This window comes from Hordeum vulgare, chromosome 6H (assembly GCF_904849725.1).
Source record: "Hordeum vulgare subsp. vulgare chromosome 6H, MorexV3_pseudomolecules_assembly, whole genome shotgun sequence".
NCBI lineage: Eukaryota > Viridiplantae > Streptophyta > Magnoliopsida > Poales > Poaceae > Hordeum > Hordeum vulgare.
The window spans coordinates 387,039,352-387,111,440 of record NC_058523.1 but is presented as its reverse complement, the minus strand read 5'-3'; the positions used below and the strand labels follow the sequence as shown (position 1 = coordinate 387,111,440).

The 72,089-nt window shown below is 44.0% G+C and overlaps 3 protein-coding genes across 3 annotated transcripts; 2 read left to right on the top strand and 1 right to left on the bottom strand.

The window, feature by feature from the left end:
• Window positions 1-18,272: 18,272 nt before the first annotated feature.
• On the top strand, window positions 18,273-19,485 carry LOC123403461 (trafficking protein particle complex subunit 12). The gene has a single exon (XM_045097399.1). The coding sequence runs from the start codon at window positions 18,345-18,347 to the stop codon at window positions 19,317-19,319; it is 975 nt and encodes a 324-aa protein (XP_044953334.1). The 5' UTR covers window positions 18,273-18,344; the 3' UTR covers window positions 19,320-19,485.
• A 2,450-nt stretch (window positions 19,486-21,935) lies between these two features.
• LOC123403460 lies at window positions 21,936-24,124 on the top strand. The gene is made up of 2 exons (XM_045097398.1): window positions 21,936-23,439; window positions 23,520-24,124. The coding sequence occupies exons 1-2, from the start codon at window positions 23,284-23,286 to the stop codon at window positions 23,772-23,774; spliced, it is 411 nt and encodes a 136-aa protein (XP_044953333.1). The 5' UTR covers window positions 21,936-23,283; the 3' UTR covers window positions 23,775-24,124.
• Window positions 24,125-59,992: 35,868 nt separating this feature from the next.
• On the bottom strand, window positions 59,993-62,534 carry LOC123401799 (protein disulfide isomerase-like 5-3). The gene is made up of 5 exons (XM_045095648.1): window positions 62,204-62,534; window positions 61,800-61,903; window positions 61,351-61,721; window positions 60,821-61,128; window positions 59,993-60,562 (listed from the first exon to the last, which is right to left on the bottom strand). The coding sequence occupies exons 1-5, from the start codon at window positions 62,438-62,440 to the stop codon at window positions 60,326-60,328; spliced, it is 1,257 nt and encodes a 418-aa protein (XP_044951583.1). The 5' UTR covers window positions 62,441-62,534; the 3' UTR covers window positions 59,993-60,325.
• Between the last annotated feature and the right edge of the window lie 9,555 nt (window positions 62,535-72,089).

Genomic DNA, 72,089 nt, shown 5'->3' with positions numbered 1-72,089 from the left:
CAAGAGGTAAATGACAGGCTTTACCGTAAACCATTTTATACGGTGACATGCCCATGGGATTCTTATAAGCAGTCCTATAAGCCCATAGTGCATCGTCAAGTTTGCTAGACCAATTCTTCCGAGATCTATTGATGGTCTTTTGTAAGATCAATTTGATCTCCCTATTACTCAACTCCACTTGACCACTAGATTGAGGATGATAAGGAGATGCAACTCTATGGTTGACATCATACTTAGCGAGCATCTTGCGGAAAACACCATGAATGAAGTGTGAACTGCCATCAGTCATCAAATATCTAGGGACTCCAAATCTTGGGAAAATGACTTCCTTAAGCATCTTAATAGAGGTGTGGTGATCAGCATTTTTAGTGGGGATAGCTTCTACCCACTTAGTGACGTAATCCACAGCAACTAAGATGTGAGTGTACCCATTGGAACTCAGGAAGGGTCCCATATAATCAAAGCCCCAGACATCAAATGGTTCAATGACAAGTGAATAGTTCATAGGCATTTCCTGACGCTTACTAATGTTCCCTATTCTTTGGCATTCGTCACAAGACAATACAAACTTACGGGCATCCTTGAAGAGAGTGGGCCAAGAGAAACCTGATTACAGTACCTTATGGGCAGTTCTATCTCCAGCATGGTGTCCTCCGTAGGCTTTGGAATGACACTTCTGTAAGATATGTCCCTGTTCATGTTCAGGCACATAACGTCTAGTAACACCATCTACTCCTTCATTATAAAGGTGAGGATCATCCCAAAAGTAGTGTCTCAAATCAAACAAGAATTTCTTCTTTTGCTGATAGGTGAAACTGGGTGGTATGTATTTGGCTACGATATAATTTGCATAATCTGCATACCACGGTGCACTATGTGAAGTGCGGATGACACTTAATTGCTCATCATGAAAGCTGTCATCAATAGGTAGTGGGTCATCAAGGACATTCTCTAGCCTAGACAAGTTATCTGCTACGGGGTTATCAGCACCCTTTCGGTCAACGACGTGCAAATCAAATTCCTGTAGCAGGAGAACCCATCTGATCAATCTAGGCTTAGCATCCTTCTTCTCCATGAGGTACTTAATAGCAGCATGATCAGAGTGAATAGTGACTTTGGAGTCAACCATGTAAGATCTGAACTTTTCACATGCAAACACGACTGCTAAAAATTCCTTCTCCGTAGTGGCATAGTTTCTTTGGGCACTGTCTAGAGTTTTACTAGCATAGTGAATGACATTCAACTTCTTGTCAACTCTCTGTCCTAGAACAGCACCAACAGCGTAATCACTAGTGTCACACATGATTTCAAAGGGCAAGTTCCAGTCAGGTGGTTGAACAATAGGTGCGGTTATCAAAGCCTTCTTAAGTATTTCGAAGGCTTCCTCACAATCCTCATCAAAAACAAAAGGAACATCCTTCTGCAAGAGGTTGGTAAGAGGCCTAGAAATCTTAGACAAGTCTTTAATGAACCTTCTATAGAAACCAGCATGACCTAGGAAACTTTGTATACCTCTGATAACTGTGGGGCAAGGCATTTTCTCAATTGCATCAACCTTAGCCTTATCAACTTCAATGCCTCTCTCAGAAATTTTGTGTCCTAAGACGATACCTTCATTAACCATAAAGTGGCACTTCTCCTAATTCAAGACGAGGTTGGTTTCTTCGCATCTCTGTAAGACTCGATCAAGGTTGCTGAGGCAATCATCAAAGGAAGACCCGTAAACGGACAAGTCATCCATGAAAACCTTGACAATCTTTTCACAAAAGTCAGAGAATATAGCCATCATACATCTTTGAAAGGTGGCAGGTGCATTGCATAAGCCAAAAGGCATACGTCTATAAGCAAAGGTACCGAAGGGGTAGGTGAAAGTGGTTTTCTCCTGATCAAATTGTGCAACAGGTATTTGCGAGAAACCTGAATAACCGTCTAGAAAGCAAAAGTGTGTGTGTTTTGATAGCCTTTCTAGCATTTCGTCGATAAACGGCAAAGGATAATGATCTTTCGCGGTTGCCTTTTTCAGTTTCCGGAAGTCTATCACCATCCTATAGCCGGTAATAATCCTTTGTGGGATTAGTTCATCCTTATCATTAGGAACGACGGTGATACCTCCCTTCTTAGGTATGCAATGTACTGGACTTACCCAATCACTATGAGCAATAGGATAAATGATTCCTGCTTCCAGAAGCTTTAATATTTCTTTTCTCACGACCTCTTTCATCTTAGGATTTAATCTCCTTTGATGATCAACAACTGGTTTAAAGTCAGGATCAGTTTTAATCTTGTGCTGACATAAAGTAGGACTAATACCCTTAAGATCATCAAGAGTATATCCAATAGCAGCACGGTGCTTCCTCAGAGTCCTTAGTAACTTCTTCTCTTTGTGCTCTGAGAGGAGAGCACTAATAATGACAGGATATATCTCCTTCTCATCAAGATAGGCATACTTAAGAGTATCAGGTAATTGTTTAAGGTCGAACACAGGATCACCCTTTGGTGGGGGAGGATCCGCAAGCAGTTCAACAGGCAGATTATTCTTGAGAATAGGATATTGTTCTAAGACAATTTTATCTATCTCATCTCTCTCCTCCATATGCATATCGTTTTCATGCTCAAGCAGATATTTCTCTAAAGGATCCGTAGGAGGTACGGCAATAGAGGCAAGAGCAATAATTTCATCTCTACCAGACGACTCTCTTTCATGGGGTTGTCTTCCAAACTTGGAGAAGTTAAATTCATGAGACACACCCTCGAAACTAACTGTGACAGTCTGCTTAATGCAATCAATGTGAGTATTGACAGTGTTGAGAAAGGGTCTACCAAATATGATGGGACAAAAGCTATCTTGTGCAGTACCAAGGACGAGGAAATTAGTAGGATACTTCGTCTTACCACACAGGACTTCTATGTCTCTCACAATTCCCAGAGGGCAGATAGTGTCTCTATTAGCTAGCGTAATAGTGACATCAATGAGTTCTAACTCAGCAGGTGCAATCTCATCTTTGATTTCATCATATAGAGAACGGGGTATTGCACTAACACTAGATCCCATATCACATAAACCATGGTAAAAGTGATGTCCTATCTTGACAGAAACAATGGGCAGGCCAACTACAGGTCCGTGTTTGTCTCTCGCGTGAGGTTTAGCAATTCTAGCGGAGTCCTCACAGAATTTGATAACATGCCCGTCTATGTCTTCGGCTAAGAGATCTTTGATAATAGCAACACTAGGTTCAACTCTAATCTCCTCAGGGGGTGCAAGTGGTCTAATGTAACCCCTACGTATCACAGTTGGAGCTTTAGAATAATCTTTTATCCTAGCAGGGTATGGTAGTTTCTCAGTGTAAGCACAAGGAACAACAGGATCACTAAAAGCAATGACTTTCTCCTCAACTAGATTGGTTTTGGCTATGTTGCTTTCTACAGGAGGATGATATTTAAACCACTTCTCTTTGGGAAGATCAACATGAGCAGCAAAAGATTCACATAGAGAAGCTACTATCTCAGAGTCAAGTCCATACTTAGCGCTAAAATCTCTAAAAGTGTTTGTCTCAACAAAAGATTTAACGCAATCAAACTGGAAATTCATACCTGACTCCTTACCTTCCTACAGCTCCCAATCTTCAGAGTTGCGTTTGATTATCTCCAATAAATTCCACTTGTGATCAATATCCTTCTTCATAAAAGAACCGGTACAAGAAGTGTCAAGCATGGTACGATCTTCATGAGAAAGCCGAGCATAAAAGTTTTGAGTGATGATTTCTCTCGAGAGCTCATGATTGGGGCATGAATATAGCATTGATTTAAGCCTCCCCCAAGCTTGAACTATGCTTTCCCTGTCACGAGGCCAAAAGTTATAAATAAAGTTCCGATCACGATGTACTAAATGCATAGGATAGAACTTTTGATGAAATTTCAATTTCAACCGATTGTAGCCCCATGATTCAGTATCATCACATAGCCTATACCATGTCAATGCCTTATCCTTCAAAGATAAAGGAAAGACTTTCTTCTTTACCTCATCCTCGGGCAAACCTGCAAGCTTAAATAAACCACAAACTTCATCTACATAGATCAGATGCAAGTCTGGATGTGAAGATCCATCTCCTGTGAAAGGATTAGCCAGCAGTTTCTCAAGCATACCCGAAGGAATTTCATAAAAGATATTTTCAGTAGGTACCTCAGGTTGAGGAACAACTCCTCGTGCTTCCATTCGTGGTGAAGATACCCCGAACAAACTCCTCAAAGGAACAGTTTCCATAGTGACAAGTGACAATAAATTTCAGCACAGTATATAAATATTTCCTTACCAATTTCCACTTACCAAAGGCGCTTCACTCCCCGGCAACGGCACCAGAAAAGAGTCTTGATGACCCACAAGTATAGGGGATCAATCGTAGTCCTTTAGATAAGTAAGAGTGTTGAACCCAACGAGGAGCAGAAGGCTCTGATAAACGGATTTCAGCAAGGTAATAACTGCAAGCACTGAAAGTAGCGGTAACAAGTGATGGTGTAGCGAGGTGAAACGTAGCAAGCAAAAAGTAACAAGTAACAAGTAGTAGAAACGGTGCATCAAGTGGCCCAATCCCTTTTGTAGCAAGGGACAAGCCTGAACAAAGTCTTATAGGAGGAAAAACGCTCCCGAGGACACACGGGAATTTCTGTCATCCTAGTTTTATCATGTTCATATGATTCGCGTTCGTTACTTTGATAGTTTGATATGTGGGTGGACCGGTGCTTGGGTACTGCCCTTACTTGGACAAGCATCCCACTTATGATTAACCTCTCTCGCAAGCATCCGCAACTACAAAAGAAGAATTAAGACAAAGTCTAACCATAGCATTAAACTAGTGGATCCAAATCAGCCCCTCACGAAGCAACACATAGACTCGGGTTTAAGCTTCTGTCACTCCAGCAACCCATCATCTACTTACTACTCCCCAATGCCTTCCTCTAGGACCAAATATGGTGAAGTGTTATGTAGTCGACATTCACATAACACCACTAGAGGAAAAGACAACATACAACATATCAAAATACCGAACGAATATCAAATTCACATGACTATTATTAACATGACTTATCCCATGTCCTCAGGAACAAAAGTAACTACTCAAAAAACATAATCATAATCATGATCAGAGGTGTAATGAATAGCATCAAGGATCTGAACATAAACTCTTCGACCAAGTAATCCAACTAGCATCAACTACAAAGAGTAATCAATACTACTAGTAACCTTACAAGTACCAATCGGAGTCGTGAGAAGGAGATTGGTTACAAGAGATGAACTAGGGATTGGAGAGGAGATCGTGCTGATGAAGATGTTGATGAAGATGCCTCCCCTCTGACGAGAGGAGTGTTGGTGATGACGATGGCGATGATTTCCCCCTCCGGGAGGGAAGTTTCCCTGGCAGGATCGTCCTGCCGGAGCTCTAGATTGGATGTGCTCAAGTTCTGCCTCGTGGCGGCGGAAAAACCACGAAAAAGCTCCCGTCTGATTTTTCTAGACCAAAACACTTCATATAGCAAAAGAGGGGGGCTAGTGGGCCGTCAGGGAGCCCACAAGCCCCCACTCCGCCACCAGGGGGTGTGGTGGCGGTGGCAGGGCATGTGCCGCCCTGGCAGCCCCCCTCCAGTATTTCTTTCGCCCAGTATTTTTTATATAATCCCAAAAAAATCCACGTAACTTTTCAGGGCATTTGGAGATGTGCAGAATAGTGGACTAAGATTTGCTCCTTTTCCAGTCCGGAATTCCAGCTGCCTAAATTCTCCCTCTTCAAATAAACCTTGCAAAATAAGAGAGAAAAGGCATAAATATGGTACCACAAGGTAATATAACAGCCCATAAAGCAATAAATATCAACATGAAAGCATGATGCAAAATGGACGTATCACGTCGCTGCCGAGATCGAGCCCGAGCGCCCCCGCGTCGCCTACCTCTGTAAGTTCGTCACACTTCCAAGCCGTCCGTGCGTGCCGCCCATTTTGGGAGATTTTTGATGCCTTTTCCTAGCACCCAGCTTGGCACATTTGGTGCCTCGGTCGGGCAAAACGGGCAACTCGTGGTGATATGTTTGGCGACTGATAAATGTCCCACAACCGTTGTAGCGTTTATTTGGGAGGTTTTGTGCTCATGAATCTCGAACAATCTATGTCGCGTGCGTCGGTTATTGTTTTTTGTTCCTGGGCTGCTTTGATTGTACGAGTTTAAGGGGCATGTCCGAGATTTCTCCGCGTATGTTGGTTTTGCTGCGTTAGCTGGATCTTCGGCTTTGATATGTTTCTCCTTACTCCTGATGTTCTTAATTTGATCGTCATTATCTTAATTTGATGACCATATTATGAGTCGTGATTAGCCAATCAAACCTGCAATCTCACTTAATCCTACCTAACAGATAAAGAACACTGTTTTATTAAGAGAATAGTGTGCTTCCCTTTATTGTGATATCTTACTAGTGCTAGTCAATTTGAACAAGTTTATAACATGCTCATTTTAACTTTGGCCATCCTACACATCTCTGTGTGCACCTGATTAGTCTTTGTAATATGAAGCTATATACTTTGGTTTGCCCTTCCTGACATGTCTGCTACAAAAATCCGCGTGTATCCTAATATGTTCTTGTCTTTGTGATTACTTATTATATTCATGGTTTGACTTGACAGAGCTACAAGATGTTCTTCCTTCTATCATCAAGCAATTGGGTATGCTACTCTTTGACTTACTGAGGCCATCCAATAAATTGTTTAGTTTAATAATCTTTTAAGGTGATTTATAAGCCTGTGCTGGCACTTGGGCTTCAAGTATTTGACTTCCATTTTATTATTTGTCCAGTGAGTATGCTACTCTGTGTGACTTGATGAGACCAACCAATAAATAGTTTAGGTTAATAATCTTAAAGTTGATCCATAATTGTGTACTGGCAATTGGGCTTGAAATTTATGATCTCTGTTTTATGAATAGGTAGTATTAATTGACGAATGTTCCGTTTTATTAACTATTGAGTGACTCACATTACCTGTTGTCTTTCATGTATGAAAAAGTAATATCAAACCACATTCTTACATTATACTTCTCCTTCCTTTGCTCAGCTTAGTTTACATGAGCTGACGGTTAGTGTTTTTATGCTCGTCAATTGGCAATTGATAGTCATCCTGTTTATTACCTCTCTGGTGTTGTTCTTTCTCTAGCTTTGACACATCGATGCTTGTTTAGTTCCTGTTATGTACTGTATGCAGCATAAAAGAAACACCAGCATGGTTTTAAAATCTATCTATTTGTTGCAGGTCCTGACAACATGGAGCACTTGAAGAGGATCGCCAAGGAGATGCAGAAGCAGGTGGCTGCTGCAGGCGCCATCCAGCCTAAGGAGGAAGATCGATTTGGAGTTTGGATGTATTATGTAAACCTGGGAGATGTATGATGTGAACCTGGGAGATGTATTATGTGAACCTGGAAGATGTATTGTGTTATGTAAAACTGGGAGATGTATTATGTGATGTTATATGATGGATGATTTTAATTCGACTTGGAGTTTTCCTGATTTGAATATGAAATAGTGTTGGATTTCATATTGAACAAATAATTGGGTTGAAAAGGCCCAACAAATAGAAATGAAACCGAGTTTGGAACAAAAAGTTGCTGAATTCAAAAATGAAAAAAGGCCAAAACTGAAACTGGACCAAATGTATTTGGGCACTAAAAGGCCCAGGCCCAAATTATAATGATACAAAAAAATGCAAAAAAAATACTAGAAGTGGTTGTAAATAGGCTAAGGCCCAAAAAGAAGCCCAATAAGAAAAAACCCAAAAAAATAAAACCAGCTCATGTGATCAATTGAAATGGGTTGGGCTGATTTCAATCATGACGTTTTGATTTCGTCGTAATTTTGCCACGTAGGACTGGGTTAGATTGCCAACGACGATTTAGGATCGTCGTAAAGGTTACGACGATCCAGGAATCGTCGTAAAAGTTACGACGATTTTGATCAAAACGTCGCTGCTGTTCATTTGTGACACTCCATTTTCGACGCTTGGTTTTTCGTCGTGAGATCATCGTAAATTAAAAACTATGACGATGTAGCGACGAAAAAATAGCATCGTGTATTAGCATATTCCTTGTAGTGTATGCTAGATCATTGCCTTAGATATCGTCATGACTTTGCGCGGTCCTATCAATTGCTCGACAGTAATTTGTTCACACACCGTAATACTTGCTATTTTAAGAGAGAAACCTCTAGTGAACACTATGGCCCCTAGGGTCTACTCCACACCATATTTTCACCCTTACACTTTTTACTTCGTTGCACTTTCCGCCTTCAGATCTCACTTTGCAAACAATCTTGAAGGGATTGACAACCCCTTTGAAGCGTTGGGTGCAAGCTTGTTTGTTTTTGCGCACGTACTTTGGACTTGACGAGGCCCTCCTTTTGGTTCGATACCTTGGTTCTCAAACTGAGGGAAATACTTACTGCTCCTGTGCTGCATCACCCTTTCCTCTTCAAGGGAAAAACCGACACAAACCAGAGAAGTAACAAGAAGAATTCCTACGCGCCAGGGAAGGACTTTTGTTGCCGCAGCATACACCACCCCTCATCAATACCGGAAAACCAAGGGTTTGATCAATGGAGTTTAAAGGCCTACATTACTAATAACGTACGTAATTAATGTTACTTATGATGACCAGCTGAAGGCTCGCCTGTTGGCCTCCCTGGAGTGGCTTCTGGTCTTCTGCGTCGACTGGCTTCTGGTTCTTCTGAGTGGAATTTGATTGTCGAGTGAAGGAGGGAATTCTCCAAGTGATTTAGATGCTATGGCCATCCAGTGGGAGCCCTCCTTGTAGTCTTCAAGTCTTTAATGAGGTGCCCTTAGGTAGGACATGTAGGTCAGGACTATGGCCCTACCCTAGGTACATATCCCCATCACGTATATTTTGAAATTTGATGATTGTTTTACTTATGTTTATGGATATTACTATGTTAATGATTATTAGTTCATCGTTTATCAACGATCATACGTGCAAAAGATTACATGGTGGGTAGCATGTCACATCAAAAAATCTGTTTTTATCATTTACCTACCCGAGGACGAGCAGGAATTAAGCTTGGAGATGCAAATACGTCTCCAACATATCTATAATTTTTTATTGTTTATGCTATTATATTATCATTCTAGGATACTTCTTAAACATTTACTTGTTGTTTTATATTATTTTTATGCACTAACCTATTAATCCACTGCCAAGTGCAAGTTGTTGTTTTCTGCATGTTTTTGGCCTTTCAGGAATACTGTACCAAACTTTTTGATGATTTTTCTTGACCAAAATAAGAACTCAGAGCTTTGGAGGAAGACCGGAGGTCACACGTGGTGACGCCAAGCCAACAGGGCATGCCCAGGAGGGGTGTCCATGCCATGATGGCTTGGGGCCACCTCCCAGCGCCCCTGTCCCTATTCTCTGGCCTATAAATCCACATATATTCCAAAACCCCTAGAGATCCTCCCAAAACACTTTTTCTGCCGTCGCAAGTCTCTGTTTTGTTGTGTGCCCATCTGGAGCCCTGTTTTGGTGCCCTGCCGTAGGGGGGATAAATCACGGAGGGACTCTACATCAACCTTGTTGTTCCCATGGTGATGTGTGAGTAGTTCACCACAAACCTATGTGTCCGTAGTTAATACCGAGATGGCTATCCCAGTGACAGAAAGGGACATGCCACGTATTGTATTGCTGCCACTAAGGGTGAAACGATGGGGTTTATTCATATTAATTGGATTTACTTTGTCTACATCATGTCATCATCCTCCAAGTGTTACTATGTTTTTACTTAATACTCTAGATGCATGTTGGATAGCGGTTGATGGGTGGAGTACTAGCAGTAGATGCACGCACCAGTCGGTCTACTTGCTTACGGACATGATGCCTATATGTGTGATCATTGCATGAAGAAATATTGTATAACTATGTACTTTTCTATCAATTGCCGAACAATAATTTGTCTACCCACCATATGCTTTCTTCGAGAGAGAAGCCTCTAGCAAAAAATATGGCCCCTAGGTGCAAGTGTGTGCTCTTTTGTGTGTACGCGATGAAGACGGGAAATTGCATGGTCATCCTATTGGTTCGATAACCTTGGTTATCACTGGGGGAAATACTTACCTATATTGTCTTGCATCATCCCCTCCTCTTCAGGGAAAAACCCAACACAGATCATAAGTATCATGTGCCATGTTGTACGGCTTAGAACCGAGGCTTCACAAATGTTTTGAGCACCACATGGAGCATATGAGATGTTCCAAGAGGTGAAACTGGTTTTCCACGCTCTTGACCGGGTCGACAGTTATGAATCCTCCAACAAATTATTTAGCTGTAAGATGAATGAGAATAACTGAGTTAGTGAGCATGTGCTCAGAATGTCTGGGTACTATAATTGCTTAAGCCAATTGGGAGTAAATCTTCCACACGAGGTAGTGGTTGAGAAAGTTCTCCACTCACTACCACCTAGCTACAAGAGCTTTGTGATGAACTATAACATGCAAGGGATGGAGAAGACCATCACTCAATTTTTCATGATGCTTAAACCTGTGGAGGCAGAAATCAAAAAGCAGCATGAAGTGTTGATGGTGAACATGGCCACTAGTTTCAAGAAAGGCAAGGGCAAGAAGGGAAACTTCAAGAAGAACGTCAATCTAGTTACCGCTCCTGTGAAGAAACCCAACGTTGGACCCAAGCCTAAGGCTGAGTGCTTCTACTGCAAGGGGACTTGCCAGTGGAAGTGGAACTTCCCAAGTACCTAGTTGTTAAGAAGGCTGGAACAAAGGTATACTTCATATACATGTTATTAATGTGTACCTAACTAGCTCTCCTAGTAGTGCGTGGGTATTTTGTACCGGTTCGGTTGCTAATATTTGTAACTCAAAATATGAACTATGGAATCAACGGAGGCTGGCAAAGGACAAGGTGATGATGCGCGTCGGAAATGGTTCCAAGGTTTATGTGATCGTCGTCACCACGCTCGCTCTTCGATTACCATCAGGATTAGTTTAAAACCTAAATAATTTTTATTTGGTGCCTACATTGAACATGAACATTATATCTGGATCTTGTTTATTGAGAGAGGTTATTCATTTAAATCAGAGAATAGTGGTTGTTCTTTTTATATGAATAATATCTTTTATGGTCATGCACCCAATGTGAATGGTTTATTCTTGTTGAATCTCGGTCGTAGTGATCCACATGTTCATAATATTGATGCCAAAAGATGCAAAGTTAATGATGATAGTACCACTTACTTGTGGCACTACCACGTAGGTCATATTGGTGTAAGGCGTATGAAGAAACTCCATGTTGATGGACTTTTGGAATCACTCGATTTTGAATCATTTGATACGTGCGAACCATGCCTCATGTGCAAGATGGCTAAAACCCCATTTTCCGGCAGAATGGAACGAGCAAGTGACTTATTGGAAGTAATACAGATTGACGTATAATGTCCAATGAGTGTTGAGACGCACGATGGATATCGTTATTTTCTTACATTCACTAATGACTTAAGTAGGTATGAGTATATCTACTTAATGAAACACAAGTCTAAAACTTTTTAAAAGTTCAAACAATTTCAAAGTGAAGTTGAAATCATCATAACAAGAAGATAAAAAATTTGCGATCTCATCGTGGTGGTGAATATCTGAGTTATGAGTTTGGCACACACTTAAGACAGTGTGGAATCATTTCACAACTCACGCCACCTGGAACACCATAGTGTAATGGTGTGTTCGAACACCGTAATCATACGCTATTGGATATGGTGCGATCTATGATGTCTCTTACCGATTTGCCACCATCGTTTTGGGGTTATGCATTAGAGGCAGCTCATTCACTTTAACTAGGGCACCATCTAAGTCCGTTGAGATGACACCGTATGAATTATGGTGTGGCAATAAACCTAAGCCGTCGTTTCTCAAAGTTTGGGGATGCAACGTTTATGTCAAAAGGCTTCAACCTGATAAGCTCGAACCCAAAGCGGAGAAGTGCGTCTTCATAGGATACCCTAAGGAAAAAATTATGCATACCTTCTTTCTCAGATCCGAAGGCAAGATCTTTGTTGCCAAGAATGGATCCTTCCTAGAGAAGGAGTTTCTCTCGAAAGAATTGAGTGGGAGGAAGGTAGAACTTGATGAGGTTACTGAACCATCACTTCAATTAGAGAGTAGCATGACACAGAAAGATGTTTCTGTGACACCTCCACTAATTGAAGAGGAAGCTAATGATGATGATCATGAATCTCTATATCAAGTCACTACCAAACCTCCTAGGTCAACAAGGACACGTACTACCCCTGAGTGGTACGGTAATCCTGTCTTGGAGGTCATGTTGTTAGAAAACGGTGAACCTAGGAGCTATGAAGAAGCGAAGGTGGGCCTAGATTTCGACAAATGGCTAGAGGCCATGAAATCTGAGATATGATCCATGTATGAAAACAAAGTATGGACTTTGAAGGACTTACCCGATGATCGTAAGGCCATTTAGAACAAATGGATCTTTAAGAAAAAGACGTACGCGGATGGTAAGTATCACCTTCTATAAAAGCACGACTTGTCGCAAAAGGGTTTTCGTAAGTTCAGGGAGTTGACTACAATGAGACTTTCTCACCCGTAGCGATGCTTAAGTCAGTGAGATTTATTTTAGCAATAGCTGCATTTTTCGATTATGATATCTGGCAGATGAATGTCAAAAAACATTCCTTAATGGTTTCCTTAAGGAAGAGTTATATATGATGCAACTGGAAGGTTTTTTCGATCCTGAAAATACTGACAAAGTGTGCAAGCTCTAGCGATCCATTTATGGACTAGTGCAATCATCTTGGAGTTGGAATCTTCGCTTTGATGAGGTGATTAAAGCGTTCGGGTTCATACAAGTTTATGGAGAAGCTTGCATTTACAAGAAAGTAAGTGGGAGCTCTATATTGTTTCTAATATTTATATGTGGATGATAGATTTCTTATTGGAAATAATATAGAACTTTTGGAAAGCGTGAAGATATATTTGAACAAGAGTTTTTCAATGAAATACCTCGAAGAAGTTGCTTACATGTTAGGCATCAAGATGTATAGAGATAGATCGAGATGCTTAATAGGAATTTCAGAAAGCACATACCTTGATAAGGTTTCGAAGAAGTTCAAGATGGACCAGTCCAAGAAAGGGTTCTTGTCTGTCTTGCAAGGTGTGAAGTTGAGTAACTACAGAATATAGAGAAAAGATGAGAGTCGTCCCCTATGCCTTAGCCATAGGCTCTATCATGTATGCAATGTTATGCAGAAGACCATATGTGAGCCTTGACATAAACATGGCCGGAAGGTTTCAAAGTGAGTGGAGCACTGGACAACGGTAAGAAATATCATTAAGCACCAGAAGAGGACTAAGGAGACGTTTCTCGTTTATGGAGGTGGTCAAGAGCTTGTCTTAAAGGTTACGTTGACGCTAGCTTTGACATTGATCCAGATGACTCTAAGTCTCAAACCGGATATGTATTTATTCTTAATGGTGAAGTGTTTGGCTGGTTTAGCTCAAAGAAAAGTGTGGTAGTAGCATCTACATGTGAGGAGGAATCTATAGCTCCTTCGGGAGCAACACAAGAAGGAGTCTCGATGAAGCAGTTCATGATGTATCTTGGAGTTGTGCCGAGTGCATCGGATCCAATGACTCTCATTTATGACAACACTCACGCTATTGCTCTAGCCAAGGATCTGAGGTTTCACAAGAAGACCACACATATAAAGCGCCATTGACTAAACCTCTCTCACGAGCAAAACATGATCAACTCCAAAACTCCGTGGGTGTTAGATTCATTACAATATAAAGCTAGATTATTGACTCTAGTGCAAGTGCGAGACTGTTGAAAATGTGCCCTAGAGGCAATAATAAAGTGGTTATTATAATATTTCCTTGTTCATGATAATTGTGTATTATCCATGATATAACTATATTACCCGGAAACTTAAATACAAGTGTGGATATATAAACCACATCGTGTCCCTAGTGAGCCTCTACTCGACTAGCTCGTTGGTCAAAGATGGTTAAGGTTTCCTAACCATAGATATGAGTTATCATTTGATAACGGGATTACATCATTAGGAGAATGATGTAATGGACTTGATAATGGGATTACATCATTAGGAGAATGATGTAATGGACAAGACCCAACCGAAGCATAACATTTAATCACATCACTTAGTTTTGTTGCGACAACTTTCTTCATGTCAAGTATGTGTTCCTAAGACCATGAGATCATGCAACTCCCTAGCACAGTAGGAATGCACTGTGTGGATCAAACATCACTTTGTAACTAGGTGATCATAAAGGTGCTCTACAGGTATCTCAGAGGGTGTCTCTTGGTTTGGCATGAATCGAGACTCGGATTTGTCACTCCGTATGATGGAGAGGTATCTCTGGGCCCTCTCGATACTACAACATCACAAGAAGCTCGCAAGCAATGTGACTAAGGAGTTAGTCACGGGATTTTATATTATGGAACGAGTAAAGAGACTTGCCCGTAACGAGATTGAACTAGGTATGGAGATATCGACCACCGAATCTCGACAAGTAACATACCGATAGACAGAGGGAACTCCATACATGATTGATTGAATCCTTGGCATTGTGGTTCGACCGATAAAGATCTTCATGGAATACGTAAGAACCAATATGGGCATCCAGGTCCCGCTATTGGTTATTGATCAGAGAGGTGTCTTAGTCATGTATACATGATTCTCGAACCAGTAGGGTCCGCACGCTTAATGTTTGATGACAACATAGTATTATTGGATTATGTATGTTGGTGATCGTATGTTGTTCGGAGTCCTGGATGAGATCTCGGACATGACGAGGAGCTCCGGAATGGTCCGGAGGTAAGGTTTTATATATGGAAAGTTGGTATTCGGTTTCCAGAAAGGTTTGGGGTTTTAGCGGGGTTTTGTCGCAAATGCGGGAAGTATTCCGAAGGTCTGCCGGGGGGAGGGGCACCTGACCTGGAGGGCCTCATGGGCTCATATAGGAGGCGCACCAGGCCCTCATGGGCTGCGCACCACCCTCCACAAAGGCCCATGCAGCTAGGGCTTAGGGTTTCCCTAGGGTGGTCGCCCCCCTTGCGTTGGGGGCCAAGGCAGCCCCCTTGGGGCGCCACCCCATCCTTAGGGAAATCCTAAGGGGAATGGCCTCCCTCCCATCCACCTGTATATAGAGGAGAGGGGGCGCACCTAGAACAACATACCTTGGCGTCCCTCTCTCTTCTGTTCCTCCTCCATTCTTGTTCTAGTAGTGCTTCGCGAAGCCGTGCTGGACTAGCTCCACCACCACCTCCACCATGTTGTTGTGCTGCCGGAGAACCCATCTACTACTACGCCTTCGCTAGCTGGATCAAGGAGGCGGAGATATCGTCGAGCTGCATGTGTGCTAAACTCGGATGTGTTGTTCGTTCGGCGCTTGACCGGGACGGATCGCAATTGGACCGTGAAGACGTACGACTACATCAACCACGTTTTAAATGCTTCCGCTTAAGGTCTAGAAGGGTAAGTAGACACAATCTCTCTCTCGTAGCTATGCATATCCATGGATAGATCTTGCATGTGCGTAGGATTTTTTTTTGTTTCCCATGAAACGTTCCCCATCAGTTATATATTATGTGATGAACCATCTCGTATTGCTAAACATGATCCTAATGATAAACATAAATCTGTTGTTGGCATGCCTGTTTTTGCTGTTAAGATTGGAGATCGTTCTTATCATGGTTTATGTGATATGGATGCTACTGTTAGTGGAATTCCCTTTACTCTTTATCAATAAATTGTGCATGATATTGCACCTCTCGAGTTAGAAGATATCGATGCTACTATTAATCTTGTAAACAGAGAGATTATTTGATCGCTTGGGATTGTTAGAGATGTTGAAGTCTTGTGTGGTAAGATCAAATACCCTTCTTATTTCCTAGTTCTTGGATCATTACAAGATAATTTTTGTCCCGGTATTTTTGGTAGACCTTTCACGAATACTTTTAATGCTAAAATTAATTGCAATAGGGAAATCTTTAGTGTTAACTTTGATGATATATCTCATGAATTCAATTTTCCGAGTTTAGTAGACAATCACATGATAAATAATTGCCTAGTAAAATGAAATTATTGGTCTTACTTCTATTGTTATGCCTCCTGCTGATCCATTAGAATAATATTTTCTAGACCATAAAAATGATATGCATATGAATGAAAGAAAGGAAATAGATGATATACTCTTTAATCAAGCACCTATCCTTACATAATTTGCATGTTCAAACTTTGGGAGACCCTCTCCCTGCTAAGAGTGATCCTGTGTTTGAATTAAAGAAGCTACCTAATACATTGAAATATGCTTATCTTGGTGACAAGAAGATATATCTTGTTATTATTACTGATAACCTTTGAGAGCATGAAGAAAATAGATTGCTTAAAATTATGAAGAAGCACCGTGCTTCCATTGAATATACTCTCGATAAGGGCATTAGTTTCACTCTATGCCAACACAAGATTAATATGGAAGCACATGCTAAACCAGTCGTTGATCATCAACGTCGTCTGGATCCTAAGATGAAGGATGGAGTAAGAAATGAAATACTAAAGCTTCTGGAGGCCGATATAATTTATCGCTGATAGTAGATGTGTAAGTCGTGTTCATTGTGTCCCTAAGAAATGAGGCATTACTGTTGTTCCTAATGATAAAAATGAACTTATCCCTCAAAGAATCATAACTCGTTATAAGATGGTAATTAAAGCTACTGGAAAATATCATTATCCCTTGCCTTTATTGACCAAATGAGAGATATCTAAGCATACGCACTTTATTTTTCCATATGGTTATTATGTTTTTTCTCAAATACCTGTAACAAAAGAAGATCAAGAGAAAACCGTCTTTACTTGTCAATTTGGAACTTATGCTTATAGATGTATGCATTTTCATTTATACAATGCACCTGCTACATTTCACAGATGTATGACTATTATATTCTCTAATTTTTGTGATTTTTTTTAGGTACGTGTGGGCTTTGAACCGCCCAGTGACGACGGGAGAGACGAGCAAGCACTGTCTCCTACAAGGTCGACGGGGATATGTTGAAATACCGCAAGGAGCGGTCTCGCATCGAGATCGCTCCCGCCAATGCCGCCTCCTCCAAGGTCTGTCGGCCTCCCCCCTCGCCCACGTCTTCGGTGGTCGCGACCGCCCTGCACACGTCGCACGGGGAGGCACAGAGGATCATCCGCGAGCGGCAAGAGGCTGCCTGGAAGCCCTGTCGCGACACCGCCACCTTCCGTCACCCGAAGCCCAACGATGACTCTGACGATGGAGCGGGCGACGACGACGGAGGAAGAGCCACCGGCCAGCCCAACATGGGTACGAGGTCACCATCAAGTATAGGGTAGTTTAGGATTTTAGTTTAATGTATTTAGTTCATCGGACGAAGTATCATGTGTATGTACAAATTATCCTATTTCAAGTGAAATATGTCGTGTTTATATCAAAATTCGTTTGATTTGCACGAATTTCATTCGATTGGTTTAAATTATTGTTAAAATGTATGCATCTATGATTAGACGACGTCTTCCCGCATCCGTGCGCGCGGGTTATCTCCCCTTGGGGAGAAAATTTGTCGGTGGCGGTTTGAGATGCCTGTTGGGGAGGGGAGACGACGCCTCGGAAGAAAAGGTGAGCGAGAGTCGAGCGGGCCGTTCCGTGTTGTTCGCTCGATTAGAAGGTGCCGTCTGATTTAGTATAAACACGAAATACATGAGTCTCTAAAATGGGTTGATTTCTGTTCCTTAGGCAAACCAAACACTGGAATGAACTCTGGGAATGGAAATGGAACCGACCTGTTACATTCCACTTGATGACCTCAACCAAGCACGACAAATTTGACAAATTTGACCGAGGAGCAAAAATATTTCATAAACTGAGCCATGTTTGAAAAATTTCATTCATCTAACCCTTTTGTATGGCGTCCAACAGTCAGGTGTCACACTACACTATGTGGCGCCGCGCCCATGCTTTAGGCGTCACACTACGTCTCGGGCGTCACACAACATAGTATCGGATGTCACACAGCGTAGTGTGGCGTCTAAGACAAAGGCATCACAAAAAAGGGTGAGTTGGGTGAAAAAAATTTGCGGACAATTAGTTTTGATTTTGGTCAACTTTTTGCATTTTGCTACCAAACACACCATGCTCAAAGGAAAATAAATCCTTCGTTCTTTTAGGAAGAAAGAAAGAATTGAGGAAATCCTTGGCGTCTTCCTCCTGCGCTTCCCTCCCGAGATCTCGATCCCACCATGTCTGCCACTCCCGCCCTGGCCTCACCTCCGGCGACCTCTGCCGCTGCCGCCGCGTTGCCCGATCTCTCCGTTCCCTATGATCTAGCCACACGTGGACAGTGGCAAGCGCTGCTCGCGCACCTCGCCCACCCCTCCCACGCCCATCACCCGCACCACCGCCTCCTCTTATCTGCGCTCTCGGCGCTCTCCCTCGCCAAGCTCCGCCGCTTCCCCGAAGGCGCGGCCCTACTTGCCTCACTTCACCCAGATCCCGGCTGCCCGCCGCCGCCTTTTCTTCTCCGCCTCCTGCACGCTCTCCTCCCGCTCTTCTTCCCCGACCGCCCCCTCGCTCTCGACCGCCTCTACACGCTCCTCTCATCGGTCCGGGCCCGCCCGGACGCCCAGCATCCCGAGTGGCGCCGTCGTGACGCCCTTGTCGCGTCCATCCTCGCATCCGATCACCTCGCCCACCGCGAGTTCGACGTTGCCCTTGCCCTCGTCGCTGAACTCGTCGCCCGTGAGCCGGACAACCCGGTCCTGCTCTCCCGCCTCGCCTATGCCCACCTCCAGATCGGCAACCTCGCTGCCGCCTCGGCGGTCTTCCAACACGTTGAATCCGTTGTGGCCGGCGACTCCTCTCACGACAATCTCCTGTCTCGCAACCGCGCGCTCGAGTGCATCGTGGCTAAGGACTATGCCGCAGCGGTGCGGGAGTACGAGCGCTGCATTGAGGCTGACCCTTCTGACGCCATCGCCTTGAACAACAAGGCGCTATGCCTCATGTACTCGCGGGACCTCGGCGATGCCATCAAGGTGCTCGAGGGCGCCCTGGAGACGATGCCCACGGCGGCCCTCAACGAGACAGTGGTGGTCAACTTGTGTAGCATGTACGAGCTTGCCTTCGTCAACCATGGTGAGGTCAAGCGAACCCTTGCCGATTGGATCACCAGGGTGGCACCAGATGACTTCGACAAGTCCTGCACACGCATGTAGGAGGTACTGGATTTCAGCATTGAATTATTTCACCTGCTGCTAGGATGTGCTCTAGCAGAGAGATTGTGTATTTGTGTTGCTATAGTTGCTCCACACACTAAGATTTGATTGCTCATGTTTCCATGGCATTTATCATTTAATGTTAACTGAAAGTTATGTGGTTGCAGTGACTTGCTCAACTGGAAGGTACTATGTGGTTAACAAACATGGGGAATTTCTAGCATTTTGTTTCTAGCATTTATCATCCATCGATAAGTTTGTTCCTGCTGTTATCCTTACTGAAAGCAATTCAACATTGTACTTATGAAATGTTTTACCGCTGCACCATGATAATTCCTTCTCTGATTAATGCAAAAGGTAAAGAATGTCTTAATTAAAGCCTGTATAATGGCAGCTATGTGATACAAATGTTGTGGCCAAGATGCATATTCTCCCTAATTCTGGAGCTAGCGATTTCACCCTCCACCCCCAAAAAATGCAATGGCGGGGAATATGGGGATGGATTATAGTGTACTTGTTTTAACCAATAAGTAGTATTAAAAGTATCATGGGTTTATTTAACTTAATATCTGGATATAATTTACATTTGCAGTTTCATTAAGCATGGTAACACATATTATAGAGATAATTATGTCAGTTTCTTTTGCATATTGGAACATTATCTCTTGGTACCTTGAGTTATGTAGGTTTTTGTTATCAATAAAACCTCAGATTTCATTCCATGCCTCAGTTAATAATAGTATCCGTGTCATGATGATTTTGTGTGTGATTATCTTAATTAAAGCCTGCATAGCAGTTTATATGTGTTGTCGCCAATAGAATATCATGGGCTTGTGAAATATAGATATTCTTTCCTCTGGGGCAAGCAAATTTACCTCCCACCCTTGCAATATAATGGCATCGAATATGTAGTACGGAATACATTGTGCTTGTTTTAACTTATGATTATTATTAAGAGGTCCATGGGTACTAGAGTATGTGTTACTTAAATATCTGGGGTGGGCATGGTTTTGAATTTGCAGTTTGATCCAGTATGGTACACATATTATAGTGAGAATTATAGCAGTTTTTTTCCTATTATAAAATGATCTCTTATTCTCTTAGTACCTTGAACTGTGTAGGTATTGTAATAGTTAAAACTTAAGATTTCCATTCCATGCCTGTCTTTAATACTGCCATGAAGGAAAAACGTACTCTACCCATACATGAAAAGAAGGCAAAATTTTCCGTACAAACTTGGTCAAATTTTGCACAATTTGACTTCAGACAATTTTGTACGCCTTTTTTCAAGCACGGGGAAGTACATAAAGACCACCATACATAATGTTGGAGGAGCTAGGTATTCAAAACAGTAAATAAATTATTGTGGTTGCACTAGCATCCATTCACAAAGGTGTTAATCACCTCAAATCCTTTGCTATCTTTAACAGTAAATTACTTGAACTTATTTTCCATAGTAGAGCTCTCAGTATTCTGACTGTCAGTCCAAGTATTGTTAGTGTCAACTGTCAAACTTGTTCCAAGACATGACGCTTTGATGGTGAAGACACCAGATGACTATCTTGAGGTTTCAAGAGCCTTGCACATTGTTATTGTTAGTCTTGTCCAGCGGGTGTCTGAATGTCGAAATGTGTTGCTGGAGGGTCCTGTCTAGCGGGTGGCTGAATGCAACTGTCTTATGATCCTGGTAATCACGGATCGGGATGATGAAAGGAAATTGGCGGATTGAGACGCGATACTGCAGTTGCTCAAGTATCCCTATGCTTTGCGTTGGTGCTGGTATTTTTCCATGGGGAAGGAAGCAGCTTCAGTTGAATGCATCTACACATTTCTCCCACGCTCCGCTTGTACACGCGGTCCTTCTCTGCCATATATTGTGCTTTTCTCGAACTTCCAAGGTTTTTTGGTTCGCAGGTTTCTCAAAACGTGGTAATAGAAAAGAACGTTTTTGTAATCCTGCGAATCAAAGGGACCTTATTTCCCAGGATTAGAAAAGGTTTTCTTCTATCGAATATTGGGTTCTTAGATTTCCATAGTGTTGTGGGTTTGCACATGACACTCCAGGTCATTGACATGGCGTCGCTGCCAAGGATGCAGGTAGATGCATAATGCACGGCTGAAGAGGCGGTGTGCCCAACCTAGCTAACGTTTTCTTTATGAAGAGAATGCATTAGTATCAAGAAGATACCATTTTTTTTACAGCGTTAGATTTCATTCAAGATAGAAAGGTCATTTACAATTAAGGATGGAATAAAACCAGGCGGGTCATTATCCCACACACACGAACTTCTACTTTTGTATGCTTCTTTGGCTAAGGCGTCAGCAACCAGATTAGCTCAAGAAGATACCAATTTTACATGTCCTGTGCACCAACATGATACAAAAGTTAGTCAAGAAATTATTACAGGAGAGGTGAGGAGGTGGCCACTCCCTAGTTAACTGAACTGGTCGGCTGTTTGCTGTCCTTTGGAGCTTGGGGATCTTGGTGTGTTTGATTCATACTCCCTTAGTAAAGAAATACTCCCTCCGTTCCTAAATATAAGACCTTTTAGAGATTACACTATGGACTATATACGGATGTATATAGATATATTTTAAAGTATAGATTCACTCATTTTATTCCGTATGTAGTCTATAGTGTAATCTCTAGAAGGTCTTATATTTAAGAACGGAGGGAGTATAAGAGTATTTAGATCATTACTTTAATAATCTAAACGTCGTTGTATTTCTTCACCGAAGGAGAGCGTTTTGGGAGGGCCCTTGACTGCAGTGGACTACTCCGGATTGACTTTTGGAACGGTTGGGTCCATGGAGCTGTTCCGCGTGGTTACCAAAGGTTGTTAACACCAGGCAGAAGGTCGCCGGCCGGGCTCGGGACACTTCGGTGTCAAGGACTGCAGAAGCTCTTGTCTGCCTGAGCCTTGGCAATTGTCAAGGATGGAGAGGATGTCACGGCTGCCACTTTGGACGCGCTCTTGGAGCGGTTCAAAAACTAGTTGCCCCCGGAGAAGATTTGGGCCATAAGGGAGTTTTGCATGCTTGATGATGGGATTGCGACTGGCGTGCTCTCATTGCTCATGAAGGGGCTGATGCTCTGGACCTCGAGACGGCGGACGTTGGAGATGCTGTGCTGCAGGCAAACACCTAGTTTGGTTGCAAGTTCCTGGGCTATTTAGAGCATGTTTGGAACTGCTCTGCTCTTTAAAATTCAGCTTTGCTTCAGAAAAGACAAGTCAAACGGGGTAGCTTCATGATATGCTGCTCCGCGAAAAAACTAAAATCTAAGGTACAGTTTCAGAGTTTTTATGAACCTCTTAAGAGGATGTTTCAAAAAACTCTAGAAGCTGGAGTTGAGGAGAAATTACTCATCACTGCCACCAGTAAGTGGATACCCCTTCATTTCTTTTTTCTCAAACAATCAAATAGATTCTTTTCATCAAATTTTCTATTCTTGAAGCTGGAGCTAAACGGAAGCCAAACATTCTCTTGATAGTGCTATAGCTTCTATATGGAACTCCTCCAAAATGAATTTGATGAAGTGAAGCTGATTTTGATGAATTGAAGCAGTCCCTTAGTTTCTAAATGTTAGAAGAGACAAATACACTCATGGTCACTATAGTTGAGAAGAAAAAGTACAATACGGTCACCGAACTTAGCAATACGCTCAATACGGTCATCGAATACGATTTAACATGAAAATACGGTCACTGTAGCACGTACATGGTGGGTTTGACCAACTCTTGACCGCCATGTAGTTCGTCTTGATTCGATCAATCTTGCATGGTGGGGTTTTCTGAAAAAAATCCAAAATCCCTCATTCTCAAATCCCTAACCCTCTCACTCCCCGTCAAATCCCTAACCCTCCCCCTCCCGTCGCTTCGCTCCGCCTCCCCTCACTCTGCCCTGCGTCCGGTCGCCGTTGCCGGCCATTCCTGTCGAGGTAGTTCCTTCCCCGCTGGTGCTCATGTCCGTGGCCAGCTCGTCCGTCTCTGCTATCCGCCGTCGGGCAATGGCGTTGCCGCTGGCTTGCTGCCCGACCTGCAAGGAGAAGGTGCGCATGTACGTCTCCACAACAGAGAAGCACGACGGATGGGTCTTCTACAAGTGCCAGAAGCATGGGGTAAGCATGATTTAGCTTCTGTTCTGGATCCAAAGATTGAAGCTTTTTTGACCAGCACATTCGTCTCTTATTTGGGATAGGTGACTTGTGATTTGTGGCGGTGGGAGTTGGAGTATGTCAAGTTCCTTGTTGACAAGCATTATCTCAGCGGCGAAGCGGCTGTTGATGCTATTGGTGTGGCTGAGGAACGCAGGGAGGAACTTCTTAAAGCACAAGAGCTGTTCTATATGAATGGATATGTTAGCTCGGGTAAGAAGGTTTTGAAGAATGACAGTGGCAATCTGATGAGCAGGCAGCAAGCTGCTGCACTGATGATGCTTGGAAAGAGCTGGTGATGCTCATTAAGATGCTGGTTGTTGTTGTGGTTCTGCTAGGGGTTGCTGCACTGGTGTTGATCATGCTGAAGAAGTGAAGATGCTTGTTGGCGTAGTGGTGTTTCTGCTAGTTCTTGCTGCTAGGTGATGCTGCTAGTTCTTGCTGCTAGGTGATGCTAGGTGTTGCTTTTGTTCCATCCTGATGCAATGTAATGGTGGTGGTGAACTCTGGTTTTAGCTGATGTAATGGAATGTTATGTGGCCGTCCTACCTTTTATTTTAGCTTGATGCAATGGAATGTTAAGTGCTAATGTTCATACTTTGTGTTGTTCTTGTTTCTGTCCAGAATTAGGAATGCTTGATATTTTTAATGTGTGATCAACAGTTACTGCCCAAAATGTTCTCTTAAGCCAAAATGGCATTAAATTGGTCAATTGGAATAAAATTGGCATGAGAAGAAGACCAAAGAATAGCAAACATCATCATCCACCAAAATAACTAAACAACTTCATTCATGAAGAGTAGTCAACATCAGCATCCACCAAAATTACTTAACAAGTACCATACATGATCATTTCAACAACTCTTACTACATGATCATAAGCAGACCAACCACTCTATGTCTTTGAAACTACCTAAAGATATCAAACATTGATGATCTTGCAGATTTGTTGGGATGGTTAAGTTCATTGCCAAACCAAGTTGGCTTTCTTTTTGTAACAAGCCTCTTCTCCTATTGTTTCTTAGCAGCAACAAGCTTCTTCTCTTCTTCTTTCCTAGCAGAGCAAGCTTCTTCTCTTCTTCTTTCCTAGCAGCAGCAAGCTTCTTCTCTTCTTCTTTCCTAGCAGCAGCAAGCTTCTTCTCTTCTTCTTTCCTAGCAGCAACAAGCTTCTTCTCTTCTTCTTTCCTAGCAGCAGCTTCTCTCTTCTCCTCTTCTTTCTTTGCAGTAGCCGCTTCCCCATCTGCTTTCTTTTGTGCCTCCTTCTTCTTAGCAGCATCTCTTCTCTCAGCTTCTTGCTTTGCCTTTTTCTCTATAGCTATAGTCTTCATTGTTCGTGCAATAATTTGTCTGGTCTCAGCCTCAGCTTTCTTGTTTATCTCTGCTTCTTCTTTTCTTTTGGCACTCCTCTCCAGTGCAGCCAATCTTCTTCTCTCAACTAGTTGTGTTTTCTTCTATGCTACTTCATTGCTATGTCTTCAGCTTTTTTCAGTTCTTCTTCCCTCCTAGATGCAAGGATGGCTTGCTTCCTCTCCTCAAGCTCCCTATCTTTCCGATTTTTCATTGCCTCCAGCTTCTATGCTAACTCACCTGGCCTAATGGTGCTTGAGCTAGCTTGACTTGACTGACTACCATTAGTCTGGTTGAGCACCATTTGGGCAGCACTGAGAAACCCATAAGTAGGTAATGGCCTCTGTTGAACAACCCTTCTTGTTGGCATTTGGGCAATCATGTTATCCACCATAAGATCTTCAAACACAACACCTGGTTCTTGTTGTCCCTGCAGTTACATAGGAACAATTTTTGTTAGTTATATGGCAAGCATGAAGATAATTCATTTGATTTTCAGGAGTTGGAACTCTTTATTACCTGAGTTAAGACTGGATCATCTTCAGTTGTCACATTGGAAGGAGCATTGCCTTCATCTAGAGCTGCCACATTGGAAGCACCATTGGCTTCATCAGGAGATGCCACGTTGGAAGCATCATTGTCTTCATCAGCGGCTGCCACATTGCCCCTACTGTTTGCACTTGGTGGTGGAAGTCCAGCCTTCAAATGTTTGCATACAACCCTGTTGTGATTTGGCTCAACACAATATGAACAGTGCATGATCACATCATGTCTTGTGATTTTCTTCCCTCCCTTTCTATGCTCAACCTCTCCAGGTGCTTGTCTCCTTGCAATGGAAGGCCTTCCTACATGCTTCTGGTACAATAGTGGCAATATTGTCGGCCACAAATGTCCTCCCACTCTCTCCTATCTTTGCAAGCATATATAATGTTTTCATATGCCTTCTTGAACAATTGCTTTAAGTAGCAAGGGTCTACAAATTCAAGAGGATCAATTCTATCATTCCTACAACATGCTACCACATGAGAACATGGCACCCCTGATTTCTGAAATCTTATACAAGTGCATGTTCTCTTATGCGTGTCAACTATGTAATCTACCCCTTATTCACCTACTAGGAAAAGACCATCATGTGAGCAATCCACATAGCATGTGTTTGCAAACTCACATGCTTTCTCAACTTGTTTCCTGATTTTAGGTCATATATGACCTGGCCACTTGTCTGATTCAATCTGCTTGTTGCAATGCCTTGTCATAAGCTGCCTATAGATTATGTTAACCATGGTAAGTATTGGCAGCTCCCTAGCCTCCAAAATATACCTGCAAATGTCACATGTGTTAGAAGAACCTAAGCATGAAAATATTTCTTAAATGGTAGCAAATAACCGAAGCATGAAAATATTTTGAGCTAGCCTGTTAGAAACTTCATATATGTTGTTCAATAGTATATCACATTTTGGCAAATCACTCTGTAAAGCTTTCACCCAAGTGTTAGATTCCAGTTCATGTAGCCACTTGTGGGCATCTGCATTAAGTAGCTTCATTTCCTGCATCCCCTTCTCATATAACTGAACTGTGTTCCTCCTTGCTATTTTCCATAGTTGGATCTTCAAAATATCCCCTTTGAAAGACTGCTGGAAGTTCTGCCTCTATACCTTGTTTTAATGTGGCAGCCATCAATAAATATCAGTGTCCTACAACCGTGAAGGAATCATCTCTTGCAAGCATCCAGACACATGTATAGCCTGCTGAACCTTGCATTCTCATCAAGTGACATATAAAATGATGAGCCAGGGTTGCTTCTCCTAATTTCATTAGCATAATTCCAAAGAAGCCTATACTGCCCTTCCTCATCACCATATACTATCTTCATTGCCATCATTCTTGCTCTCTGCAACTTCATCCTGCCTGGTGTTATGTGCCATTCTTTCTGAACAACCCTAGAAAAATTCATAAGGTTCATGTCTTGATCAACCCTTAAGCTCTCTATGTACTTTTGTGCTAGGAATTTAGCTGTGAAAGCCCTAATCTTCCACTTCTTGTTGCATGTGTGCTCACTCACATATCTTTTCACCATGATAGCCATAGTCCTATTATAATATGATGCCCACAAATACCATGTGCAGTCTTCATCATACTTTGCTTTCAATCTCTTCCTGTCATTCACAGGAAAATTGATATCAACTCTGCTCTGGCATGAGTACTCTTTGATGGCAGTCCTTAACAACTCTACACTCTCAAATACCTGCCCAACATGAAACTTTGGTCTATGAAGATCCTCTTCTCTAAAGGATTTGAACTTCAAATTGAGCTCTTCATCATCTAAATCGGGAGCCCACAAATCATGAGTCTCAGATATGTCTTCATCAGAATGGTATGCTTCTTTCCCTTTCTCTTGATTGGTAGGAACTGCTTTCTCTTTCCCTTTTTGCTTTGCTTTCTCATTTGATCTCTTTTCATGTTTCTGCTCTCGTTCATCTTCATCTACATTATCTGCATACAGATCATCATCACCATCTCCTATCTCATTATCACTGTCCACAAGCAGACCAGGTTCATAATCTTCATCTTCTGTATCACTTGCTACATCCTCTTCTTCCAGTGCATAGTTCAACTGGTTCTGCCTGTCACTCCTCCTCATTCTTATATTTCCACCTGCATCACCTTCTTGCACACCATCTGATATGTCTCAAACGTATCGACTTTTCCAAACACTTTTGCTATTGTTTTGGCCTCATTCTTGCATGATTTGAATGAAACTAACCCGGACTAACGTTGTTTTCAGCAGAGCTGCCTGTATGGTTTTCTTGTGTGCAGGAAAGTGGATATTTAGGCGTCCCAGAAAATTCCAATAAAAATAGAGAAAATCCACGCACCGGGAGGAACCCTCGTCCACAGGATGGGCCAGAGGGGGGCCACCAGGCCTCCAGGCGACGTGTGGGCGCGGCCTGCCCCCTGGCCATGTCGGGAGGCCCCGTGGGTGGGGTCCACCTCCTCTGGTGCCCTACCTTGGCTTCTCTTTTTACCCGTGACGGAGAAATCCGAGAACAGAAGTCGTTTTGCAAGTTCTTGACGCGGAGCCGCCGCCACCCTCGGTTCTTCTCCGGGAGAGCTAATCTGGAGGCTCCTTGACCTCCGGAGAGGGGAAATCGTCGCCATCGTCATAACCATCACCACTCCATCACCCTTCCATGGCTTATCCCATCATGTGTGAGTAATTCCCTGTTGTAGGTGAAGGGGATGGTAGGGATTGGATGAGTCAGATCATGTACTAGTTCGTTCGATTGTTGGGGGCATGTTGCCTATCATCTACTATGGTGTTTATCATCTTTGCTACTACTTTTTACCCTTAATGCTTGTCACTTTGGGCCCGAGTGCCATGATTTCAGATCTGAATACCTTATTTTTGCATGAATATAATTGTGTTCTTGATCCTATCTATGAGCAGTATGCACCTATTATAGTCCGGAACCGGCGATCCCAATGGTGACATCTTGGGACACCAAAGGGGATAGACTATAGTTTGAGGATTCCATGTATCCATTGATTGTTAATGCTTTGTTCCGGTGCTCTTTGACAGGAGCACCTTAATCTTCATAAGTTCCTTTTGGCCTCGTTGGTAGCGGGATGGTAGGACAAAAGATGTTGTGCAAGTTCTTATTGCAAGCACACACGACTACCTTGGGATACATGCCTAATGTTTGATATTTGCCTAGATGATCATTACTTTTCTATGTGCCTTGCCCCAAGTTAAATACATGATATCTCTCATCCATGACCAACCATCCATCTCCCTAGCCTACAATGTTTTAATCCTACTAGTTACCAATTGCTCTACTTTAGCTGTTTTACTTTCGTTGCTTTGCCACCATTATCTCCGTTGCCACAATCACTTTCATATCACCATTGCTACTAATATTTCATTGCCAAGCAAGTATCTTTTAGGTGCGGTTGAATTGACAACTCATCTGTTAAAGCTTATAAATATTCTTTGGCTCCCCTTGTGTCGAATCAATAAATGGGTTAACTTACCCGCGAAGACTGGTGCGATCCCCTACACTTGTGGGTTATCAAGACTATTTTCTCACGCCGTTGCCGGGGAGCATAGCTTTATTTACAAGTCTACTTGGGGTTATTTTGCTTGCTGCGATATATCTGCTATGGGTAACAAAGGAGATCCCAAGGTTCCGATTTTACCATCCACTACATGAAAATGTAATGTTCTTAGCACTAGCGCTACGCTTGATTCACCTTCCGTTATGAGTAAGTTTGCTTCACCACCACCACATGCTGCTTCTTCTGAGTCTGACGCTGCGTCTGATAGTTTTGATGGTGCTTCTACTACTATTGATGAGACTGGTTTACTTGGTTATTTTATTGAGTCTCAGTTTTCTAAGGCTACGAAGTAGTCTGGGATTGAAATTCCTGTTACACGCTAGCCCATTGGTATATCCTTTGGTTACCCAGACTTGAGTGGTCTGAGGGAAAGAATTATTGATGATTATTATATTGAACTTGATGATGATTTATGCAGGGAGCTTACAGAGTGTGCTCACTCTGACCCTACTTCTGTTAAGAAACTGCTTGAAAAACATTCTCTGAAGAACAAATTTACTCCTGATCCTAAATTTGCTTCATCTCCTATTTGCATTGAGGATGCTGATTTTGATTTCTGTGTCGATCTTTCACTTATATCCACAGTTGAAGCTGACCCCTTTTATGGCAAAGAAAATGACGACGCTATTGCACACCTTACCAAACTCACTAAGTTGGGTGGTTTATTCACTACAGAGGACAAGAAGAGAAATTATTATGTTACTAAGCTACTCCCTTTCTCTTTGAAGGAAGATGCTAAAGCATGGTATGATTCACTACCATGTGGTTCCATTAAAAGTCCTCAAGATTTAGCTCAATCTGTTGTTGCTAAATATTTTCCTGCTCATAAGCAACATGCTGCTTTACAAAGAATATATAACTTTAAACAGTTGCAGGATGAGCACATCCCTAAAGCTTGGGGGAGGTATTGCACTTTACTCAAGGCTAGATCGGGACATGGAGTCCCTAAGAATGAATTGCTTGATATATTTTATGTTGGTCTAACCGATGAATCTAGAACCTATCTGGATAGTTGTGCTGGTTGTGTTTTCAGGGAAAGAACACCGGATGATGCTGAAGAACTAATGGGCAAGATAGTTAAAAATCATGATGATTGGTCCGTTCCTGAACCACCTCCACCACCAAAGAAGAGGGGTATGCTTTTCTTGAGCCCCGATGTTATGCAAGAAGCCAAGAAGTCTATTAAAGAGAAAGGTATTAAAGCTGAAGATGCGAAGAGTCTACCTCCTATTGAGAAATTATGTGAGCCTACCACTCACCCACATATGGTAGAGGTACACTCTATTTTAGAATTCAATGCAAGTGACATCTCTCATGGTAAGCCTCCTGATCAATGTTTAGATGAGCTTGATAATTTCATTGTCAAGCAAAGTCACTTTAATGAGAGGATTCAAAGCCAATTGCATGATAATTCCCTTGCTATCAAAAATTTGCTTGATGTTTTAAGTAGAACTGTTAATGATGTTAAAGGTCTTGTTAAGCATTTTCATATGGTTCAAACTCAGCTTGAACAAATTTCTAATGTGCAAAAATATTTGCTTGCTAACAATACCAAACAAGTTGATACACATGCATATGGTATAAAGAACCGATGTGGTACACACACCGATGACCCCCTCTATCCGGAGGGGCATCCAAAGAGGATCGAGCAAGATTCTCAATTGCAGGAAGAAGACGTTGTCAGCTCCCCGAAGAAGAAGAAGAAACACAAGGAAGCTGTCAACTCCAATGATCCCATAATCGCGGAAGAACCTATTGTTGATCCTAATAGTATATCTATTCCCGATGCTGAAATTGAAGAGGGTGCTGAACCTGATAAAGATAATGAGAAGAATGATCCTCCTCAAGTACAAGAAGAAGAAGCACCTGACAAGCGCAAGAGGTATACTAGAGAAGACTTTGTTGCAAGAAGACATGGGAAGGAAAGAGAACCATGGGTACAGAAATCAATGCCCTTTCGAGGTAATTCTTTCAAAACCAAAGAAGAAGAGCATTACAATAAATTTTGTGAATGGATGAAACCTCTTTTTCTTCAAATTCCTTTGACTGATGCTATTAAGGTGCATCCGTACTCGAGGTATATGAAATATATTGTTACTAATAAAAAAAAGTTCCTAATGAGCAATATCTACTATGCTTGCTAATTACTCTTTCAGCGGTAAGATTCCTGAGAAGCTTGGTGATCCAGGTATACCCACCATTCCTTGCTCCATAAAAAATAATTATGTCAGAACTGCTTTATGTGATCTTGGTGCAGGAGTGAGTGTTATGCATTTCTCTCTTTACAAAAGGCTTTGTTTAGATAAACTAATCCCTACAGATATCTCTCTTCAAATGGCTGATAAGTCAACGGACGTTCCTGTTGGTATTGGTGAGGATGTTCCTATTGAAGTTGCTAATTGTTTGATCCTTACTGACTTTGTTGTGCTTGATATGCCCGAGTATAGGAGCATGTCTATCATTCTTGGTAGACCTTTTCTTAACACTGCAGGTGCTATTATTGATTGCGATAAAGGAAAGGTGATTTTCAATGTTAATGATAAGGAGCACACGGTATATTTTCTGAAGAAGATTGATAAAAGGCATGGCCTTAATTCTATCGAGAATATTGAGACCGTGAAGGTTGGAGAGTGGGATTGTCCTCTACATGTGCACCACAAATACAAAACCATTATGGTGGGGACTATATCCATTAAAATAAAGGTACCATGATTGCTTTATAAGAAGTGAAACTTTTTGCTCGATATAACACCTGTTTGGTAGTAATACTTAATCAACCTTGCTAACAAATATGTTTTATATGAGTAAAAAGAGAAGCTTGTGATGTTTTAGTTTCTTTTATCTTTCATCCTCCTTGTTGTACCAAAGCTTTATGTTTTTGAAACTTCATATGTTTAATCATTGCTTCGAGCTTACCGGAAGTTTTGCAGCTTTCGGTACTTCGAATTTTTTTCAAAAGTGAAGTTGTCAGAAAATTAGAGTAAAAAAATCAATCAAAAAAGAGACGCACGGGCACCTGGGGCCAACCAGGGGGGCCACCCCTGGTCCAGGCGGCCAGGTGGCGTGGCCTGTCCCCTGGCCGCGCCCACAGGTCGCCTGAGCCCACCCGATCCCCTTTCCAGGTACTTCTTCTTTCCCTCTCTCTCTCTCTCACTCCAAAAATTCTGATTTTTCTCCTGGAGCTCGAGTTCTTGCCGTTCTTGGTGGCAAATTTCAATCTATCTCTACAACCCATCATTTGCATTGAGAATTTGAGCATTTGCTCCTTGGTATGTGACTCCTCCACTCCTCCAACTAGAATTTTGATTGGCAGTCTTATTTGTGAGTATTTAGGAGTTCCTTGTGTTGTTCATATGAGCTTGCATGCATGTTTAGAAAATTTATTTATGAAGTTTTGACGCAAGTTTGCGCATCAGGGAAGTGGGTAGAATAGTTTGCTCCAACTCATTTTGCTTAAACCTTCGTTTTTGTGATGCACCAAAAATTTCAGAAATGAGTTTGTTTGGAAAAGCAAAAGGATGGCTTGGGAAGAAGAGATCCGAGCCTACCGACAAATTAACTAGAGCTGTAGCTTCACCTTCGACTGTGAGGACAAGTTACAATGATGATATTGTGCCACCGGAGTTGCTCCACGAGATGGACACGTCACGTGCCATGGCATACCCGTGTTCAGATTTTCTTACGGCGACAGGTATTAAGGATGAGTTTGATAACCTCTATGCAGCTGCAGGTTTGACACGTCTCGTAACACGACGTGTGCCACAATATCCAAAACTCACATATTATTTTGTCAACTCGTTTAGATATAATGATAAAACTTCTATGATTGAATTCAGATTATATGAGGATCTCTTTACCATGTCTTTGGCAGAATTTTGTGATGTTATAGGTGTGCGGAATGTCGGGAAGACAACCAAAATGAAAGTTCAGCCCTATGAGCTGAAATCCCTATTCGCTTCCCTTTGCAGCAAGGATCCGCGAGACATTCACTGGGGGAAGATCTCCAGCATCTTGTTTCCCCACATCAGGTATTTCGCATACTATATTGCTCGAGGGGTGTTAGCTCGTGACAACACGAGAACTATTTCGGTTCCGGATCTTGCTATCTTGGCAGCCGCCCTCTTAGGAGATAACACGTATAATATTGGTGCTTTGATTGGTCGTCGCCTCGTCGCTAACAGCGGCAAAGGGCCTCACTTTGGTGGCATTTATGCCACGCTTATCCTCGAGCACCTTGGGCGCACTGTACGCACGGATGATATGCATTTTTCATTCATAAGCTTTGATCTTACCGCTATGAAGAGGCATGAGTTTGTTACTAGGACTTCTGAGTTTGGTAACCTTGTTTATATTATGAGGTTTGGCGAGCTTAGTACTCGTGAAATCCGTCTACCTGCACCACTTTTGTTTGATTACACTAGCAGGAACGGATGGCCCTTCACCTCGATTGAGCTGGACGAGTTCGTGATCCAGCAGCAGTTCCACAATCCCATGGAGGGGGTTGTTCCCGAGGAAGAAGAGCCTTCTTCTTGGGAGGACAGCCAGGCATCAGTCTACACGCCCGAGGCCCCGTACGATTCTTGGAGCTACCCGTACCACCCCGGAGCCAAAAGCCTAAGCTTGGGGGAGTACGTACCCTTCTCCCCTTTCATTATATCATCCGTGGCTTCCCTTTTAATCTTTTCGGAGTTTTTGCATGTTCTTCTTTGTTCTTGCTTTGCAAAAACAACAAAAAGATTTCTCTCTTCTTTTGCTTCCGTTTAACCTTTGGAATACCCAAAAAGATTTCTTTTCTCTCTTTAGTTTGCTTTGTTTGCATAGTTCAGCTCACGTCCATGGTTGCAATTGCACTTGATTATATCTATCTGCATTCGATCGTGCAAGCGATGATGCAATAATGACGAAGATCGATGGAAGGGATGCAACAAGGAAAGACGGTATGAACTCTATTTGTTTCTCCTTTTGTACATATGGCTGTACTTATGATCTAGAGACCAGCTTGTAGCGACATAGTGCTATGTCTACAATGCTTTCCCAGTAGTTCATGCTTTATTTGTGACTAGTCTCAAATAGCTGGAGTGCATAATGTTTTATTGAAATGATTTGCATGCATTGCATTGTTCATGCTTTGGCATATTGAAGTGGTATTTCCCTTCGAAGAGTTTTAGGATTGACTTGGCACATGCTTACACATGTTTATGATTAGAAGTCTATCAAGCCTTGATGATCTTTTTATTTCAGAATAGTTATATCACTTTCATGCCCGATTCAATGTTGCTTTGTCGCTCTGCATGATTATGACCGTTATTGCTCTCTAGTTGGTCACTTCCCCGTCTTTTGCTAGCCTTCGCCTGTATTAAGCGGACTGACTGCTTGTGCATCCAAAATCCTTGAAACCAGTTGCGCCATATGAGTCCACCATACCTACCAATATGCGGTATTTATGTACTGTCCTAAGTAAATTTGCATGTGCCATATTTTAAATCTTCAAATAAATATTTTGTTTTGTATGCCCGAATTGCTCATGTAGTGACTAGGAGCTATCAGTATCTTCCATGCTAAGTGGGTTATTCTCAAGATATGTGTTGATTCACTATCATTCACGAGATAGTCGCTGGTAACCGGGATGCCCAGTTCCATGCTCAAAAGTAAAATCAAATTTAATGAAACAACCCCCCCAAGATTGTTGTTTGTATGGACGGTACCCGTGGATTCGGCCCACCGTGGAGTGTGATCGATTGGTGGAGGGGAGTAAAAACTTTACTATTCTATTTGGGAACTGCCTATAATGTATTTAGCATGGAAAATATTGAGATCTCTTAGTTGTTACGTTGACAATGAAAGCATACCACCCAAATTTTTGATTCATCTCTGTTTTAAAAGCTCAAGTTTTGGCACCTCTGGAAATCAATGCTTCCCTCTGCGAAGGGCCTATCTATTTTACTTTACTGTTGATTCATCCTTTTCCTATAAAAAGGCACCAACCGTTCAGAGCATAATTGTCATTCTGAGTGTAATGTGCATTGTCCCAAAGCACCACATTGTCTTGTGCATCATTATGATATTACTTATTCTGAAATATTTATTTCTAGTCTCCTTTAAGACTCCGACGGAGCGTCTGCATTTATGTTTTGCTTCACTCTTGGGGGCTAGCGAGATACCACTCTAGTATGTCCGAGTCATGTGCATTGTGATCTCGTCATTATTTTCAGTTGCATATTATTCATTCTTAGTTGTTTGAAACTCTTCACATGATCGAAGGATTGATTCGTGCATTGTCTTTGTAGCATTGCTTCAATACTTGTTGGACTTGTTTGTAGTGCATGCTTATATACATCTGATGAAGCAAAAGATTTTGTCAAAGTTTTCTTTGTCGTGTCCAGTTCGTCGAACTGAATTGCTTGAGGACAAGCAATATGCTAAGCTTGGGGGAGTTGATACGTCTCAAACGTATCGACTTTTCAAAACACTTTTGCTATTGTTTTGGCCTCATTCTTGCATGATTTGAATGAAACTAACCCGGACTAACGTTGTTTTTAGTAGAGCTGCCTGTATGGTTTTCTTGTGTGCAGGAAAGTGGATATTTAGGCGTCCCAGAAAATTCCAATAAAAAATAGAGAAAATCCATGCACCGGGAGGAACCCTCGTCCATAGGATGGGCCAGAGGGGGGACACCAGGCCTCCAGGCGACGTGTGGGCGCGGCCTGCCCCCTGGCCACGTCGGGAGGCCGCGTGGGTGGGGTCCACCTCCTCTGGTGCCCTACCTTGGCTTCTCTTTTTACCCGTGACGGAGAAATCCGAGAACAGAAGTCGTTTTGCAAGTTCTCGACGTGGAGCTGCCGCCACCCTCGGTTCTTCTCCGGGAGAGCTAATCTGGAGGCTGCCTTGGCCTCCGGAGAGGGGAAATCATCGTCATCGTCATCACCATCACCATTCCATCACCCTTCCATGGCTTCCCCCATCATGTGTGAGTAATTCCCTGTTGTAGATGAATGGGATGGTAGGGATTGGATGAGTTAGATCATGTAATAGTTCATCGGATTGTTGGGGGCATGTTGCCTATCATCTACTATGGTGTTTATCATCTTTGCTACTACTTGTTACTCTTAATGTTTGTCACTTTGGGCCCGAGTACCATGATTTCAGATCTGAATACCTTATGTTTGCATGAATATAATTGTTCCGGTGCTCTTTGACAGGAGCACCTTAATCTCCGTAAGTTCCTTTTGGCCCGTTGGTAGCGGGATGGTAGGACAAAAGTTGTTGTGCAAGTTCTTATTGCAAGCACGCACGACTACCTTGGGATACATGCCTAATGTTTGATATTTTCCTAGATGATCATTACTTTTATATGTGCCTTGCCCCAAGTTAAATACATGATATCTCTCATCCATGACCAACCATCCATCTCCCTAGCCTACAATGTTTTAATCCAGCTAGTTACGAGTTGCTCTACTTTAGTTGTTTTACTTTCGTTGCTTTGCCACCATTATCTTTGTTGCCACAATCACTTTCATATCTCCGTTGCTACTAATATTTCATTGCCAAGCAAGTATCTTTCAGGTGCGGTTGAATTGAGAACTCAACTGTTAAAGCTTATAAATATTCTTTGGCTCCCCTTGTGTCGAATCAATAAATTGGGTTAACTTACCCGCGAAGACTGTTACGATCCCCTACACTTGTGGGTTATCACCATCTGTCTGTTCTTCATGTCTTTCATTACCCAAATATGTCTGTACTGATGCCCTCTTAACAAACTCAAATTGGTTGACATCATCATCTGCATCATAATCAGGATAAACAACTTGAATAGGGATAGGTGATTCCTCTCCTCTTCGAAACTCTGCTTCTGCCTGAACTTCTACATGCTCTGCTTCTGCCTCAGCTTCTCCTTCATCTGCATCTACATTCTCTGCATTGCTATGCACTCTCCTTGTTGGGCTGAAAACTTGAGGCAGACTAGCTCTTGGATGATTCACAACATCATCCTCACTAAGGTTAGCTCTGAAGCTATCATCATGATCCAAATAAAGGCTAAAAAAGTGGTGACCAATATCTAGAAACATGAGCATTCTGCCAGCTTCTTCATCATAAGTTATTTCCCTGAGACCATTTGTGCTAAGTGTAAGAATAGGGAGACAGTAGAAAACCTTAAACCTCCCTGCCATTTCATAATCTATTTCTTCCACAAGATTTTCAATCATTATTGGTGACCAGGTGACCCTTTCCACTTGATCATACCAAATGGCATGGCCATTCACATAAGAACCATTCCTGCCATGGCCAAGAAAAAACCCACCATGGTTGATCTCCACCGAAAAATTCTTGCTTCGATGACCTGACACAACAACAAAAGCACTACATGCATCACAATATCTTTGTTTAACTATCAAAAAGCCTAAGCCCCAATTCCCTTAACCCCCAAATCCTGACTGAAAACCCTAGAACAATCAGTCCAATCTTGCAACTACAACACATCTTAGATGGAAATGCGGCCCTAAAAGGAGGTTCTTTGACGATCAAAACGCACAAACCCGACGAGAAGAACATGGGGCCGGATACTTACTTTAGACAGGAGGTGGCGCCCCTTCTACGCGATGAACACGGGCCATCGCCAATGCCTCCCACAAGAATAACATGCACGACGCCGCTGCCTACGACACCACGGAGGACCTCCGCGCCTCAGCTTGCCTACACCGTCAATGATCGCCGAGGGCGGCGTCGCCTATGCAGTCGCTCCCCTATTTCCAATCGAAGATGAAGAGGCAACATGAGTGGACCAGGGGTGAATGGGTGGATTCCGTGATGGCTAGGGGGCTTCACGCAAAAAACGATAGCCATGCCTCCGCGATTCGCCACCTGGCCTGGAGGACCGGTCAACACGTGTTCAACAACGTTGTACCCACCGTGTACGTGCTAGAATGACCGTATTTTCATGTCAAATCGTATTCGATGACCATATTTAGCGTATTGCTAAGTTCACTGACCGTATTGTGCTTTCGTCGCAGCTATAGTGACCATGAGTATATTTATCTCATGTTAGAGCATCCATATGTTGTTTCAGGATTGTGCATCTATTGCATAGGGTGGCTCCTTGTGAGGGTGTCTGTTAGGAAGGAAAGGAGCAGATTAGGTCGCTGGGTGCTCTGTAGTTCTCTAGCTTTATGTGGCCGGGTTAGATTTTGCTCATGTATCAGGGTTTACCAATGTTATTTATTTTAGAGCAATCGATTAATGTGTTTAGCTGGAACGTGCGAGGCCTCAACTCAACTGTGTGAACCGATCTTCCATTGTTAGTGCCACATTGTTTCCCTTCTGGAAACAAAGGCCGTGAGTGTGGACCAATTCACATCGGCATTCTTGGGAGGTGCCAGGCTGCACAACTTTGCACAAAGGTCGGTTGATGGCACCAGGGGGTGGCATTCTCATGTTATGGGACAATAGCTTTGTGGTTGTTTCAAACATTACTACAACCAATTTATGCCTTTGTGCCATGGCCTGCTTGCGGCACTCAGATGTGCAATGCAAAGTCACCTCCGTTTATGGTCTGACGGCCTCCTCCTGTAAAGATGCCATCTTCACGGAGATTCTTAGTCAAAAGCTGCCTTCGGGGGTGCCATAGCTTGCCTCTGGGGACTTCAATCAAATCTACCATGCAAGGGATAAGTGTTGGAAATATGCCCTAGAGGCAATAATAAAATGGTTATTATCATATTTCCTTGTTCATGATAATCGTCTATCGTTCATGCTATAATTGTATTAACAGGAAACAGTAATACATGTGTGAATGAATAGATCACAATGTGTCCCTAGCAAGCCTCTAGTTAGCTAGCTCGTTAGTCAATAGATGATCATGGTTTCCTGATCATGGACATTGGATGTCATTGATAACGGGATCACATCATTGGGAGAATGATGTGGTGGACAAGACCCAATCCTAAGCCTAGCACTAGATCGTGTTGTTCGTATGCTAATGCTTTTCTAATGTCAAGTATCTTTTCCTTCGACCGTGAGATTGTGCAACTCCCGGATACCGTAGGAGTGCTTTGGGTGTATCAAACGTCACTACGTAACTGGGTGACTATAAAGGTGCACTACGGGTACCTCCGAAAGTGTCTGTTGGGTTGGCACGAATCGAGATCGGGATTTGTCACTCCGTGTGACGGAGAGGTATCTCTGGGCCCACTCGGTAGAACATCATCATGAGCTCAATGTGACTAAGGAGTTAGTCACACGATGACGTGCTACGGAACGAGTAAAGAGACTTACCGGTAACGAGATTGAACAAGGTATAGGTATACCGACGATCGAATCTCGGGCAAGTTCTATACCGACAGACAAAGGGAATCGTATACGGGATTGATTGAATCCTTGACATCGTGGTTCATCCGATGAGATCATCGTGGAGCTAGTGGGAGCCACCATGGGTATCCAGACCCCGCTGATGGTTATTGGCCAGAGAGGTGTCTCGGTCATGTCTGCATGTCTCCCGAACCCGTAGGGTCTACACACTTAAGGTTCGATGACGCTAGGGTTATAGGGAATTGTTATACGAGATTACCGAAAGTTGTTCGGAGTCCCGGATGAGATCCCGGACGTCACGAGGAGCTCCGGAATGGTCCGGAGGTAAAGATTGATATATAGGACGGATGGTTTCGGACACCGGAAGTGTTTCAGGCATCACCGGTAACGTACCGGGACCACCGGGACCACCGGAGGTGGTCCCGGGGGACCACCGAAGGGGGGCTGCGACCCCAAGAGGTAAGATGGGCTAAGTAGGGGTGGGAACCAGCCCCTAGTTGGGCTGGTGCGCCTCCCCAATCAGCCCATGGCGCAGGGGAAAGAAAAAAGAGGGGGGGAACCCTAACTCAGGTGGGCCTTAGGCCCACCAGAGGGGTGCGCCACCCCCTCCTCCCCATATGGCCGCCACAAACCCCATCTGGGAGGGCTGCCGCACCCCCTAGGGTGGGAACCCTAGGGGTGGCACCCCCTCTCCCCTTCCCCTATATATAGTGGGCACTTTTGGCCTTTGGAGGACACAGTTTTCCCTCTCCCTCGGCGCAGCCCTGCACTTCTTCCTCCTCCTCTCTGCCGGCGCTTGGCGAAGCCCTGCCAGGAGACCTCATCTCTCCACCAACACCACGCCGTCGTGTTGTTGGTCTTCTTCCCCAACCTCTCCCTCCTCCTTGCTGGATCAAGGTGCGGGAGACGTCACCGGGCTGCACGTGTGTTGAACGCGGAGGTGCCGTTGTTCGGCACTAGATCGGAATCGCCGCGAGTACGACTCCATCAACCACGTTCTAGCAAACGCTTCCGCTTAGCGATCTTCAAAGGTACGAAGATGCTCTTACCCCTCTCTCATTTCTGGTCTCTCCATAGGAAGATCTGAATAAGCGTAGGAAAATTTTGAATTTATGCTACGTTACCCAACAGTGGCATCCGAGCCAGGTTTTCTATGCGTAGATTCTATGCACGAGTAGAACACAAAAGTTGTGGGCGATGGTTTGTCAATTTTCTTGCCGTTACTAGTCTTATTCTTTTCCGGCGGTATTGTGGGATGAAGCGGCCCGGACCGACCTTACACGTACGCTTACGTGAGACTGGTTCCACCGACAAACATGCACATCGTGCATAAAGGTGGCTAGCGGGTGTCTGTCTCTCCTACTCTAGTCGGATTGGATTTGATGAAAAGGGTCCTTATGAAGGGTAAATAGCTTTGGCATATCATTGTTGTGGCTGTCACGTAGGTAAGAAGGCGTTCTTGCTAGAAACCCAAATCAGCCACGTAAAACTTGCAACAACAATTAGAGGACGTCTAACTTGTTTTTGCAGGGTTTGACATGTGATGTGATATGGCCAAAGTTGTGATGTTGCATGTATGATGTATGAGATGATCATGTTATTGTAATAGGTTTCACGACTTGCATGTCGATGAGTATGACAACCGGCAGGAGCCATAGGAGTTGTCTTAATTTATTGTATGAGATGCAACGCCATGTGCTTGCTACTTTTACTTCATTGCTAACGGTTAGCCATAGTAGTAGTGATAGTAGCAGTTGGCGTGACGACTTCACGGAGACACGATGATGGAGATCATGGTGTCACGCCGGTGACGATGATGATCATGCGATGCCTGAAGATGGAGATCGAATGAGCAAAGATGATAATGGCCATATCATGTCACTATGTGATTGCATTGTGATGTTTATCATGTTTTACATCTTATTGCTTAAAACGACGGTAGCATAATAAGATGATCCCTCCTAAAATTTCGAGAACGTATTCCCCTAAGTGTGCACCGTTGCGAAGGTTCGTTGTCTCGAAGCACCACGTGATGATCGGGTGTGATAGATCCTAACGTTCGCATACAACGGGTGTAAGCCAGATTTACACACGCAAAACACTTAGGTTGACTCGACGAGCTTAGCATGTACAGACATGACCTCGAATACAAGAGACCGAAAGGTCGAACATGAGTCGTATGGTTGAATACGATCAGCATGAAGTTGCTCACCATGGTGACTAGTCCGTCTCACGTGATGATCGGACACGGGTTAGTCAACATGGATCATGTATCACTTAGATGACTAGAGGGATGTCGATTTAAGTGGGAGTTCATACTTAATTTGATTAAATGAACTTAATTGTCATGAACTTAGTCTAAAAGTTATCTTTATAAATATTGTAGATGTCCAACGTCAACCTCAACTTCAACGCATTCCTAGAGAAAAACAAGCTGAAAGATGATGGTAGCAACTATGCGGACTGGGTTCGCAACCTGAAGCTCATCCTTGAAGCAAGTAAAAAGGCTTATGTCCTTAATGCGCCGCTAGGTGACCCTCCCGCTCCCGCAGCAGCGCAGGACGTTCTAAACGTCTGGCAAGCGCGGAGTGATGACTACTCTCTGGTCAGGTGTGGCATGTTATACAGTTTAGAAACGGGGCTCCAAAGACGTTTTGAGCAACACGGGGCATATGAGATGTTCCAAGAGCTGAAGCTAGTTTTTCAAGCTCATGCCCGTGTCGAGAGATATGAAGTCTCCGACAAGTTCTTCAGCTGTAAGATGGAGGAGAACAGTTCTGTCAGTGAGCACATACTCAAAATGTCTGGGTTACACGGTCGTCTGACTTCACTTGGAGTCGAACTTCCGGATGATGCTATCATTGACAGAATCCTCCAGTCTCTCCCACCAAGATACAAAGGCTTTGTGCTTAACTACAACATGCAAGGGATGGAGAAAACCATTCCCGAGTTGTACTCGATGCTCAAGTCTGCAGAAGTAGAAATCAAGAAGGAGCATCAAGTGTTGATGGTCAACAAGACCACTAGTTTCAAGAAAGGCAAGGGTAAGAAGAACTTCAAGAAAGACGGCAAAGCTGTTGCCGCGCCCGGTAAGCCAGATGCCGGGAAGAAGAAAAAGAACGGACCCAAGCCTGAGACTGAGTGCTTCTATTGCAAGGGAAAGGGTCACTGGAAGCGGAACTGCCCCAAATACTTAGCGGACAAGAAGGCCGGCAACGTTAAAGGTATATTTGATATACATGTTATTGATGTGTACCTTACCAGCGCTCGTAGTAGCTCCTGGGTATTTGATACCGGTGCTGTTGCTCACATTTGCAACTCAAAGCAGGAACTGCGGAATAGGCGGAGACTGGCCAAGGACGAGGTGACGATGCGCGTCGGGAATGGTTCAAAAGTCGATGTGATCGCCGTCGGCACGCTACCTCTACATCTACCGTCGGGATTAGTTTTGAACCTCAATAATTGTTATTTAGTACCAGCTTTAAGCATGAACATTGTATCAGGGTCTTGCTTAATGCGAGACGACTACTCATTTAAGTCAGAGAATAATGGTTGTTCTATTTATATGAGTGATATGTTTTATGGTCATGCTCCGCTGGTGAATGGTTTATTCTTGATGAATCTCGATCGTGATGTTACACATATTCATAGTGTGAGTACCAAAAGATGCAAAGTTGATAATGATAGTCCCACATACTTGTGGCACTGCCGCCTTGGTCATATCGGCGTTAAGCGCATGAAGAAGCTCCATACTGATGGACTGCTAGAGTCTCTTGACTTTGAATCATTTGACACATGCGAACCGTGCCTCATGGGCAAGATGACTAAGACTCCATTCTCAGGAATAATGGAGAGAGCCACCGACTTATTGGAAATAATACATACTGATGTGTGTGGTCCAATGAACGTTGAAGCTCGCGGTGGTTATCGTTATGTTCTCACTCTCACCGATGATTTGAGTAGGTATGGGTATATCTACTTGATGAAGCACAAATCTGAGACGTTTGAAAAGTTCAAGGAATTTCAGAGTGAGGTTGAGAATCAACGTGACAGAAAAATTAAATGTCTACGATCTGATCGTGGAGGAGAATATTTGAGTCACGAGTTTGGCACACACCTAAGGAAGTATGGAATCGTTTCACAACTAACACCGCCTGGCACACCGCAGCGCAACGGAGTGTCTGAACGTCGTAATCGCACTTTATTAGATATGGTACGATCTATGATGTCTCTCACCGACTTGCCGCTATCATTTTGGGGATACGCATTAGAAACTGCAGCATTCACTTTAAATAGGGCACCGTCTAAATCCGTTGAAACGACACCGTATGAACTGTGGTTTGGCAAGAAACCTAAGTTGTCGTTTCTTAAAGTTTGGGGCTGCGATGCTTATGTGAAGAAACTTCAACCAGAAAAGCTCGAACCCAAAGCGGAGAAATGCGTATTCATAGGATACCCTAAGGAAACTATTGGGTATACCTTCTATCTTAGATCCGAAGGTAAAACCTTTGTTGCCAAGAACGGATCCTTTCTAGAGAAAGAGTTTCTCTCGAAAGAAGTAAGTGGGAGGAAGGTAGAACTTGATGAGGTAATTACACCCCCTCTCGAACAGGAAAGTAGCGCAGCGCAAGAAGTTGTTCCTGTGATGCCTACACCGACTGAAGAGGAAGTTAATGATGATGATCATGAAGCTTCGGATCAAGTTACTACTGAACCACGAAGGTCCACAAGGGTACGCTCCATACCAGAGTGGTACGGCAACCCTGTGATGGAAATCATGTTGTTAGACAACGGTGAACCTTCGAACTATGAAGAAGCGATGGCGGGCCCGGATTCCAACAAATGGCTTGAGGCCATGAAATCCGAGATAGGATCCATGTATGAGAACAAAGTATGGACTTTGGTGGACTTGCCCGATGAACGGCGAGCCATAGAAAATAAATGGATCTTCAAGAAGAAGACTGATGCAAACGGTAATGTAACCGTTTACAAAGCTCGACTTGTCGCAAAGGGTTTTCGACAAATTCAAGGAGTTGACTACGAAGAGACTTTCTCTCCCGTAGCGAAGCTGAAATCAGTCCGAATCATGTTAGCAATTGCCGCCTTTTATGATTATGAAATTTGGCAAATGGACGTCAAAACAGCGTTCCTTAACGGGAATCTTAAGGAAGAGTTGTATATGATGCAACCAGAAGGTTTTGTCGATCCTAAAGGTGCTAACAAAGTATGCAAGCTCCAGCGCTCCATCTATGGGCTGGTGCAAGCATCTCGGAGTTGGAATTAAGGCGTTTGGGTTCATACAGGTTTACGGAGAAGCCTGTCTGTACAAGAAAGTGAGTGGGAGCTCTGTAGCTTTCCTCGTACTATATGTGGATGACATATTATTGATGGGGAATGATATAGAGATGTTGGAGAGCATAAAGGCCTATTTGAATAAGAGTTTTTCAATGAAGGACCTTGGAGAAGCTGCATACATATTAGGCATCAAGATCTATAGAGATAGATCGAGACGCCTCATAGGTCTTTCGCAAAGTACATACCTTGACAAGATATTGAAGAAATTCAATATGGAAAACTCAAAGAAAGGGTTCTTGCCAGTTTTGCAAGGTATGAGATTGAGTAAGACTCAGTCACCGACCACGGCAGCAGATAGAGAGAAGATGAGTTCTATCCCCTACGCTTCAGCCGTAGGCTCTCTAATGTATGCCATGCTGTGTACCAGACCTGATATAAACCTTGCGATAAGCTTGGTAGGGAGGTACCAAAGTAATCCCGGTGCGGAACACTGGACAGCGGTCAAGAATATCCTTAAGTACCTGAAAAGGACTAAGGAAATGTTTCTCGTTTATGGAGGTGACGAAGAGCTCGTCGTAAAGGGTTACGTCGATGCTAGCTTCGACACAGATCCGGATGACTCTAAGTCACAAACCGGATACGTATATGTGTTGAATGGTGGGGCAGTGAGCTGGTGCAGCAGCAAGCAAGAAGTCGTGGCAGCATCTACATGTGAAGCGGAGTACATAGCTGCTTCAGAAGCGGCTCATGAAGGAATTTGGATGAAGGAGCTCATCACCGACCTTGGAGTGGTTCCAAGCGCGTCGGGTCCTATGACACTCTTCTGTGATAACACTGGAGCCATTGCCATAGCCAAAGAGCCCAGGTTTCACCGGAAGACGAAGCACATCAAGCGCCGCTACAACTCCATCCAGGACCATGTCCAAACTGGAGTGATAGATATTTGTAAAGTACACACGGATCTGAATATTGCAGACCCGTTGACTAAACCTCTTCCACGAGCAAAACATGATCAGCACCATAATGCTATGGGTGTTCGATACATCACAATGTAACTAGATTATTGTCTCTAGTGCAAGTGGGAGACTGTTGGAAATATGCCCTAGAGGCAATAATAAAATGGTTATTATCATATTTCCTTGTTCATGATAATCGTCTATCGTTCATGCTATAATTGTATTAACAGGAAACAGTAATACATGTGTGAATGAATAGATCACAATGTGTCCCTAGCAAGCCTCTAGTTAGCTAGCTCGTTAGTCAATAGATGATCATGGTTTCCTGATCATGGACATTGGATGTCATTGATAACGGGATCACATCATTGGGAGAATGATGTGGTGGACAAGACCCAATCCTAAGCCTAGCACTAGATCGTGTTGTTCGTATGCTAATGCTTTTCTAATGTCAAGTATCTTTTCCTTCGACCGTGAGATTGTGCAACTCCCGGATACCGTAGGAGTGCTTTGGGTGTATCAAACGTCACTACGTAACTGGGTGACTATAAAGGTGCACTACGGGTACCTCCGAAAGTGTCTGTTGGGTTGGCACGAATCGAGATCGGGATTTGTCACTCCGTGTGACGGAGAGGTATCTCTGGGCCCACTCGGTAGAACATCATCATGAGCTCAATGTGACTAAGGAGTTAGTCACACGATGACGTGCTACGGAACGAGTAAAGAGACTTACCGGTAACGAGATTGAACAAGGTATAGGTATACCGACGATCGAATCTCGGGCAAGTTCTATACCGACAGACAAAGGGAATCGTATACGGGATTGATTGAATCCTTGACATCGTGGTTCATCCGATGAGATCATCGTGGAGCTAGTGGGAGCCACCATGGGTATCCAGACCCCGCTGATGGTTATTGGCCAGAGAGGTGTCTCGGTCATGTCTGCCTGTCTCCCGAACCCGTAGGGTCTACACACTTAAGGTTCGATGACGCTAGGGTTATAGGGAATTGTTATACGAGATTACCGAAAGTTGTTTGGAGTCCCGGATGAGATCCCGGACGTCACGAGGAGCTCCGGAATGGTCCGGAGGTAAAGATTGATATATAGGACGGATGGTTTCGGACACCGGAAGTGTTTCGGGCATCACCGGTAACGTACCGGGACCACCGGGACCACCGGAGGTGGTCCCGGGGGACCACCGAAGGGGGGCTGCGACCCCAAGAGGTAAGATGGGCTAAGTAGGGGTGGGAACCAGCCCCTAGTTGGGCTGGTGCGCCTCCCCAATCAGCCCATGGCGCAGGGGAAAGAAAAAAGAGGGGGGGAACCCTAACTCAGGTGGGCCTTAGGCCCACCAGAGGGGTGCGCCACCCCCTCCTCCCCATCTGGCCGCCACAAACCCCATCTGGGAGGGCTGCCGCACCCCCTAGGGTGGGAACCCTAGGGGTGGCACCCCCTCTCCCCTTCCCCTATATATAGTGGGCACTTTTGGCCTTTGGAGGACACAGTTTTCCCTCTCCCTCGGCGCAGCCCTGCACTTCTTCCTCCTCCTCTCTGCCGGCGCTTGGCGAAGCCCTGCCAGGAGACCTCGTCTCTCCACCAACACCACGCCGTCGTGTTGCTGGTCTTCTTCCCCAACCTCTCCCTCCTCCTTGCTGGATCAAGGTGCGGGAGACGTCACCGGGCTGCACGTGTGTTGAACGCGGAGGTGCCGTTGTTCGGCACTAGATCGGAATCGCCGCGAGTACGACTCCATCAACCGCGTTCTAGCAAACGCTTCCGCTTAGCGATCTTCAAAGGTACGAAGATGCTCTTACCCCTCTCTCGTTGCTGGTCTCTCCATAGGAAGATCTGAATAAGCGTAGGAAAATTTTGAATTTATGCTACGTTACCCAACAATAAGAACAAGAGAAATGTCAATCGGAATAGGATCAATCAGTTCCGCGCAACCCTGTGAAACTGTGAGCTTAAATAGATTCATCTCCAAAATAGGCGGTTCACTTGGAGTAACGAAAGCGCTAATCCAACCTTATGCAAACTCGACTAGTATTTTTGCAACGTCGGGTGGGACACCACTTTTAGTACTCACGTTCTTCACGCCCTTCCATCCTCCTTCTCCGACCACTCCTCGCTTCTACTCACCGATGACAAGGGCCCGAGGTGGCCTTAGACATTTAAGTTCAAAAACTCTTGGGAAACAATGCTAGGGTTCAACGAGGTGGTCAGGGCGGCGTGGCAGGAGCATGTGGCGCACACCGACCCATATCAAGTATTGTTCCACAAGCTCAAAAAGACGAATATACGGCTTACAGAATGGAGCAATAGGTTTTCTTGAGATCCAAGGACCGGCTCCATGCCGCCCTGTTAGTGATCCTTCGTCTCGGCATTGCTTAGGAGGACCGACAACTCTCCATTGACAAGGGTGACCTCAGAAGTAGGCTTAAAAGAAGAGTCATGTGCCTCTCCATACTCGAGAGGGTCCGAAAGAAGCAATGCGCAAGAATGGACAACCTCAAAGAAGGGGATGCTAACACGCACAAAATTCATTCCCGGATCAATGCGAGAAGGAGAAAGAACCACATCCATAGAAGCAAACACGACCAAGAATGGGTCACCGAGCATGATGCAAAGGAAAACATTATCCATGACCACTTCTCCGATGTCATGAAAAAAAGGGTGCTCGAGTTCGAAGGACTTCAATTGGGACGAGCTCAATGTGGATTCCCATGATTTGCATGCTCTTGACTCCGCCATCACCGAGAAGGAGGTTAGCTAGGCCATCAATGACATGCCAAGTGACAAGGCACATGGGCTGGATGGCTTCACATGGGCATTCTTTAAGAGTTCTTGGGACATTATCAAGCACGACATCATGAGGGTCATCTCCTACTTCGACTCGCTTCACACATCCAACCTTCATTGGTTAAATTCGGTAAACATGGTGCTCTTGCCAAATAAAGAGGGGGCGGAAGGGATCATTGACTATAGGACAATTAGTCTCATTCATGCGATCACCAAGATTATCACGAAGGTGCTCGCCATCATGCTAGGCCCTCATATGAACGAGTTGGTCTCCAACTCCCGAAGTTCCTTCACCAAGATGTGAAGTATCCATGACAACTTTATGTAGGTCTGTAATCTTGCACGTCTGCTTCACAAATGGAAGACGCCCTACCTCCTTTTCAAGCTTGACATTTGCAAGGCGTTTGACTTGGTCAAATGGGGGTACCGCCTTGATCTGCTCCAATGAAAAGGATTTCCAAGCAAATTTCGGAATTAGATTGCGGCCCTACTATGCTCCTCATCATTGATGATTCTCTTAAATGGGATCGTCGGCCCGCCCATCAAGCATGGTCAAGGACTCTAGTAAGGGAACCCACACTCCTCGCTTGTCTTTTTTATTGCCATTTACCCTCTTCAACAAATCCTTGAGCTAGCAACAAGAAAGAAAACCCTACACAAGATTAGCAGGAAGGGGGTCATGGTGCGGACCTCTCTTTATGCGGACGATGCAGCGGTTTTATGGCTCCAATCAAAACGGACATTGACAACCTTGCGAACATTTTGGACGGTTTAGGGGAGGTCACGGGTCTTCGTACAAATCTCCACAAGATCTCAATTGTGCCTATTCGTTGCAACCAACTAAACTTGCAGTATATTCTTTCAAATTTGTCGGCGGCCTGCACATCCTTCCCCATACGTTCTTTGGGCCTCCCTCTCTCGGTTTGGAAACTCAAGAAAGGGGACCTTCAATTCCTTGAGGACAAGGTTGCAAGCAAGTTGACCACCTATGAGGGAAAGAACATCACCACCATTGGATGGACAACCCTTGTCAAGTCAATGATTACTTCTCTTGCGGTCTACTTCATCACATTGCTCGTCATTCCACCATCTACACTTAAAAATATGAATAAACTTGAAAGGGCTTCCCTTTGGGCCGGAACAAATAGGACATCGGGGGTAAAATGCAAAGTGACATGGGAGATTGTCTATCGTCCGCATGAGTATGGTGGGCTAGGGGTGCGCAACAACACTACTAGGGAAGACTCTAGCAGTAGCGTGGGTCAAAAGTCTAGCAGTAGCATGGGCAGCCACGCTGCTTCTACGATGCTAGAATTAATTTTAAGAAGTAGCACGGGCAGCCACACTACTGCTACAATTAATTTTTAGCAGTAGCGCCGGTTGCCGAGTGCTACTGGCAACTGAGTTAGCATTAGCATGCTTTTATAACCCGCACCACTACTAATTCCGCATATTTTTTATATTTATATTATATTTATACACGGTTATACATATTAATATACATCATCAATAATAATTGTGCAAGAAATAACATTTAGATTAAAATGGATGGGTGTAAGTGATCAAGTTGGGTTAGTAGGAAAATATGATGTTACAACGACACACAAGTGTACAATGAAAGGATTTTCTTCATTCGACACTTGTGTACGTCGCAACATCATATTTTTCTACTAACCCAACTTAATCACTTGCACCCATCCATTTTAATATAATCTATGTCATCTAATAACTCATCATCCTTAGTCACATAATAACTTATATATCATCATCTTAATCATTTAACAACTCATAACAAGTTAACTATTACTATAGAATGTCATAAAGTAGAAAAGGTCCTCTCTCCTAGGCTCTTAGCTAGCACATACTATTCTCTCCTAGGTAGAACCTACTACTCTCTCCTAGGTAAAATTCAGTGTTAAGATATCGCTTATCGTTAGTGTATCGGTGAGCTCGGGATTAGAGATTAATCAGAAATCGGTCGATTAATCGATTTTATCGATCGACTATTAGTCGACTATTTTTGGCAAATCTCAGGTTCCCAACACTAAAATATGCTATATTCAATTCGAATACAATATTGAACTGAAGTTTTACCTTGATTTCTAACCTTTTAATCCTCTTATAATGACAAACAAAATAGGACAACGGTACATACTCCCTAACCAGGTCCACGAAACACAAATAAATATAGTTTTTACAAACAAAGTGCTAGAAATAGGCCCAATTTATCGGTAGATTTGAGATAAAAGGCTTTTCGGAGTGATAAATCGGCTCAAGCGATAAATGTTGAAGATAAGGCATAATCTTATCTCTCACCCCACGAGTAGTGATAAATCGGGTGATAAATCGCTGAATCGGACGCTTTTTTAAACAGTGTAAAATAGCATAAAACAGGTAAGCTCCTTCCACTCCATTGAAAAGAATAAAGATCCACTTATCTCCGACATGTGGCCTGCACAAATCCTTCGCGTCTTCGTGAAGTGGTTGTCTACGGTCTTTCATTACTTTGCTAAATCCTTTGAGTTTCATGCTTCCATCCCTTCTAGAAACCGAGTATGCATTGCGGAAACATGTAGGCCACCTTTTGCCCTAAGCTGATAACATTCAAATAATGACCTTCTACAAACATCAGTTCAGGTAGGACCTCTGGCGGGAATTTGTGTTGAAGAACATAATAATAACACAGGTAGCAATCTAATTTTGCTTAAGAAAAATGTATGTATGCAAAAGATGGACTAATTAATGACATAATAGTAAAAAATAATCTTATCATGCTATCGACATGGAAGTTACTATGGTTCAACTCGTGCACTAGTGGCACGTATTCATATAACTTTCGCCAATATCTTCATAATTGATCTTAAAATTATCAACATTATCAATAAATGAGATCATATGATTTTTCTCCAACCAAGTTAGATCGGAGCCACGACTGTAGTAGGTCCGATCTACTATCTTTTGAGTTTTTTTAAGATGAGAAATAGGTTGTCAATTAAAATCAAACAAATTCAATAGGGATGAACACCAACTATTTTTAAATAAGCAATGCAAATTACTTAACAAATATGGTTGACAAACTCACATAGAGGTGAAAGTGCAAGTATATAGACATCCACACAAATGTCGATATTACCTTCAATATCATCTTCAGGACGAATATCGAAGGTTATTTCCATATCCTCCTGAAATCCATATGCCTTGCCTAGAGCTTCCCAATTTGAGCAACCAAAATGCGAGTGACTAATTGTATTGTATAGTTTAACTTGAGATGTGAAACCATGTGTTAGTTTTCAGTTGAGCCCTCCTCGTCTCCATATTATTAATTTCTTGGGAACCGAGATTTTTCAAGACATACTGCAGGGGATGCACTAGTCAAATTGTAAAAGAAAAAATACACGTTGAAGAAAAGAAACAAAAAGTCATGATTAATTATAAAGAAATAGTTGTCATCATTGCGTATCGTAAAAACATCAAAGGTATCATCAAGCTTGATGGTGAAGAACGTGTCGTTTCGCAGGTGAGGCCTGTCGCACAGACCACGATCTTTGCCGCACAAATCACACTCAGAGATCCCTTCATCATGAGACATTTCTTGTGTTCATGATTCAAAGATTAAAAATCTACGACAATTATACCAGAAAATATTCAGCATGGGCTGAGTTTCGGTCAGTCGAGGCTTTCCTTGAAAAACTCCCATATCTCATGGTGTATATGGTGCACACTCTCTCATACTGATATGGTGATGTATGTTGGTGGACACTCCCTCACACTAATATTTAGATCGTCGGTGATGGTCGCTCCTGCCTTCATCCCCGTGTGCATTACCAGAATCTCTAGCACATGGGAACGAAGGAGGAACCGACCCCCACGACAAAAGTCGGAATTCTTCCTCTGATATTTCGACCGTTGGTGCTGGTCACTTCCTCTTCTTCTCTCGCGCATTATGAGACAAATAAGAGGGAAACGATCCCCGCGACAACAGTTGGGATTCTTCCTCTAATATTTCGACCATTGGTGTTGGTCGCTTCCTCTCCCTCTCTTGCCCATTATACCAAGGTATATATCGCGAGAAGAAGAAGAGGAAACAACCCCCACGACAACAGTCGGGATTCCTTCATCAAGAACATATTGAAAGTCACACAAGGAGCTCCGACAAACTCAAGGTCAACCCTATAAAAATTAGTCAATTAGCGTTACATTTATGGAGTAACGACATAAAAATGACCTATGCTTTGCCGGAATGTCATCTAATTCATATTCTGACAAATCACGAGCACTCAATATTTCCTACTTTCTAGCACAAGTCATGACAAAATTAAAATTTTGGCATGACCTTTTCTAAAAATAGGACATACCGAGCACCTGAAATTTGCTGGAACAGAAATAAATTAACAATCCAGCAAAACATAGGCCACTCCGAGGTGTTCCCTGCAAAATCATACACTCCAATAATGACATATAGCATTATTTGTTGATAAAGTGATAATGACATAAAATTAATTAAATTTTATTACTAAAAATTTCTATTACTAAATTTGAAAAACCTATTATGTTCTATTTTTATACCTATTTTTTCTATTCTATTTTTATACCTAAAATGTTTTTACTAAACTTCCTATACCTATTCTATTCTATTTAAAACCTATTATATTCTATTTTAAAAAAACAATACCATTTTATTCTCTATACAAGAACAAAGGGAGGAGGGAGGAGGGAAGTGGAGAGAGGTGGGATGAAGGGGAGTGGAGGGAGGAGCAACCTCGGCTGGGCGGGGGTGGGCACGGGACGGGAGGAGAGAGAGTGGGAGGGCGGCAAGCGCATGACGATGACAGGAAACGACGAGGGAAGGCAGCGGGCAATGGTGGTGGGCAACGAAGGCGGCGGGTGCGGGAGGGCGGCCGGCGCGGGGGAGATAGTGGAGAGGGATCGAGTAAGGAGGTGGAGAGGGAGGAGAGTGAGGCGGTCGACGCGGGAAAAGAATAAAGTATGGTTAGCAGTAGAGCGGGCCTATAAAATGCGCTACTGCTAAGTGGGGGCAAGGGATGTGGGCCTCGGCTGGATACATTAGTAGCACCAGTCCTCCACCAACACTACTATTAATTGTCTTAGCAGTAGCGCTAGTGGGTGACAAGCGCTGCTACTATGGCCAGCTCGTGGGCGTAAGGTGTGGCTCACATATTAGCAGTGTGGGGTCAACTATCGAATACTAATGCTATAATTTATCTGTAATGCTTGTTGTTGTCGAACGCTACTGCTAATTAACAGTAGTGTGGGGCTTTAAAACCGTGTTACTAGTAATGTTCTACATATAAGCTATTTTTTTAGCAGTGCACGGACAAGTTCACGCGAGCCTTACGCTTGAGATGGCCTTGGTAGGACCTACAATTTTTTTATGCCTCCACAACCATCACAATTGGGAACGGTGCAAGAATCCCATTTTGGGACACTCCTTGGCTCCGTGGATGTAAGCCAAAGGAAATTGTTCTGTTCATCTTTGAGGCATCCCCGAGGAAGAACTAGATGGTGCGGGACGCCCTAAAGAACAAAGCGTGGATGTTAAAGATAAAACCACCCACTGCTGTCTTCATTGAGCACATCCGTCAATTCTTCACCCTATGGAGTTTAGTGCACGACACACAGCTTAACAAGGGTGTCCAAGATGACATTGCATGGAAGCATAAGACAAATGAGCAATACTCGCTAGCCTCCGCCTACAAGGCGCAATTCCTTGGCATGACCTTCTCCTCTATGGACCAACTGGTGTGGAAGGCTTGGGTACCGTCAAAGGTCAAGTTCTTCTCATGGTTGGTTATTCAAGATCGTATCTCGACAGTCGATAGATTGGACAAGCGGGGATGGACAAATTGTGGGCTTTGCCCTTTGCAAGCATGTGCAAGAGTGCCGCACACACCTCTTTTTCAAGTGTCGATACACTTTGAGGCTTTGGGGTCTGGTCATCGAGAAGCTACGGCTTAAACTTTTGGACGTCACATCTTGGCACCTGGAGGACTCCGTAAAGAATTGGTGGGAAAGCCATGCCAGCGCAGGCACCAATTAAAGGAAGGCCATGGCTTCGCTTACCATGCTTGTGTTATGAACTATATGAAACAAAAGGAACACACGGGTCTTCCACAATAGGAGCACGTCGCGAAGGCGCCAACCATTACACAATAGGAGCGTGGGGGGGTCGAGTTGCTCAGCCCATTACATGGTTTCAGGTTACATGCATAAGGCTAGTTAGTCCTTTGGCTCCGGCAAATGCCAGGGAGCGGGCTTTGTCCTTGATCGAAGCGATCACTGCGGAGGTAGATGGGGGATCTTGTCGAAGGCGATCGCGTTGCGGTGGCGCCATAGAGCCCATCCAACTAGGGCATCAATGGTCGTGAGTCCTCAACGCTTGGCCACGAGGAGCGTTAGGTGCACGGTGGTGAGCCAACCAAAGTAGCCATTAGACCCATCAGACGGGGAGGGGGGTGCTAGCGGGGCACCAGGCCAGGATCTCATACCACACGACCCGCGCGAAGACGCACCCGGTCAAGATATGTTGTACAGTTTCCAGCTCCTACAAGCAGAGAATGCAAGCTGGTTCGTGTGGAAGCCCTCGCCGGGCAAGCCTGTCGGCGGTCTAGCAACGGTTCAAGGAGGCCAGGTACAGGAAGAACCTGGCTCACAAGGGTGCACCGGACTGCCAAACCTGCTGCCAGTGCTCAGATGTCATGGAGCCGGTGAATATGGTTGTATAGTAGGAGGAGGCAGAGTAGTCACCACTCTCGGTCCACCGCCATCGGATGGTGTGTAACTGAGGGGATAACTGCACGCGCTGAAGCTTGCGTCATATTTCCACATAATCAAGCATGGCCGTCGGTCCCGGCGTGCCCGTGATATATGAGATCCAAGTGTGGTCAAGCAGGGCTGCTGCAACCGTGCGGGTGCGACGCCTCCTTGCCGGAACGAGCGTAATCAGGGCCAGAGCCAAGAGGGAGATAGAGCAACCCTCGAGCCACGGGTCCACCCAGAAGAGACACGTAGTGCCATCGCCCACTGACCAAGTGGTGGAAGCCCGGAATAACTGATCAGCCTCGGTGTCATTGGGTAGGTGGAGGTGGGACGAGGGGCGCTCGGGTTCACTTGCGTGAGCCATAGCCAGCGAACCTGAAGGGAGACTCCAGTACGATGAAGGTCCCGGATACCGAGCCCTCCCAACTCGACCCGGCGGCAGACGGCGCCTAGCTGACAAGGCAGGAGCCAGTCCTAGCGTCCTTGCGACCGTGCCAGAGGAAGTCCCGGATGATTATGTTTGCTTTTTTTAAGATAGAAGGGGAGAGCGCCATGGCGAGGAGGATGTGGACGGGCATGTCTATCAACACCTGGCAAACCAAGGCTAAGCGCTCGCCGCGTGTGAGGAGGGCAACCATCCAAGTGGCGAGCTTGCGCAAGAGCTTGTCAACAAGTGGCATAAGGGATGTGGGTGCGACCTTCTGGAGGGAAAGGGGCAGGACGAGGTAGTTTAGCGGGAAGGAGGAGACCGCGCAGTTAAGCGTTGCGCCAATGTCGTCTGTGGACTGGGATGGGCACTTGATAGGCAGGACCAGGCACTTGGCGAAGTTTGTTCGCATGCCGAACATGTACCCAAAGAGATCCACGATCTTGCTGGACGTAGTGAGCTCAGAAGCGTCGGGTGGTAGAAGACAACCACATCCTCCGCAAATAGGGACACACTGGAGGCGGCTTGACGACACATAAGGCGGCGGATGATGCCAGATGCCACGGTGTGCTGTAGCAGCGAGTTCAGGGTGTCTATAACCAAGACGAAGAGCATCGTCTAAACCGGGTCGCCCTAACGGAGGCCTTGACAGTGGGAAATGGGAGGTCCTAGTTTGCCATTGATTAAGACACAAGTCGAGGCCGTGGACATTAGGATGGACACCCATTCCTGCCACCGTGGGCCAAATCCCAAGTGCTGCAACACTTGGAGGATAAAGGGCCACGAAACTGAGTTGAATACCCGCGCAATATCTAGCGTCAGCATAACCCTGGGCTGCTTGAGCTGGTGCGATTGCCTGGGCGTCTAGTGCACGAGGAGGAAATTTTCATGAACGCTTCTCCGAGCGATGAAGGCACTTTGATTCGCGGAGAGAAAGGACCTTCGCGAACAGCTTGGCCAACAAGTGGATGAGGCTGATAGGACGAAAGTCAAAGAACGTGTTGGTATCCGGTTTCTTGGGAAACAAGGTGATGAGGGCATCATGGAGCCGCTGGAACGCTCGACCATTAAGGGCATACAACTTGTCGAAGACCTCGCAAAGGTTGTCCTTAATGATATCCCAGCAAGAGCGGAGGAACTCGGTCGTGAAATCGCCCGGGCCAGGAGACTTGACGGAGGGCAACTTCTTGATAGCTCCCCAAATCTCGTGAGGGGTGAAAGGCTCCTCAAGTTCCGAGAGGTCGAATGCTTGACGGTGGCTGATGGCGTCGAGGTCAAGACTGGAGTACCTCTCGCCATGGGACCCAAGGAGGGCAGAGAAGTGATCGAAGGCCGCCTTGGCAAGGCCCACCTCGTCGGATACGCGCGTCCCGTTGAGAAAAAGGTCCACAATGCAGTTCTTGCGGACGCGGTGCGAAGCCTGAATCTTGGATAAAGCCACAGAGGTCTTGCCCTCCTTCAACCAGCGCAAGCGGGAGCGCTGGCACGCAATGGAGCATTCCAAATAGGCGAGCCCTAGGTATTTGCACTTGAGCTCCCGGCACAGCCATGCCTCGACGGGGGAGAGGCACCTCGGGTCCTGGGCCGCATCGAATCTGGCAATAAGCTCACGGGCGACGCCAAGCTGGGCGGAGATGGTGCTGATAGTGCGTGAACTCCACCGCTGAAGACTACGCGTCGTAGACTTGAGGCGCACAAAGAATCGCCGGAATGGGTCCGGGTCCGGGTCGCTGGATCCCCAAGCCTCTTGCACAACTTGGTGGAAGCCAGCCAAGGAAGGCCAGGATCTCTCAAAGTGGAAGCATCGCCCACCATGGGATCTAACCGAGCAATCAATGAGAAGCGGGCAATTGTCGGAGGCCGTAGAAGAGAGGCACCGGAGCCAACACTGGGGTATGACGTTTCCTAGGAGGGGTGCACAAGACCATGTCGTTGCGCACAAGGGTGTGCGCATCTTGCTCATTGGACCAAGTATATCTCCGGCCATGAAGGTGGATGTCATGGAGGCCATGGTCTGAGATGAAGCGGCGGAAATGATTCATCGTGCGCCGGTTGATCCGGTCATTATTCTTGTCGGTTGTTGAGGTAATCATGTTGAAGTCATCTCCCAGGAGCCAAGGGTCGGCAAGGTTGCTCCTCAAGTCTTGGAGCTCATTTAGGAAGGCCACCTTTGTGTCGTCACCCTGGGGCCGTAAACTATTGTAATCCACCAATGATTGCCGCCCGAAGGGGAACAAACCGTTGTCGAAACGTGGTGCTCTCCCATGAATCGGGTTTGATAGAGAGACTAGGTTGGATTACCACGCAAGCAAGATCCCACCACGGGTACCGTCTGCCGGGAGCCAAAGAAATCATCGAAAGCGCTACCAAGCGTCTCGAGCACAAGCAACGACGAGACCAAAGAAAGTTTAGTTTCTTGAAGACAAACAACACAAGGGGAGATCGAGTTGATCACGGTGTGGACATCGATGCGCTTGGCACGACTGTTAAGACCACGCACGTTCCAAAAACACACTTTAAGGGTGGCTCGTCATTAACAACAGTATTTGGACGACTGCTCGTCTATAAAGGCGGGGTGGCCTAATTGCAACTTATTCCCCCTTTGTAAACAAGTTTAAGAGACGACAACACATCTACTCTTCAAATGCAGATACACTGTTAGAGTTTGGGTTATGATCAAAGTTTGCTTTGGCCTTCATGACGTGAACCTCCTGGATTGGGACCACATGAACTCCGTTAAAGATTGGTGGGGCCACACCGCGTCCAAGATGACACAATCCCGAAGGCCGTTCATCTCTCTCATGCTGCTCATTTTGTGGGAGGTTTGGAAGGAATGGTACGCGAGGGTCTTTCGCAATGCTGCGATGCCGGTTGAAGTTATTGTTGCAAAGATTAAAGAAGAGTGTAGCCTGTGATGTCTTGCTGGGGCTAAGCATTTGCGTAATTTAATGCCGCGAGAGTGATGTTTTCGGCCTTTGGCCACAAACTTTAAACGTTCTTATTCAATGAAAATGATAAATATTTTGTTTTGTTTCAAAAATTATTTCAAAAATAAAATAAAATTGGGAAGCAAAGGCTGGGCCAAAGTGTAAGTTGTTTTCTTGGATCGGCTGGTAGTTCATGAAGGCCTGATTCTTTGTTCAATGGAATTTAAATGAAATGAGAGGCCTGATTCTTTGTTCAATGGAATTTAAATGAAATGAGCGTCTCTGCACGTGGATGTCTTTTCATTGTGGCTGGTTGGTTTTCCATTGGTCACAACCTGACACCGGTTTTCTCTTTGTTTGGTTTGAGGACTGGTGGAACACGAACACTGACCATCTAAATTCGTCAAGGCGAAAATTCTTCAGTAAAGTGCTCATGTTTGTTCTATGGAATATATTTTTCAGCATACTTCCCTTCAGATCGTGGACGTTCCATATCTTGTAAAGGAAGGTATTTGTCAGCATGGTCTGGCAACTACTCCCTCCGTTCCTAAATATAAGTCTTTTAAGCGATTTCACTAGATGTCTACATACGGAGCAAAGTGATTGAATGTACACTCTAAAGTATGTCTATATACATCCATATGTAGTCCATTAATGAAATCTCTACAAAGACTTATATTTAGAAACGGAGAAAGTAGTTCCCTACAACTACAATTATCTAGATACAGATGAAGTACCACGTAGTACTTCCTCTATACCTAGATACTTGTTGTTGGAAACACTAATACAAGTACCTCCAACTACAAGTATTATGGTATGGAGCATGGAGGGAGTAGTTGTTGGGGTTTTCCCGTTCCTCCCCTGTAAATAATCTTTGCACACTTATTTATCTTTCCCTCTCTTAATGAGATCGACAGGATGCCTACCCTGCATCATAAAAAAGGGATCAACAGAACAACTACTACCTCCGTTCAAGTGTATAGAACATGCGCGTAGTTCTAGGTTGTCAATTTAACTAGCTAAATATATATTATATGTAATAAATAATATACCATTAGATTCATGTGAGAATGTAGTTTCTGAATATGTAATTTTTATCACATATAATATATATTTAGCTAGTTAAATTAACAACCTAGAACTACGTGCATGCCCTATACACTTGGACGGAGATAGTACAACAAACATCATCATCGACCAACAATGATCAACGGAAGAACTGCAGCAAACAACAACCGTCGCTTGTTCCAACCACTAAAACCGGGATATGGATTTTTACCTGAAGAGATGTCTTAGCAAAGTCCAGGCTAAAAGATTTGGACCTAGAGTTTTCTCCCCTACAACTCAGACCTAGGGCTCAAAGACCACCACCTTACAGAAGCCACGACATGCTGCCACAACATGTTGGTCCATCATTGCAACAAGATTGTGATTGCATGTCCTCTTGAATCGATCACAGACTAGAGAAAATTGGACCAGAGTTATGGAGGAAAAACAAAAGAATTAAAGCAAGAGGTTTGACTGGACGGAAATTTTCTCAAAAACAAAGTACAAATGAATCCTCCAGAACTCGACGACGAACGTAATTTTGTTTCTAATGATCCAAATCCTCCAAAAATCCTATGAAATTCCATGGGCCAAAGGAGATAACTGACCTGATATATTCTGGGGTGCAAGTCAATAACTTCACATGATATAAAATCAATAACTTCACATGACATAAAATCGCTAAACAGAGGGGCTAGTGACTGCCAGGTCGGACAAGGGAAGGTCAAAACTAAGGCATGTGAAATTTAAAATCAGAATATCCTCGTCTCCAGGTTCCCCTTTCTAAAGCATCAATTCTATTCTTCTGCTGCAGGAAATCCTTAAGCTTAGTCTGCAGCCAAAAACTACTACACATTCATTCTTGATGGGCTCGTGTTGGCTGGCGATCTTCGTCGCCTTGCCCGGAGAAAAACATCAGAACAACAAGCACAGCCACCAAGAAGAGGAGGATGTACAACGCATTCATACCAAGCAGCGTTGGGGAACGTCTGCCCAATGTCTTCTTTATTGTTCTTCCAGCTCTATATGCCTCGAGAAAACGACTAATTTGGGATCCATGGTCACCTTCTTCCAAACTCTCCAAACCCTCAACCTGCGACAAGAATCATTCCAATCACAGGGCAACTAATTAGTCACTATTGGAGATTGTGGTGTAAGCAATTAAGCAAACATATATGATATGAACAGACTGAAAAAAAGGATATGGTATGAAAGGATCAATTTGAACAAAAATGTGATGTCAAGACCAGGCACGGAGATGCACATAACAATTGCATATAAGTAATACCATGTGACATGCAGAGAACAGATACAGACTTTTAGCTGGGGACAACAAAAATACTATACTTACCACTTCATACTCCTCATCTTTGTCCCAGACTACCAACTTTGGCAGCTGTGAGCTCTTAGAATCATGGAAAGGCTCGGTGAATTCCTCCCATTGGTTGACTCCCACATATCCAAACACTAGGTCATGGTTTGCATTGGCTGCAGATCTTAAAACTTTTATCAACCGCATGGAAGTTTCATCAGATTCATCCTGCAGAACTGCAAGGACTACTTTCCTATCATCATCTTTTAACATCTTTACAGTCTCTGCATTGAAGGGCACAGTTATCGGAAGCAGGGATTGCCGTATAAAATCCTCCAAGAAGGTTCCTGCATCCACAAAAATCATTGCATGTATCATCAATCTGGAAAAGACACGCACTACAAAGCAGAGCGTGCAAATGTTTTGGTATAGAAAGGTGAAGTACGTAATTCCATCACTAAAAAATGGAGCTGCAGAACATTTGATACAAACAGAATGGCAAATCTAGGATTTTACTTGCTAGCACATGTAGCAAGAAACATAAAGCAAATAGATATCCACGCATATACCTTCAAAGGGGCCATAAAAAACATTCTGCTCGTTATATTTTGGGTTGAGCGAAACCAACGCTGGTATCTTGTCAAAATCATACACGGCCATCATATCCTCAGAGAAATCCTTTGCTGTAGAAAACCATGCCTTCTTCTTGTACCTTGCTCCATACTCGGCAATGGAGGATTCATCCACCCCAAATCCGATAAATAACGGAAAACCCACACCAGCTTCCTGGACAAAACTTTTGATTGCTGCATCGGACATGAGAAGAGAAACATCAGGTGCGACAAGCTTCCTCAGGCTCTCAACGAGCTGGCTGGCCTTCCTTGAACCAGTATACTCTGTGGGGACTCCATGGTCAAAAAGCATAAGAGTAGGGAAGCCACTGCATCCAGTAAAACAAACATATTTGTCAACTACAGAACAGACTCCCCTCGTAGAGGTATCTGATTAGGTCGCTTACTCTACTCCATATTTGGACCCAAGCTTTTTGTACTTCTCTGCATTTACTTTCGCGACTACAATTGGGGTGCTCAGCCCAGCAAGAACCGGAGCAGCTTCATCCAACTGCGAATGGGCAACGCGAGAGACCGCTTATCAGTTAACATGCCACACGAATGCTGGAATAAAAGGAAACAAAGCGATAGTGGCATGCCCTGCAAGGCTTGGTGATAATCTTATTACAAGCAAGGAGCTCAGTGGATCTTAGACGCGGCAGTGCCAATTTCACTTCCTCTCTACAACTCAATCAGACCCATGTCTTTCAACGATCATTACTCTAACCGAATCGCATATGCCATATCAACATGGGTGGTGGTGGATCGCGCGGAATCGAATGGAAGGGCGGGAGGATAGCTGGATGCGTACCTGCGGGGAGAGGCGTTTGCAGTGGCCGCACCAGGGGGCGTGGAAGTCCACGAAGAGGAAATCGACGGCGGCCAGCGCCGCCTCGAAGTTGCTCTCGTCTAGTTCCACGACGCTCCCGTCTCGCGGGATCTGGAACCTCGCCGGCTCCTCTCCGCCACTCGCCAAGCAGGCCGGCGTCAAGAAGGCGAGAACGAAGAGGACAAGCAGCCATTGCTTGTCCACGGCCATCGGCGGCATCAGTGAGCTCGATTAGATCTCGAAGCTGGTACCTGCGTCTGCGTGGAACACTACGCCTCAACTGGTAGTGCCCGTCCTCTAAGAGCATGCTAGATCCCCAATTTTTTTAATAGAAAAATCACTTGCTCATCTAACAGATCCCATGTCCTAAAAAATTATTTTGTCAAATCTTCAAAAGCGTTTGCTCAAACAATTGTAACAAATTGATCCAATTTCAACACAAATGCATCACATTACAATTCAACTACGAGCATAAATGTTGTTGATCAAATGCATTAAATATAATCATACTTTTTTTAGGACGAAGGCTGGAAAAGAAACCGGTTTTAAATTAACAAAGTCATCAATGGATGAGGATTACATGATCATAAACAAAAAAAACAAGAGAATTGGTACAAGGAGCTCAATCAAAACAACTCAAAGGCAGCAGCGACCAGCCGAAGCACGAGGCACCACCACACTCCGAACAACATCCTATACACAACCTACACTAAACTAGGACCTTGGGAGGAATAAACCACCGCGCGAACTTCGTGATTGTTAGGCCACATTTCTCTCTTAGTGATTTTGAGGATTGATGACAATACATTTACGGATTAATCATGTGTTTTGAGCATTTCAAATAATCTATCGTATGACACAGGACGATTTATACCCCTCGGTCCATCGACGGATGTTTAGTAAACATCTGTCACCTCAACGACCGTCCAATCTACGCACGCAGTAGTCCGATCTACACGGTGCGGGGCACCGGCCGGACATCCAATAATTCTTGAAACGACGATCGAAATACAGAAACAATCGCTTTGTTGCAAAAAAAAGCTTTGGACCCATTAATTCCCGAAACAACGATCGAGTTGCACAAAGAATCGTTTTGTTGCAGAATTTTTTTCTTCGTCTTAGAATTTTTTTTACAACAAAGGTCATGTTGCAGAAAACTTTTGCAACACAAGCGAGGTTACAGATTTTTTTTTTGTCTTCGCCTTTATGCAACATAGGTACTGTTGTGTCGTGTTCCTGAAACAAGACATGCGTTGCAAAAAAAATGCAACAAACAACATGTTGTGAAAACCTGTCGCTGCGCACCCGGTCGAAACCACCCCGCCGCCCCGTCGCGGTGAGCTCCTTGACCCGCACCGTGGCTGGCCGTCCTCCCAGCGACAAGCTCCACTGCGCCGTCCTCCCCGCACCGTGGCTGGCCGTCGCCTTGCGCCGCCACAGGTACATGCCCAGCTGCCTAGAGAAGACGGGGTGGAGGAGAGAGGAGATGAAAGAGATGGATGAGGAGCGTGGGTTCACAGGAGGGGAATTGGGGAGATAAGAATGAGTTGGTCCCCGCAAGGACACGCGTGGCAAGCGTGAGGAGGTGGATGGGCGGTGAAAAATCGCCCGGTTGAACCAGATCTTTTTCCTTATTTTTCTGCGTTTCTTTTTCGGTGGATTTGAGTCATAGGAAAATCGTAGTATTAAGAGGGGGTTTGCTTCGAAAAGGTTTGGGTGAAAACAACACGTACACATTTTCATTTGCACCCTTGTTCCTTTCCCGTGTCGATGGAGTTTGCTCATATGTTGTATGTGCATTTCTCCTGGTGGCCCGAAGCGCCAGTACCGCTCTGGAAACTATAGTATTGTTGTCCAGTGCTGCGTGCACTACCGCTGCATACGGGGACTCAACTTTTTGTGTTGGGTTTGTGCGGCAGTGGAACGGTAGTACCGCCCGCCCACTATTGCTCCACTTCCTTTTTCCTCTGGACTCGTCGCGCTCTCAGCGATGGTAAGGTCGTAGTGTGTGCGATGCACTATGGCTTGTAAGTCGTAGTACAGCTATCTTGAACGATAGTACCTTTGTTGCGGTACTACAACCATCCTCTATTCTTGCCCTACCTTTATGAGCTCCTGAGCTGCAACCCCAATGGTAGCACCGCTGGGGCGAGCGGTAGTATCGCTTCGACGACACTACCGCCTCGTGGCTCAGTGCCATTGCACTACTCAGCGAGTACTTCCACCCGAGCGGTAGTATCGCTTGTGTGCGAGCTGAGAGAAGGGTAAGGGTTAGATATCTTCCCACTATAAATAGGGGGTCTTCTTTCCCAAGAAGATCTACCTCTTCCTCCCTCAAACTCCATCGTTGCTCCAAGCTCCATTTTCGTCCGATCTATTTCCATAGCCAATAAAACTTGTTGATTCTCTAGGGTTCCGTTGGGAGGGCCCCGATCTACACTCACTAATAGAAATTTGATTCCCCTCACTAACCCCTTGCAGATCTTGTTACTCTTGGGTATTTGAGCACCCTAGACGGTTGAGGTCACTTCGGAGCCACAATCCATTGTGGTGAAGCTCTGTGGTGATGTTGGGAGTCTCCAATTAAGTTGTGTAGATTGCCCCAACCTTGTTTGTAAAGGTTCGGTCGCAACCTTCAAAAACACCACTGGTGGAATCAAAACATCTCGCATTGTGTGAGGGTGTGAGGAGAATACGATGGCCCAATTGGCTTCTTAGGGAGCATTGTGAATCCACACTACTCCAACAGAGACGTACTTCCCCTGAAAGGGAAGGAACTTTAGTAACACATCCTCGTCTTCACCGCCCCCACTTGTGGTTACTTCTTACCTTTACTTTGTGCAAGCTTTATTTGTGTTGTGTTGTTGTTGTTGCTAGCATCATATATGTTGCTCACCTAGTTGCATATCTAGACAACCAATTTGTCGTTACACCTAATTTGACAAGAAAAGCTAAAAAATGGTAGTTTCCTATTCACCCCCTCTAGTCAACCATATCGATCCTTTCAATTGGTATCAGAGATACGTATCTTGTAAGGGCTTAACTGTCCAAAGAGTATGTTGATGAAGGGACTTGGGATGGAGTGAACTCCGCGACTGTGTCCGAGACCTTGGTCACTCGGGGTGATTTGAATGAGGCCATGGCCTCTCTCAAATCATTTGTGGTGGACAAGGTTAAGGACACTGTTAGAGCATATTTCTCCATATGTGGTTTTGGTAATTGATGACAATCCCTATGGACTAATGTTTGCCTTGAGTTATATTTGTAGGATTTGTCCATATGCACTTCTTGAAGTTCATCTGTTGGTTTCAAGGAGTTTATATGATGACCAAGGTGGTACTCAAGGTTGAAAGTGGGTTATATCGACTAGAGGGGGGGTGAATAGGCGATTTTTATGATTTCATCACCGAGAAAAATCCTGGTGAGGAAAGTCCCCAGTCCCGAACTACATGCAGCGGACTTAGTACTCAAACAGATGCGCAGAACAACGAAAGCATAATCATTAGAGTGAATTGAAACATTCAGATTTGCACAAGTAGCGTGATCAAGATATGCAAGTGAAGAATAAGTTAAGTGAAGAATTTGGGGTGAGAAATTTGAGGAAGTCTTCAGTCAAATTCTTCAAACAATAAAGATCAAAGTCGTCAACATAAAATTGAGGAAATGAAAGGGTTGAGGAATTAGAACCCGATGCTCGATGAAGACAATGATTTGATGACCCAGTTCCAACTGTTGTGACAGTCGTACATCTGGTTTGGAGCGCTTGGTATTTAAACCAAAGGACACATAGTCCCAGGACACTAAGTCCTTACTGTATTCTCCTTGAGCTAAGGACACACAATCCTCGCCCAACACTCATGGTAAGCCTTCAGGGCAGACTTTCAAACCCTCAAAAACTTGGTCACTCGACGATCCACAATTCACTGTTGGATGCTCTAAACCATGATGCCTAACCTTCTGGAGGATGAACAGTGCTGAAAGCTAACAAGCGTTAGTTCCACACGGGAACAATATCTTCAGTGATGCTCAATCACTTTGGGTTTTGGGTTTTGGTTTGGGCATTTGGGCTTTTTCCTCACTCGTGAATTTCTCTCAAAGTCTTTGAGGATTGGGTTGCTCTCAAATGACAAGTGTCAGTTTCTCTCGCGGAGCAGCCAACCAACTAGTGGTTATGGGGGGCGGCTATTTATAGCCGGGGAGCAATCCCGACATGAATTGACATAAATGCCTCAATGATAAGGTTGGGGACAGCTAGCGTGCAACACAACCTCGGTCGGAACGTTTCAGCTATGAAAGTCCTCATGTCACTCATGTTCCTCACTGGTAGGTAATTTGCACTGGCAAAAACCTAACTCCTCAGTTAGATCAAATACCTTAGAGACCAGAAGATCTTCGTCCCTGTCACTGAAGAATTTGACTAAGCTGTTGAAGATTTCCAAAGGCTTCATCCGAAGGGTTTGTATGTGTAGGCTTTGAGATGAGCATCACTTGGAAACTTTTCCATAGTTGTACCTCGACCCCCTTTAACAGTGCGGTGATCCTATGACAAATAATACAGAAAATGAAACTATGAAAACAAAAGTCTTCACGCTTCAGAGTCTTCACATCGATTTCTTCACGGACACACCAATTTCCTCACATTCAAAGTCTTTAGAGGAAATACCAAAGTCTTCAGCCGAAGACATACATTTTTAGGGGTCGATATTCCTCAAATAATTCAAACTCCTCAACGACTTATAGATCATGTGTACACTCACAAATATACCAGTCTCTTAACCTATAAGTCTTAAATACACCAAAATCACTAAGGGGCACTAGATGCACTTAAAATCTGCCCCCTTTTGGTGATTGATGAAAAACAGGTTAAGTTTTCAACGGGGATAATAATATGAAGTGTAAGTACATAGTTTGAGGAATTTGAATGCAAGACATAGAGAAACTCCCCGTGAAGATGTGCATATTTGTGGAATTTGCTTTGGGCTGCAAATGCACATTGAGGATTTATACCATGGAGATCTCCCTCTATATCTTGTAATCCATGCAGGCATTTGACATATAACTTGAGGGAATTGAAATGCATGATGGAAAATCGTGTCTGACGAATTTCAGCATGCATGCATTAATCAACATGAGGAATAAGTACGCAAAAAATGGTTCAAAAGTGTCAGACCACCACCGGGCATAAGTTTACAACTCATACAACCAAACACTTGAGAAGAATGAGAGTTGTAACTTGAAGAAAATATAGTTCAAAAGCCCATAAACTAATAAAGTGGACCCCGCTTGAAGACTAACTCAGATTTCTCCCCCTTTGTCGTCAAATGACGAAAAGGGACAAAACTGAGGACTAACGCCCTTGAAGAATATCACTTTGTTGGTGGAGGAGGGGCGTTGGGGTCGTTCGTCGCAGTAGTGTCGTCAAGACCTCTAGCTTCATCAGTTGTGCGCTTTGAGGAAAATGAGCTCGCCACCAATTGAGGAACTGAAATCTTCTTAAACTTCTTGTTTGAAAGAGAGGACCAGTCGAAATCTTGCTGGAACAACATTTCAGTGAGTTCCTCAGAAGTCTTGAGGTGAGACAGAATGGCCCATGTACGATCAAAGATCTCATGAAGATAATAGTGATGTTTCTTCACAACATTTTGAGTTGCATTGAGGTCTTTCACAATGGCACCAAAGTGACACTTTACCCATTGGTGGTTGCGATCAACCTTCTTATGAAGACTTAGCAAGAGCTCATGGTCAGTCATCACACATGGTGCAGATTGACGAGGGGCTTTGTCTCTGGCAGCTGAATCTTGTGAGGCAATGTCGTCATTGGTGGAGTATGACGCAGCTTTGCAAAATTGGCCATCAAGGGGCCGAGATCCTTCATCAATCACAAATTTTCCTTTGCATTCAATCATCTCAAAATATTTATTGACGACTTCAAGTGGAGGCAGGTAGGCGTGATGATTCGGAATGTCTGCCTTGTAAGGAACTCCAGATCTGGCCATGATGAATCTCATGATCCATGGCGCATAAGGCTTTAGATCAAAAGGTGATAGAGCTGTGTTGGCCAGAGTCCTCATGAAGAAGTCATCAAGATTGATGGGAATCCTATGGATGATATTGAATAGCAAGTTCTTCATGATGCCCACAATTTCTTCATCATTGGAGTCATGACCCTTTATTGTACATAAAGTTTTGGACAAAATGCAGTACACTGTCCTGGGCACATAGATTAATTCCTTCACAAGAATTTGGTTCTTGGCGGCTTTCCAGGAGCCAAAGGCTTCATGAGAACTTGCATCATGTGATTGGGCAGTTCTATCTCTTCATAGACGTGTTTGGCTCCTTCTGTGGGAATTGGAATTGGAAGTGCCCGAAGTAATTCCGTGGTAGGTACTGTGTAGTGACTATTTTGAGCCATCCAGTCCAGAACCCAACTGTTGACATCTCCTAAGATGTGCAATGTAGCACATAATTGAAGAATGATTTCTTCATTCCAATCATAGATGTCCATGCAGAATTGTAGTAGTCCAGCGTCATGAATAACTTGAAGAACTGGAGTGAAGCAAGGAATATTCTCCATATCTACATGAGGATTTTGCGAGTGTGGAAAAACCTTATCCTTGTTGAAGAGTATAACACAATAGTAGTTCATGTGACTCAGGGTCCAGAATTTGTTGTGTCTGATACTTGGAGAGTCAAAAGGAGTTGCGCCAATGAAATAGTGATGTTCATCAAAGAATTTTGCCTTGTCAAACTTTGGCCTTTTTGTTCTAGTGAAAGGCCGGAGACTCTTTGGTTGAAGATTTGGATTAAAGCGGCCCACAAGTCTTCGAAGATCTTCAATTTGAGGAATTTCAGCCATGACTACTGCCGACTAAGGATTATCAACATAAGGTTCAGAGGTAGTGTCTTCACTCTGAGGAAAATGTTCTTCAGTGTCACTCTTCTCAGTTTGAGGAATATGTTGTGCAGATTCATCAATTTCTGGCACAATAGTTTCCTCAGTAGCTATTTGATTTGAAGTTTCTTCAGCTGATGCAGCTGAGGAATTTCAGCCATGAGTACTGCCGACTGAGGATTATCAACATGAGGTTCAGAGGCAGTGTCTTCACTCTGAGGAACATGTTCTTCAGTGTCACTCTTCTCAGTTTGAGGAATATGTTGTGCAGATTCATCAACTTCTGGCACAATAGTTTCCTCAGTAGTTATTTGATTTGAAGTTTCTTCAGCTGATGTAGCTAATTTAGTTTCCGGGATAGACTTCACTGGAGTGCTCTTTTCTTTAGACCATGTCTGAATTTTAGTTGCTACAGGGGACACAGGCACCTGAGGAATTGGAGTGGTCAATGGTGAGTTGGGATGAGCCTCTTCCCAATAGTCGCCATTGATCACATGTGTTGTGCTGCCAATGTCCACATCTTATTCCTTGTATTCATCTCCCATATCTATGTTCTGATGTGGCTGAGGAGATGAGGCTTGAGGAATTGAAGGATTTGGCTCAACTTCAATTTCCTCATCAATCAGTGTGAAAGCAGTAGAGTGAGTGTCTTCCACTTCTTCATCCCCTTCTTGGATGACATGCTTGGCACCAAATGGCACCATCACATAGGCGGGTGTAACATTGATAGGGGTGTCATCAATTGGAGCAGTTGAGGAAGTTGTCAAAGTCCTCAAGCGTTTTTCTTTTGAGGAATCTTAGCTCGTTGAGGTATTTTCTTCTTTGTTGCTTCCTTTTCAGCAACCTTAGTTTTCTTCACTTCTATTGCAGAAGGAAGCTTCAATTTCTTCACTTGTAAAATTTTGGAGCAGGGGCATTTTCTTCAGGCACGGCTGATGCAGTCGTCCTGGCTATAACAGATTCTTCAGCCGCAACCATTTCTTTAGCTACCCTGGCAGGTTCGTCAGTTGGAGGAATTTCATCATTAGAGTCATAAGGCAGCTCAACTGTGTAGTTTGTGTGAGGAGTTGGAGGTTGCATTTTGGCTCCAACCTGTTTGTTGTGCTCAGTGATGACTTTGTTGGCAACGTTGTCGAATCTGACTTTTGCGCCCTTCTAGTCAGCATTGACGCGACGGTATTCTTCACTAAGCATCTTGATCTTAATTTGAGCGGTAAGGAGCTGATCAGGGGTCATAGTCAGAATGTTGTTCTTCAGAAAGCTCTCCTTCTGAGTCTGAGCCTTTCTGGCTTGCTTGGCCTTCTACACCTTCCATTTTTCCTCATTGATGAAAGCCGTCAGCATGTGACTTTGACGAGGTGGAAGCTTCAAGTCGTCAATCGGTGTTTGAGGATTGTCATACTAGAGATCTATGGAGTCTAGTATCACCTTTGGATACATCATGAGGGGAATGGCGGTGCCTTTTGCCTGTGTGACCCTTTCTTGCTTGTTTCTGATGATTGCTGCAAGTACTTCATCATCAACTTCATCTTCTTCTTGTGATGCAGAAGGAACATTAAGGACTTTGCTAGGGTTGAGCCTTCTTCCTCACCCAACGGTCATATTCTTATTCACATTAGCGCTTGAAGAAGTATGCGCATAGCGTGAAGCAGATGGCCCTGAGGGGTTGTGAGTGGTTGTGAGCTTTAGTGGCGGTGAAGACTGCGTGGCAATAGTTGAGGAGTTTTTTACCACCTTAGCAGCTGTTTGAGGATTTTGTTGTGAAGTTTGAGTTGTTGAGGACTTTGGTTTGACAGCAGACTTCTTCAAAACAGTTTGCTTTGGAGCAGTCTCAGTACGAGAGGCCTCAAGAGCAGAGGAGGAGGCAACATCAGAATCCTCATTGAGTTTCTTCACATACACGTGTGCATGGTTGAAGTCTTGTTGGATGGGCTACCTATTGAGTGCCCAGAGGAGGCCTTTTGCACGGAAGCTTCAGGATGAATTTCTTCATGTATTTTGGAGTCACATACATGTACTCCCGCCATTCTTTGGCCCATCTCCTCGCAATTTTTTGCAAGCGCGTTTTGCGCTTTTCTTTGATCTCTTTCTCGTAAATTCCTTCATCGGGTGTGGAGTAGTCATCATAGATGTCATTGGCAATCTCAAAGGCAGTATTGGTATAGGCCTTCTTTCCACCCTTCTGTTTCTTCTCATCAGCCATTTTCTTCACTTGAGGAATATGAACTTTTGAGAGCTCTAATGATGTATGCAAATTTTCTTCAAGAAATGCTGCAAACGAGTTAAGTTGATGAGAACCTAGATATTCGTTAGCATACATTTTGTACCTGTGAACAGAGTATAGGTGCGAAGAATTTGAAGAGGTCATATGCCTTCTTAGAAGATTTAAAAAAATGACTCAAGTTGAGGAAATTGACCAATATTGTTTTTGATGAATTTTGCTAAGTGTCCTTGACTTGGGTTCCAGGGTTGTGCAGATGTGAAAATTCACACAATTGAGTAATCTTTTGAGGAATTGGGTGACTTAGTAAAATTTATCGAGTGTTCTTAGGCATGGAAGTGTTCATCTGATGAATTTGCTGAGGAATAACACTTTTCAAAGATTTAATGGAAACATAAGAATCTACAGGGCAGTAAAATTAGACTTTAATTACCGTGGATAAAGAACACAAAGAACACGACGAACTTTAGAGGGTGAAAAGAGAAGCTCGTGGTTCAGATCTTCAACTCCTAACTCGGCGGCTGAAGACAACTACGTCTGTGGCGGAGGAAGAAGGTCCACGGCTGGCGTGAGTACGCCGATGATGAGGTCGAGGTAGTGAAGCTTTTCCTCACCGTCGGCGATGATTTCTAGGGGCGGCGCTAGGTTTGGCTTCGAGCGGTAAGAAGTGGAAACGGGAGGAAGAAGTAACCGTGGGGATGAGAGTGGGGTATTTATAGCCTAGGTGAGAAATGGTGTTGCCAGAAATTTTCAGA

What these genes read in the sequence shown, in the direction of transcription:
- LOC123403461 (XM_045097399.1), top strand. Translation starts at nt 18,345, where the DNA reads ATGTCTGCCACTCCCGCCCTGGCCTCACCTCCGGCGACCTCTGCCGCT.
- LOC123403460 (XM_045097398.1), top strand. Translation starts at nt 23,284, where the DNA reads ATGTCCGTGGCCAGCTCGTCCGTCTCTGCTATCCGCCGTCGGGCAATG. An exon ending in ACAAGTGCCAGAAGCATGGG is followed by an intron (nt 23,440 to 23,519) that starts GTAAGCATGATT and finishes TATTTGGGATAG; the next exon opens with GTGACTTGTGATTTGTGGCG.
- LOC123401799 (XM_045095648.1), bottom strand. Translation starts at nt 62,440, where the DNA reads ATGCCGCCGATGGCCGTGGACAAGCAATGGCTGCTTGTCCTCTTCGTT. An exon ending in GCAAACGCCTCTCCCCGCAG is followed by an intron (nt 61,904 to 62,203) that starts GTACGCATCCAG and finishes GCCCATTCGCAG; the next exon opens with TTGGATGAAGCTGCTCCGGT. An exon ending in AAGATGAGGAGTATGAAGTG is followed by an intron (nt 60,563 to 60,820) that starts GTAAGTATAGTA and finishes TTCTTGTCGCAG; the next exon opens with GTTGAGGGTTTGGAGAGTTT.